This window comes from Ricinus communis, chromosome 5 (assembly GCF_019578655.1).
Source record: "Ricinus communis isolate WT05 ecotype wild-type chromosome 5, ASM1957865v1, whole genome shotgun sequence".
Classification (NCBI taxonomy): Eukaryota; Viridiplantae; Streptophyta; class Magnoliopsida; order Malpighiales; family Euphorbiaceae; genus Ricinus; species Ricinus communis.
The window spans coordinates 821047-892236 of NC_063260.1; the positions used below are offsets into that span (position 1 = coordinate 821047).

A 71190-nucleotide genomic window follows, 5' to 3' on the forward strand; every position below is an offset into this window, starting at 1 on the left:
GTATCTATCAACTTAATTTTATAATCGAAATAAAAATAACGGTCGTGCAACCCACGAATAAACGACTAGTTTTTTTTTCAAATAGCAAGGTTTTGAAGCGAAAAAAATAAAATATTTTTTATTTTAGTCCAGTAATAGGTGCACATTTGTGATAGATTTTAAGTGCGAATTTCTTGTTTATTTATTTATTTAAAAAGCATAAGACCGAAATGAGAGTAAAATTAATAAATAAGGTAAATCTACTTTTTTTAATGAGGTAGGTGAGATAATTCTTTTTGTGGACCCGGTTTATTTTATGGAGAAGTATATAAGAAATAGGCCTCACATGCAAATAGAATCTACCATCTATGTCTCTTGGTCCAGTATCAGTGGGAGTCCAGACAGACCCTTTTTTTTTTTTTTTTAATATCCCAATGCATATCCCTGTTCACAGGTTTGGGAAGTCGCATGATTACTGCATTCCAACTCCAAAATGCTCATTTGCTTAGGCTTTTGCAATTTTACTCTTTTTTCTTTTGGTCTTCAAGTAGAATAACCCCATCACATACAAAGCTTATTCTTAAATTTGAATCCGACCAATCTCAAATTATTTTATTCATTGGATCTCCGTTGGGCTTGAGCGGAAAATAGTCATTTTCTTACATTCGCCGTAAACTCAGCTAACCAATCTCAATTTATACACTATTTTATTATAATTTTATATAATATATAAGTAGGGACAAAAGAGACACAAACCTGATTGAGTCCGACCTGCAGATTGAAGAGGTAGACACTCAAATTATTGGATGAATTTTGGTTTTATTATTATTTTGTATTGAATTGAATATATATAAAATATAAAAAAAGACCATATGAGGTAACATGACTGCATGTATAATAATTGTCCAGGTTATACAAGACATGAATTGGTATTCGGACCATTAATATAATATATATATATAAAAGAAAAGAAGAGAAAAATGGACCCAATAAGATAGGGATCACATAGGTTTTCTTGTGATATTAATTAAAGGAAATGGTGGTTATCTGCCAATTTGGATTGCCTCTGATCACGAGACCCTTTTAATAATACGATGCTTTATTTTTCTTTTGTTTCTGTCAGGATGGTCCTGCTTGCTTATCTTTTCTGCTGCCAGCCCTAACAATCCCTTAGTACAAGTGGATTGGCTTGGCTTAATGCAATATTTTCTGAATTAAACGACCACCAAGAGAGCTCGTCTTTTCAAAACAAGTAGTCAAACATTTTTGATAACTTCAGAAAAAGAAAAAAGAAAATCTTTGATAAACATGTTTTTAAGTGAAGATCAGTTTCTCCTCCATGAAGGGCCTGGGCCATTGGTACTTTAGACCAACGAGTACAGCCAATTTTCCAAGCAGCAGAAACCCACACAACTGCAGTGCTGAGCATGTACGAGAAACATCGTTTTAGAAATCGTCTCTTCTGAGAAAGAATCGGACAACAAGCTTTTGCTTGAGCAAGGTATTCAAGACTACCAGAGGAAGAATCAGACCTCAAGCTTTTTGCTTGAGCAAGGTATTCAAGACTTATCTCTTTTGCTTAAAACTTTCAACATGGCAAATGACTTTTGACAATTGAGCAGGAAGCAATGTACAAAATCTTTCCATTATAATCTAATAAAACATTTATAAAATACAGTATCTAACTCCGCCAGAGTGCTCCACAGGTTAGTCCTATGAAATGAATTTTACAGGGGGATGGTGAGTCGGCCAAAGTAATAAAAATCTTTTGTATGCATGGTCTTCAACACTCTGATGGCTATTCTGCAGATTAGAAGTTTTTCCCCCATAACAGATCCTTGTTTGCCGCAATCTTTTCTTCGATGATGATAATGCTAATCTCTGAGAAACATCAAGTATACACTGGTGGTCTTACCGAGAACCAGATGCTCGTGGTTTTCCTTTGATAGAGTTTAAGTGTTGGGTAACAAAGATGACTCCCATCACAATCAGAAGGCAACCGACCAGTGTGCTGAAGAAGAGGGCGCCAGGTGTCCTTGTCTGTACAAAGCCATACACCCCATTAGATGTTACAACAATAAGGTCAGTAAGCCCATCACTTGAGAAATCCTCGCAAATAAGGGCATGGGTGGGTGGTGCAGGAAGATCAATTGTCGTTTGTATGCTTCCTCCGGGAGATATCACTACAGCCTCTTGATCTCCTGCTGCAAGAATCATTTGTTGATTGTCATGCATACGCAAAGAGAACGCCTTGAGTGTTGGGACCACCATGCCACCTTCCATCATTCCTGATGGCGATGGAAGATTTGACCATGTAGCATCTGTCAAGAGCTGCCATTGCCAGATGGCGTCATGGCCATGCAATCCAGGAGAGTATGATGTCACCTGAAAGACATCAATGGGTAATGCTTCAGCATAGATAACAATTACATATACAAGACAGGGTCAGACTAAAAATAATGCCAATACAGCTCTGAGTTTTATATTCATCTGGTGAAATTTTCCTCTAAATACCGGTGCAGTAAAAATGATGATATTTTCTTTATAAGGTTTGATAATCACACCAAAAGGTCCCAAATTATATAGATATAAATTTGTATATAAAATTGACCCAAAACGACTGGACCATTTGGAGAGCAATTTCTTCATGGAGAATTAACATTTTGCAATTGTGCATTTCTTCAAATGCAGTAATAAGAGGCACTGTTAGTCGGTGCACGAGTATCAAGTATGCTCCCAACACAAACAAATAGGTATTAGATCCACATGTGGGGTTCACCACTTCATTACTAAAGGGAGCATGGGCACACAGCCTAACTACGAATTTCATGCTATAATAAAGCTCAAAATTATCAAATATTAATAAATAAAAATAGGGATCAAAAGTACTTGTTCTAATTTTAGTATAGCTACAAGATGCCAAGGTCAGGTTATAACATACCTCCCCGCGATTTGTCAAGAAGATAACATCACCATGACTCCCCTTGCGATGCTTATGGCCATCACTTCTTGGGATGAGAATAGGTGATGCTACCTCTAACGAAGATGCATCAGAAGTTCGGCCAAAGTTTCTGGAGAACTCTCCATGTTGGAACAAGTTAAATGGGGAATGATGACATATGGAAGCATTGAAGAGTTGCTCTCGCACTGGTACACCAGAGGTTGCAACAGCCCAACAGGGCCGAAGCACTTCCATGGATCCACTAACAACAGTCTGCTCAGCTCCATTTCCCCCAACAGCCTGAAGAGAATTGAGTTATGATTCTGATCCAAGTTTCCATTTATCTAATGTTTCCTATTAGATGTTAAAATTTACACCGTGAGAGCCCCTAGTTAATAATATTCAACATGCTTTTAGTCATCATTCTGGGCTTTGTTGCAGCCAAATTTATACAACAAAAGCCTCTACATAGATGTAAAATAAAAATGAATGAAACAGGAAAAGAAATGAGCCATATAAATAACCTAGCGAACAGCAGTTCTAACACCTGCTGATATGGCCTCTGTTACTACAATTGAGATGAGCCTCAAATTGGAGAGATATAAGCAACAGGCACGCACCTGGACATGATCTAGGACTCCGTCCCCATTAATGTCTGCATGAAGGCCACCTTCTAGGAGATGAAGCTGATGAAGTAAATAAGTTTCCACTTGACTAGTTAGAAGCAAATTAGCAATACAATGTGACTAACTGAATAATGGAGCACATTAAATTTTCATGTGTGCCTCTAGAACATTCAGATTTCATGTGTGCCTATATGGAAACAGAGATGTCTACTATCATTAACAAGCATAGTTTGAATATATAAAATATAGAAAATCAGAAAAAATTCAAAAAAAAAAAAAGGACTGGCCTGCAACACCACCACCAAGACATATACTGTGACAATTAGGTTTGACAGCTTAAAAAAGAATTTCATTAAGCCGTGGTATGTTTGCCAATTAAACTATAATGTGGCATAAAATAGTCTTCAAATAAAACCATGCACAATATTATGGGCTCAACATTTACCTTGCAGAGGGTGCGACCAGTGGCCAAATGAACAGCTTCTATTCCTTCTTTTTGATGAGCCACAACAACATTAGGAACCCACCAAAGCTGAGTGTAGTTAGTTATGGTTGGAATATAAGGAAATGGCTGCATCAACAAAGTACAAGTGTGACATTTGTAAGATAAAAATCTTCAAGCAGCAGATTTGGCAATGATACTGCACCATGACTTGTAACATCATAAGGGCACATAAACCAAAAGCAGAAATAGGTAGCATGGTTTATAAACATCTGATACCCTTTTTGTAACTAACAAGTAATAAATAGGCAGGCTAGGCACTCATCTTGTTAGTTATACAATGCAGGCAATTTCTACTCATTGAAAATAACTGCCTATCACAGTAACATTTGATACTTAACAGAACAATACTCAAACTGGTAAGATTTGATTGAATGAGAAGTACCTCAACTAGTCAAGTTTCCAAACTTTGGCAACATATCCCCATACCCAGAATAAAAATGTAATCCAAATTTACTATACTAAGAAGTTCCACTTCAACCAGTGGAAGCAGAGTGCAAGACTAAACGAGCAGTAAATAAATCAGCCCTTAGACATATAAAGAATTTGTTATTCAACATGCCTTGATATATTCTCTGTTTAGCATCATGTCTACAAACATTGGAAAGGCATAAAAGGTAGTGGAAAGTGAAAAGGTTAGTTAACTAAGTAAAGCTTTATATGCCCAAACAGTTAATTAGTTAAAAGCATCTAAATGTGCAGAGGCATTGAGTTCAAAGCACATGAAGCTGTAAACGTGGAATGGCCACTATCGGGTCAAGATAGAAGGCAGAAGCAGCTAGAAATAATTATTTTATCTGCCTTTCTCTTATTCTATTTGTACTGCCACCATAAAACTTCACATACTGCGTAAGGATGAATAAAGTTCATTCAGTTTATAGCATGTGTGCGTGTAACGTGAAGGGAGGTTAAATGAAAAAAAAAAAAAAGGAAATTGCAGAGATAGGAAACCAGGAATAGAATCAGGACTATGTATCTTCTCATTATTATAAACAATTTCCAAGCACAGGTCAAAACTCAAATGGAACCTGCACAACACATAGTGCATACATCTTCATGTTACTACATCAACTGAATCTTAACTATGTTCATGCTCATCTACATACAGAAGTGATCAACCATAGATCTTACCTTCTTAGATTTTGCTGAACCAGCATAATTTGCAGCTTTTCCAATGATCTTTGAAATTTTTTTCGTTGAGTCCTTCCCAGGAGGATGATTTTCCTCAGGCTTGTGGAAAGGATAATTTATAGTCTTTCCAGGAACTTTTTTCAAAGTTTTCCTTTTGTGACGCCTGAAGTGTGACAACTTCAACTGAGTATCTTCTCTCCTATCCTGATATGAAAATAAATGTAATCAGAACCATTCCCATATAAAGCATACAATAAAAAAAATACATGAAAAAGGACAATTAATATACTCACCCAGTGATGTGGCATAACTCCTAGGATTGATTCCCTAAATTCCCTGCATTCAAACTAAAATCCAATATGCCTCAGCAATTGTTAATTAATAACTATAGGCCAAAGAAAAAGAAAGGGCAGTAATTGTTGCATGGAAAGATCAAGAAAGTGAATCAAAAGTAAACAGAAATGTCCTTTCAGATTATATAATTTTGGACGCTATTGGCCTAGGGCTTCAAAATTCATGATGGAAGCAACTCAGGCCAGGTTTGACTCTATATAGCTACAAGTTCTAACGATTCGTTAGTTCCTTTTTCTTAGGACATTACATAAAATTGTTTCTACATGTTATTATCATCAAAGAATTATGGTTTATATTAGAGCTGAATTATTAGTTTTCTAAGTGACTTCAAGGACTACCTCTCCAGGATGGCGGCTATTCAGAGCATGCACATCAAGCTTGTAGTTGTGTTGTGGAATTAGCTGGGATGCATCTGAAGGTTGTGCTTCAATATTCTAAACCACAAAAAGAACGATATTAATAATTGAAGACAGGAGAAGATGTTGTGCAACAACAATTGCCAAATTCTATATATGCTGCTAGCATGAATGATGGTGTGCTAAGTAAAGTTATTGCTCAAATATGCTATAAAATTGAGTTCACAGTACTCTTGATAAAATTTCTCCTTGGCTAGCCCTAGGCATTTCATTCTAGACCATAAAGTATTTCCAAGTATAGATATTTAGATTTTTTATTTTTTGATTCTTAATTCACAGTGATGTATAAGAAGCACATACATCTTCAAGAAACTGCGATGGTCAATGTTAATTTGTAAAAAGAAGATGGCAAGTTGGAGACAAAAATTTAAATAAGAGCATTTTAATACAAAACTGAATTTTGTTATTATCTAGCTGATGTGTATACATTACAAAATATTACAATAATGATTTACTTGAAAGTCTTCACAAATATTAGCTGCCAATTACTAAGAATGTACTTTGAAGATGATAGATTTGAGGTCTTATGTATCAGAACTGCAATTCCAACAAAACAGTATAATATTCTAACATTCGAAATAGCAGTACACTCCTGAAGATACAACTGCAAAAATAACTAAAGAACACGTGTATGTAAATAATAAATAGGTCACCTCATTCTTTCTGCTCCATCTAAGTGCACCAGTCCGACCAGCAAATGCATAAAAGGCAAAATGCCGTAAATCCACAGTTCCAGAGTTCTCTGTGGCCTATATAGGATATCAAATGACATTTTCAAGAATGCCACCACTAATATGGGGGAAGATAAAAAATATCAACTATGATTGCAGCTGAGGAGTAGAACATACAGTATCTTGAAATGTAAAAACAAAAAAACAAATTAGCATATACCAAGCAGCAGGTGCATCACTGAAATTCAGTTTGACAGAAAGAAATACCTTTTTTCATATTTGTTGAGGCAAGATAAAGAAGTATACGAATGCTGACACAAACTTGTATCTAGAATGATTAAACCTCCATACAATGGGATCAAATGGAACAGATTAAATGTATGTCAAGTACCTCCCTTTTCAGAAATGTGTGCTATGACAACACATTCCTGTTCATGAATTATGTTATGGCAAAAAGAAGAGACATTCTTTTATCTGAAAAAGAATACAAACTGATATCACCCTTAATCAATTTTATATAGCAATTTACGAGAGAAATATAAACTAATTCATAGCACAAAGGCTGAAGGCATTACACTGCAGATCATTCTCAGAATTTTCAACTAGTCTGGGCTCGTCCAAGTAGAGACTAAAGAGATCAAGTTACCTCAACAAATTCATTCTTCCAAAAAAATTTAAGCTTTCTTTTACATCTTATACCAGAGTCATCAGTAATCCTAATATAATGTGTCATCAAGTATCATCATAAGAGGATGTTGTCCATATGCAATATCAAATATCTTTTGTATGCTTGATTGATAATAAATCTAGTTGCAAAAGTACGTAAACCCATAAAATGATGAACACAAGTCAAGAAAGAGTAAATTGTAGTATCACACATTAGCCTATCCATACCTCCTTCTCACTAGCACTTCTTCTATGAAATTCGGCATTTTTCTCAGCTGTCCCAATTTCTTCAAATGGATCTAATTCTAAGTATACCTGAAAACAATAGTCACAGATACATATTTGGTTAATTCATATACCAATATGGAAAATTTATGAGAACTACACAAAGCCAGGCACGTGTGTTGAGGGACTTTGGTGTCCATCAAACAGAACAGCTTAACGGTTCTGAACCACAAACTATAAAAGGAATTATCATCTGATTGGCAAGGCCATCAGATAATGCAAAGCACGTTTAAGGAATAAAACAACAACAAAAAATTAGGAAAAAATGACCAAGTGAGCCCCAAAAGGTATATATAATGAAACCACCTAAAACAAATATTTTCAGAAGACACTGCTTGAGCATCAACTTCACAGACCCAAATTTTTTATTATTTCAGATTCTGATCCTTAAAGTAAATTAGTACTGCAGCAACGCTGAACTCTTATACAAAAGGTAGGCTTATTCTAAAGAAATCTTAAAGCAGGCATGCAATAGATGCCCATGTTAAAGTTCAATGCTTCAGAAGGGCTCCCTTATCCCCAAACCAAAAATTATATCCTAATGTACTCCAAAACAAAGTACGCAGCAGTAAATAAACATTGGATGAACTACCAAAAAAATTGATAATAAACATACATGTGGCTGCATTTCCATTCTCCCACCAACAAGAACCAATCCGGTATCCCCGTGCCTTAATGTGTAATTACTTATCGAGATTGCAATTTCCCTATGGTGAGCATTATGTGGAAAATCCTCCTGTATAAAAAAAGAGAGAGAACAAATACTTACAACCTATTTAATTTATAAACAACACAAACACCAATGCAACAAAACTACGAACCTGCAGATTTGCTTCCCATAGCTTTTTAAGATTATGATCGAAGCACATTACTGACCAACCAGAAGTAATCACCACCAGAACCTGCTTTAGTGGCTGGCCCTGCTTATAAGTTCTATCAATAACACCAGCAGCCATTGCCACAGCCCTTCTACCAGATGCAACACGAATTTTATCAGGCAATAGTGACACCTCAGCAAGCACTCTAGCTTCACTAAATCCTTCATCTACTCTCCTAGAATGAGGCTCCAATACCTACACTCGCACATATACGAAAATTACAGAAAACTGAATTGCACCCACAAATTTTCTACTGTCAAAAACCAGAATTTGATTAAGAAGTACCTGTATTTTAGCATCGTGAGTTGCGACCAGCACTTCTTTCTTTCCGTCGCCGTTTAGATCAGCGACAATTGGCGGCGGGAGACGATCAGCTTCGTATTTAATTGGGTATTCATCGGATAAATGAAACCATGCCTCTCTAAATGAGAAATCACCCTCATGCTACATTTAAAAAAAAAACAACAACAACAACAACAACAACAAATAAAACATGAGTTTGAATGAAAAATTAGACAAAAGGGTTTTAGGGTTTTGTGAGAATTATTATAAAAATTGATTACCTGAAGAGAGAAGAAGATAGCGAAAGCAGAGAGCATGAGAATAGCCAAATCTCGTTTCCTCATATTGGGTTCTGTTCCCAATTCAGTAGATCAGCATCCGATTCTATATATTTTCACTTTCAGTCAATAAAACAATACAAGCAAAGCTATTATTCTCAGTTAGACATCGGAGTAGAGACCAGTACTATTGCATAACCAGTCAGTTTTATTTTTGGCTTCAAAAGAAAATGCCAATTTACCCATGAACTTTGTCATTGACGGAAAATTAACTACGTAGAAAAGAAAAAAAAAAATGGCAATTTGTCGTCGTGGATGCAAGATCAAGTTAATTTTAGAGTTAATCCTATTTACTCTTGATATTTTATTTAATATATAAATCAGTTTTTAAATTTCTTTATTATATTAAACTTTTCTTAATTCTGATTAAAAAATACTATTATTATTCTATATTAATTGAAAAGTTAAACTAATAAATTATAGTTAAAATTTTTTTAAAAAAATTTATTCTGAAAGGTTAAACTCATTCAAGAATTAATTTAATTATTAAATTAAAATAACATAATATTTTATTTTTATATTTAATTAAAATAACTAATTCAATATATCTTATTTAAATGTTCTTATCTTTTGAGCATAATTCAATTCTATAAAAAAACTAAATATATTAATATATATTCTTTTGAATAATATTATTAAAATTATATAAATTAATTTTAAATTTTTATGTAAAAGATAAAAGCAAATTAAAAAATATTAATTGATTAATTTAATTATATATAAAAATTAGAATGTGCTAAAAGTAAAATTTTATTTTAATTTGATAATATAACTAATTAAAAAATTAAATTATAATTTTAAATTACTAGTTTAATTTCTGGTTAAATTTTTGTTAATGAATAGAAAGAGAAAGAAATAAGTAATTAGAGAGAATATAATTTCTAAAGAAGAATTTAAAAATAAAAATAATATAATTTGATTAATAAAAAAATTATAAAATTATATATCAATGTAAATACTACTCGCCAAAAATAAGTATATATAAAATAAATATGTATCAAAATAATTATACATGCTAAAACTTTTTTATGTCTCAAAATTTATATATATACATTCAAATTCATCTCGATTAAATATTTAAAATATTCAAATTCGATTTAGCTTAATTATCATTATATTTTGTTGTATCTAAGTTAGTATTCGCAAGTGCACGAACCGTTCTTATAATAAAATGATAAATTCACCACGATGTCGATATTTCGAGAAACTATGAGTTCACTTATTATATAGATTAATTATCAACACAAAATAATAAAAATAAATCTAAACACTCTAAACAATATTTGAGAGAATAACATGTATAAAATATAATAAACTATAGAGTATCTAACCTAGCTATTTACTTAGTAATTTATTTAGTAATTTCATTGTTTTACTTTCAGTCTAGCTCTAATAAATGAAATGGTAATATGTATTTTTTCTTTAATTACTCAAGTTAATGATGCAACTATAGTTTCTATTATCAACATAGATTAAAGCAAAAATGGTATCTCTAATATATTTAACCTAAATATTTTTATAACAAGTATAATCATTAAATTGATACGATAGTAAACTAACAACAATAATTGAAACTAATAAAAATATGAAGATAAATAAATCACTTATTAAATAAATAAATAACAGAATTCATACATAAGTAAAAAGATTAAATTAAATACTTATGAAAACTAACATATTTAACTCAATGATCATATTATTAAATAGAATGACATAAAAAAGACTAAAAATTAAAATTCTCTTTAGATTCAGATTCAGAATTTATTCAAGTAAAAAGATGATTGGTTTTAACTCTCCACTTATTTAAAAACTTATTAGATCTCAAAATAAAATAAAAAAATTAAATGTTTATAAGAGAACTAAGACTAAATGTTTATAGAAGAACTGTAAAAAAATAATGGTGAACAAATGCAGGTAAGAGATGTAATAAAGAGCAAATAGGAGAAGCATTTCATTCTCCTCTTAGAACTAGATTTGCAAAGATATGAATAAAGAAGAATTATCTTCTAAGTATAAGACTTCTAGTGATTATCTTTTACAACTCTTAATTACTCTAAATAAAATAAATAACTATTAATGATTCATAATTATTAAAGACTATGCTTAGCCGGTTCAAGCATCTTAATTTTTAGGTCTTTATACGAATATGTCAAATTTATTTATTTTTTTAATATTTTTCTTTATATTATTTTTGGCTAATATTATTTAAAAATAGATAATAAAACTTAAATGAGGTATAAACACTTATTTTTACCATATTATATATAAAAAATATATTAAAATATTCTAAATATATATACATAATTTCAATCATATATAATACTAAATTTATTAATTTCAAATAAGGAGGCGTTGTGCTCCATGTGAACGTCATATCTGGAGCCACCTTTACCTAATTGCAAAAACTATCATGAAATTTTGGCATCAATTTTAATTTTATTACAAGGTTTTATTTATACAAATTAGATATTTAATATAATTTAATTAGAATATGTAAATAATCAATTTAGTTACAATTAGCAAAAAATAAAATGCAATAATTTAATATATAATTTAATTATAATAAAAAAAGTTTTACATTTAATTACGAAATAATACTCCTATGTCTTATAAATATAGTCCTTTCAATTTATATATAGATTATATTTTATTTTTTTAATTGATGCTATTAATCTTTTACTATTTTTCTTTAAAATACGCTTTTTAAATTTCATAGTTAATTATCAAGTAAAATTTATTTTTTTACCAACTTAATAGAGTAGCTAGTTAAAATATATTTATAAAAATCTTTAAATATTTTTATATAATACTCATAAATATATTGAATGAAGACATATATAAAAATATTACATAAAAATAAAATACTAAACTAACTAAATGGATGCATGTTAAGTAAATTTAAAATAAGGTGGTTAATTATTGAAAAAATAAAACTCACATATTTGTCAAATTAAATTAAAAATTAAAATATTAAATTGACTAATCGTATATTTGCGTTATAAGAAATCATATAAAATGGATATGTGGCTCTTGGCAAGTATTATGGAAGCAATATATATTCTGGTTTTGGTTGATATTGGATAAATTTTTAGATAAACTCAATCTACTATATCATCCGTAGACTAAATCAATTATTTATTGACACGTGATTTCATTTATTAATTATAGCATTTTTATTGTTTGAATTTTAATCATGAGTTGTTATTGGTAATAAATTATCAATCAATAAAAATGCTACAATTAATAAATAAAACTACATGTCAATATATAATTGATTTAGTCTATGAATGACGTGATAAATTCAGTCTACCTAAAAATTTCTCTTAATATTGTGTTATGTCATTTATGCTATTGTAAATAGAGAAAATGTTGTATTATGGCTCTGAACATAAGGCTATTCCTATTATTGTTGAAACTTGAAAGCCTTTGGGATGTTAGTTCGTGCTTTGTATGCTGTTAGTTGCTCCAATGATGAGACAGTAAGTAAAAAGATTGCAGTTTTTAAGAATTTTGATTATGCAAATGCAAGAGGATTTCTTGCTTTTTAAAATAAATTTCTTTTTTATTATATTTTCATATATATATTATATTATTATTTATTATTAAATATATTTATAGAAACTATTTTACATGTAAATATTAGAGTGTAAATCTCACTAATATAAATTTTTTCTTCAAATGCTTTAAATATAAAAAATATAATTATCTAATTATTAACTATAATTTTAAATAATAATTATTAATTATAAATTATAAAAAATTTATTTAAAATAAATTATTTGGTTATGAATTATTTTTAACTAGTCGTTTATCCGTGACGTTGCATGACCATTATTATTATTTCGATTATAAAATTAAATTTATAGATACAATTTAATCAATTGTTCAATTTTAATATTAATTTATTAATAATTTTAAAAATAATAGCAAATTAATTATTTTTAAATGTCTGTAATTTTTTAAATTTTTTTATTAATGTAACAATATAAAAATTATTTTTAAAATATTTATTTATTAACTCTAATATTATATAAATTGATACTATTAACATAATTGATATTACTATTTTAAATTAATATAATATTTAAAAATATTATTTTTATAATTAGAATCATTATCTAATTAAAAAATTAATTTGTTAATTAATATAATATTAAAATATAATTAACATGCTATCTTTTAGAATAATTATTATCTAATTAAAAAAATTAATTTATTAGTAAAATATTATTTCTTAGGTTTAGAATAAGTATTTAATTAAGAATGTAACTTATTAATCAATAAATTAATAAAAAAAATTATAAAATTACAACTTGAATTTTATATATTAGAAGTAAATAATCGTGTCAAAACAAAAAATTTATGTATTAAAAGTAAATAATCGTGCCAAAATAAAAAATTTATATATTAAAAATTAACCACACATATTAAAAAAATTTAAGTCTCATAAATTAATATATATATATATAAATAATAAATAAGGGTATCGTTGTTAAAATAAAAAAGAATAATCAAATCAAAAACTCCAGTATCCTTATCCTTATCCCAATCGACTATCATTATTAAATTTTACCAGACAAGTTTACTATAAAGCATTGACCCGGGACTAATTTAACACATCAGTATCATAAGATTACAATAAAGAACTTGAAGTGCAGCTCAATGTCTTGAAACCTGGCTAATTCAATCTTGGAACAAAATGCCTACTCTTTTTTAAGTCCCAGGATCAGTAATAACAATCTAAGATAGTCAAATCTGTAAGCTGTTCTGATGAATTCAAGCTTGAAATTATTCCATGGAGGATACCTTGGCTCAATCTCAGGAAAGAAACCTCTTTGCATGACTGCTTTTTCATGGCTGAAAGTATCAAAAGAATACTTCCCATGATACCTTCCGAATCCACTGTGACCAACACCCCCAAATGGCAATACATCGCATATAAACTGCAGAAGGATGTTCAAAGAAAACTCAATGAATGAATCTGTCGTATTTTTGTTGATGAATGTGGAAAGTATGCAAAAAAAAAAGTGATGGAAAGAATTAGTGCATTACTTGAACCATGGTATCATTGAAAACAGCACTTCCAGAGGATGTTTGTGTTACAATTTGTTTCCTGAATGTTTCATCCTTTGTGAAGGCATAAATGGCAAGAGATTTTGGCCTTGAGTTTATGAATTCAATGCTTTCTTGAATATTATTCAACTGCATGTATTAATCTTCATGTAAGAGGAAAAGATCTTGATACCTTTGGTTATTATGGAAGAAGAGAAAGAAAGATTGAAGTGATTCTCACTGTGATTATTGGAAGCAAAGGACCAAAAATTTCCTGCGTCATTATCTCTGAATCGAGTGGAGGGTTTAACAAGATTGTTGGCTCAATGAACCTGCAAGATTCCGGGATAGTATCAGAAGCTTGCTGGAGTCTGTCTGACATTGCTGTTGAAGCTGTTGTTGATGAATCATCTTTTTAAATTTTGTCAGAATGCCTGACAGACATGAAGAGTTCTGGAATATGGAGCTTAACAAGTATACATATCATATGTGAAACAAAAGTTTGGAATGTGAAGGTTATACAATGAAGAAAGACTGGAAACATACAGGTTTTCTTCATCGCTTGAACCACCATGAACGATGGAAGCTTCAACCAGAGGGTCTTTAAGAAGACCACATAATCTGTTAAAGTTTTTCCTGTTTACAATTTTGCTAAGGCTTGTTGACTCTTTCGGATTTTCACCATAAAACTTTCTGATAATCCTCCTCAATGAGTCTATCTGAAAGAGGGCCAGCAATTTTATGAATGTACGTTGAAGCAGGAGATCAAAACAGACTTCAGAATAGAAAATGGTAAAAGAAAATATCATCCTTACCAGATAAGCAGAAGACTTCTCTTCGACAAGCACATAATCTACGCTAATACATGCCTGTCCAGCACAAGGTCCCCACTTCCCTCCTACTATTCTTTTGGCTACTACCTTCATATCCAACATGTAATCAAAGATTAGAAACCATTTTTAGCAGTCTCAACACTAAATTTTTAAGACCTTGAGCATTGACAACAGTGTAGTAAGTCCAAGTAACCTTCATTTCTGATGAAATGGAGGCCATGTCCACAATAGCAGGACATTTTCCACCCAGTTCAAGCGTAACAGGTGTTAAATGCTTTGCAGCTGCAGCCATTACAATGCTTCCAACACGTTGACTTCCTGAAATTACATCACAGTAGATAATATATATATATATATTCCTGAGGATCTTACTAATTATATATAGGACATGTAATTGGGGATGGTAGTTAAGGAAGTCAGGATTACCAGTAAAGAATATCTTATCCCACTTCTGCTGTAGAAGCTGTTCAGAGACATCTACTCCACCCTCAATGATTTTAATGGCTTCGGGATCCAAGTATTTAGGGATAGTATTTGCGAGAAATGAAGAGCATTTTGGTGACAGTTCCGGAGCTTTCAGTACCACAGCGTTTCCTGCAGATATTGCTCCTATTAACGGGTCCAAAGACAGTGCTGCAGCCAAGAAGATTATTCGTGAGTATTGCATCTGCTGCTGCGTGCTCAAATCAACTTATGGCAATGACATGGAAACTGCTACTTGAAAAAAAATTATATTTTGTATTTATATTACAAAGAGCAGTGTGGTTGCAGGAATTGATTTGGACTTACAGAGAGGGAAATTCCAGGAACCAAAAATCAGAACTACACCGAATGGTTCTGGTATCACTTCTCCACTTGCAGGGTAGAAAAGCAGCGGCAAATGACGCTGTAAAACGTTGAAAAATGAGTTACTACCATCTATTAGAATGAATTGAAACAGATCTTACTATCTTAGGAACTATTCCATGAATGTTGCAAACAATACATAATTTCTTTTTTCTTTCTTAGCCTTCAGATTTGATAGAATTTCAAAATGACACAGGCAATGACAGTGATACTTCCTCACAAGATCACATTATACTAAGCAAGAACTTGTCAAGTGAGTTCAAGCTTTTGCTTCTTACTCTGATATTAGTAATTTTTCTGGCTTATGAAGCAAGCAGACTATGGATAGAATGCGATTGTCATTTCTTTATTGATTTGTAAGTGCCTATAAACAGATAATGTTCTTAAATGCTCTGTTATGAAAACGAAGGAGTTAAGTTTTTCTGTGCTTCTAAAGCTATGTAAGGCCTGACTTTTCACAAAGTATCAAAGAATTAGTGTTAATTTTCATCAAAATGCTTGAGAATTTCTATTCAGCCAATCTAAACCCTCATTTCTTGGTTTCATTTGCTGGGTTTCTTTTTTCTTTTCTTGCTTGTTTATAAATCCAACATCTCTCAGTTAAGAAAAGACTGAAGAGAAATACAAGAAATCATACCTTTGTAGGAGCCATCCATTTCTCTATATTGCTCAAAGAATAAGTGGCTGATTTGAAAACCACCCCAATCTACATATCCCAGACTACCAAATCAATTACGAGAAAAAATATGAAAGTTTTCAGAACAAGCGATTCTTTATTGCTGATATATCACAAAAACAGACACTAACCTCATCGCGATAAGCTTCAGCAGGGTGCTTTCCCAAGTCTTGATTAAGTGCTTGGAAGATTTCATTCTCATTATCTTTCAGAAGCTTAATCAAAGCTTTAAGCTGTGTTTTCCTCCATGCAGCACTCCTTGTTTTTCCACTTTTGAATGTTTCTCTAACCTCAGACAAGCTTTCTTCTAGTTTCTCCATTTCTCCTTGGATCTTTATCTAAAGTTACTTGCTCATTGGTGATCTATATAAGCATGTATGAGCGCACTGAATAATTTTCTTAGAAGGTCTCACTGGTAGGTATGAGTTAAATGCAAGTGACTTGTAGAGTTAAGTGTTCTTGTCCTCCATTCTATACAAGGTTAGTTGCTAAGTGGTGACCATTAAAAGCTATCACATTCAAGAGTCTGACAATATTAATACAATTTGCATGTTGCATTGAAAGCTTTCAACTAACTTCATCTGCCAATTTTAAGTTGCCAATGTCATCAAGTCTAGAAATGGTTTACTTTATTTGCTTTAGCTTTACTTCCATGAATTGGCCTACCTTTTTCTTGTTTTTTTCTCTACATAGCATTCTTTTTTTCTTTTTTTACTTGACATATTTTTATTACTCATAGTTAATCAAAAGATGAGATATTTATGGAAGTTGTTCCATGGCCAATGTGCCATTTTCTTGATCCATATCTTATTGACAAGTATCTCTTAGTATTAAATAATAGACAAAGGATTAAATATCCCTAACTTATTTGGTCTAGCTTTAACTATTTTAACAAAAACATCCATAATTTTAATTTAAAGGCCAAATATATCTTTGACTAAAACTAATGAAATTGTTGGCAATGGTATTAATGAAAATTTGGAAAAGTCGACGATAGTGAAATAGAGGCAATAATTACTAATTTTAATTTTTTTTGATAAAACATAAAAAATTAATATATATAATTTTTAAAAATCTAAATTTATATTTTATTTTGAATATCAAAAATTAATATTGTTTAAGTTTTATTTTATTTAACTAATTTAAATAATGAGTATGATAGGTACATAATTTTTTTTTAAATATGGATCTATTTAGTCCTTAAATTAAAATTATGAGCTTATTTATTAAAATAGCTGAAATTAAAGTTATTTGGCCCTGAGCTACAAGTTCGAGAGGTATTTAACCTTTTATTCATTAAATAATGATGCATGTCTCGATTATCTCGTCAAAGTGTAAAAACACTCATAGATATATATTATTCTCATATTCATTATAATATATACATGTGGTGGTGTAGATAGAAAGTTTACTTGATAAAGAGGCCATTAAAAATATTGTCCACCTCTCAGGGTTTAGTTTACTTCATAAAGAGGCTATTAAAAATATTGTCCAACTCTCAGGGGTCTGTAAAATATATACATACAAGATTAAACTATGATTTAGATTTTGCTTTCTGACAATTAGAATTGTTCAAATACTGGATCAGGCTGGCTTCAGGCCGGATTTGATCGGATTTAAATTCTTTAAGTTTAGATCCGAGTTCGACTAGACCCGGCTATACGAATTTAAAATTTTGACCAAATTCAGTCGTCATTAAAAAAATTTATCATATAATTTTTGAATTGGGTCAGACTTGTTGGACGAACCTAATGTAAAAAATATGTATCCAAGCTCGAAAATTTTTGGACGGATCTGGACAATTTAGATACCCAAGCCTATGAACATTTCTTTCAACAACTAGCTTATTGCATATAAAACCAAGTCCTTATTGAATGTTGGCTTTTTGGTTCTAATTTAATTGGTTCCAACAGTTTTAGTTTTCTCAATCTGGTTCTAGTTTCGATTCTCAGAAAAAATGGCATGAAATTGGACTAAAATATTATTTTTTTTCTTTTATTTTTGGTTCCAAATAAAAATTAGATCAATGATTTTGGTTTACATTTTGAGACCAAAACTAATAATGGGTTAAAAGCTTGAGTAGTGCCCATATTTTAGGGTTTGCTTTAAGAAGAGTATCAAAATTTCAATTTGTTTTTTTTGTGCATTCAAACTTAAATCTAGTCTCAATCGACAAGTATCTAAGATATTTAGATTTAAAATTGCTGATGTGACAACTGAAGCTTCATGTCACATGCAAAATTAAATCTATTAATTATTCCTACTCACCCATTGACCTCCACCATTATATCTAACCCTAAAACTAAATTTACTAACCAAACATCACTAAAAAGACTCGTTGAAATTATATCCTCTATTCTTATTCGAAGTAAATAGTCTATTTTTCAGTAAGTTGAAATTTTTAAAAAAATATTTCTCAAAAATTAGAAATTTAAAATATAAAATATTTGATATGTAATTTGACATTTTAAAAAATAAAAATTTTATTATTTTTTATATATTTTAAAAAACTAGTATTCATAACAAAAATAGGATTAGATTGTTAAAAAAGTTTAAATAAAGGTATATTGGTCAATTAAATTTTACTTACCTGGCTCCCTAAGTAAGTTACTTGCTCCATACAAGGGAAGGTGAGTTGTTTAGTTCCCAAAAAGTTCTTTTGATCATACAATCCAAACACAACTAAAAACTCTATTTTTCAAGAAGTATTACTTTCTCTCTTTCTTTACCCCGTACCAAACGACTTCTTATTGATAAAATATAACTACTCAAGGATCCTAATCAAGCTTTAACTGTGAAGAAACAAACCTCAAAACTTGAGTAGCATTCGTACTTTATTTGTTCTGAAGATGAAGGTGGCATCTGATATATAAAATATATTTGAAATCTTTTTCACTTGGTCTCAATTTCAGACATCCTTTGGATATAAAAGTAGAAATTTAGTGAGGAAAAAAGAATTGAAATATGATAACCCTTTTTATTTGAGTATCATCCAAACATTTGATCAATCTTTCATGGTTTCGAAGCAAGTAATTTGGACCTTCTTAACCGAAACCTAGATGCAAGATAGTACAGGTAAATCCCAACTAACATGCACATTAAGCAAGCTTAAAAGAAAAAAAGGAAGTGGTCTCCAAAATTCTCTTTCACAATCCTTCTCTAATCCGAAGCATTGTTTGTTGGTGGCCTCCTCCAATACCTCAACATGGCTCGTCCTTGTCTTATGTTAGAGATCCCACATCTTTTGAAAAATAAGAGATACTAACAATTTATAAAGGTGAAAGTCTAAGCGATTAAGTTGTTAGTTCTGGTCATTTTGGTATTGGTTGGACCCAAATTCAAAATCTATTTGTTGGGCTCTCATATTCTCTCAGTATATTAACTCCCATTTAATAAAATTAATTTAGTCCATTTCTTTTGTTGGAGATAACTTATATAGTATCTTAGAGTCGTGTAAGTAAATGACGGTTTAGTGTGACAACTTGAGTGTTAGTATTATTTTCAAGCAAAACTAAAATTTTATTCTCCACTGTTCTAAGCATTTTGAGGTCGATTTATACTTTTGTTAGAGATATAGTGTTTGTTAAAAACTAAAGATTTCATACCTTTCTATCAAAAATTAATTAGTAGATTATTTAAAAAGTTATTATCCATAATGTATTTCCAAGAACTCAAAAACAAGACTAAAAAAAACAAATGAGAATTGTTGGTTTTGAATTAGAATCACTTATGTTTACATTTTATGGCAAGTGTAAGGAGCTCACTGTCTCATGTTGTGTAGTTCACGACCTATTAGCTCTCTTTTCTTGAGATATTCCCTCCTTAGTATCAAAAAAAATTACTTATGTATAAATGATAGAGTCATTCTAATATACTATGAGAGTGTACAATACCATATAAACCTATAAAAGTTGATATTATTTTTATTTTAATAACTTATTAACATAACTAACTATTAAATTAGTCAATTATATGTAGTCTTCGTTATTGATCAACCAAATAAATTATTTTTTATTTATTAAATCCTATCTATTTTTAAAATTTAATACTTGACAACTATGAGATTCACCTATATAATTCTGACTTATACAAATAATTAAAAATTATATATAAATTCATTTATAAAGTAGATATATGAATTCATTTATATATCTTTACTTTTTTTCCAAGTTGTTGTATCTATGTAGATATCTACCTCAACAACCCTATGTAATTTGTATATACATCTCTACTTATCAATATAATACAATGCTTGAATTATAATTTTTAGTTGAACCATTTAATGTTGGATATGTATAATTGATGTGGGGTATAATGCTAATTAACAAGCTTGTGCGTTCATAGAGTAATAAGTGATGAAGAAAGGTGCTTAATGGTAATTATATATTTTTGTGTCTTTTGAGAATTAGGGATTTGGTATTTATGGGCCTAATTTGATGAAAAGGGACAAATTCCATCATTTAAGACTCCAAACTCGCATTTTTATTTTATTTTAAGTGGATTTAATTTATTTTTTTTAATTACTTCTGGTAGAAAAATCAGATTCAGTCATCATATGTAGCATTTGGTTCATTTCATTATTTAATTTTCATGTATTACTGAGAGATTCCCATTTTAATAAATTTAATATTTATTATTTTTTCTTGCCAACCTCTCCTTAATTAGGTTGGATTAGGGTTTATTGACACTTCCCTGTTTATATTAATAGGCTATCTAATTGTTGGCGAATTAATCAAGGAATTTTGATGCCTATAATCCTAATATTCCTTGAATCAATTGGCTAATAAAGGATCATTCTTTTTTGACATTCTTTAGATTAGTAGATCAATATATAGAGAGTTTTTCTTCGATTAGACTTCTACTACATCAATAGTCAGGAAACTTCTAATTTTGTGAATTTCATATTATTTAAATAATATTAAAAACAAGAAAAGAATGACCTAATTAAAGAAAATAAACAATTCAACATTAAAAGAAAAGAAGAAAAAAATTAAAAAAGGTAATTTCTACGCCTAAAGACTAGTTTAAATGGCAAGAGCATTTACTTTTGGGAGTGAGAAGTCTTAAATTTGAATCTTCTCATTTGCATTAAGTAAGTTTTCGCGTGTATGACTAGTATAATTAGATGACTATCTTTTATTGGTGTAATCTACTATGAATTGGTCATCCTATGAATAAAAAGAAAAGGTAGTTCCTACTATATTAGGAGAGGAATAACAAAAATGGATTGTTGCTTAATTAAGAATATAGAAAAATATCTCTATAGTCATACACTTGGGATAAAAAAAAAAAAATGTCTATGAGAAGGTTATAACTTAATGTATATTTCAATACTCAAATTTTCCTTAGACTTATATTTAATATTGTTGGTGAAATAATATAAATCAAAGATAAAATACATAAATATCTTATAATATTATATAAACAAGACTGAGAAGACAAGAAAATACTATAATAAAATAAAAGATAATATAACATATATTTTTTAGAGTTATATATATAAATATTATTATATAAAGGACTACTTTTTTAAGACATGATTTAAAAAATTTATAATTTATTTTTATTTATAATTGAGTAATTAATTTTTTATCACTATATAGAGAGATTTTACCGTAGTTGCTAAAATAATGTGATCAAATCTAAAATAAGTTGTAGTAGTAAGGTGTAATGTTATGAAGGGCATTGAAGTCCACAAGACAATAGTACAACTTTAGGGACATTATCAAGACAATAAGACTATAATCATGAGTATAATTAAGGTACTATCTTAGTGCAAGAATCCTTTTATGGAAGAGAAAAAAATAGCCACTTGTGGTAGGAAACTAATCAGTAAAAGGGAATCCTATTTAGTGCAATGGCATTATTTATTTATTTATTTTTGTACTTTTTCATTCTTTTTGTTTAATCTATAACATTATGTGGTGAAGTGATTTATAGATAAATATAGTATTTTTGACTGTTAAATCATTTATTTTTACCATTCAATTAGTGTGCTATAAATTAGTCTAATTTAAATGAATTGATTTTTAATGAATTTTGCTAAATTATCGTTTGTAGCACTCAATTATTATAAGTTTATTTTTCAATTATAAACTATTAATTAATATTATTTTTTATTTTTTTATTAATATAGATTGTCAATGAATTCATATATAATTTTTAATTATCACACTATTAATATTTAGCTTATAAAAAACATTAGTTCCATAAATATAAATTGTTACTTTTGATATTTTTGGTTAAAATCTATTAAGAAATTCTTTTTATTTGATAAAAATATATAAAATAAAAGTAAAATAAATATAATAAAATTAAAGGAGATATTTTGATATTATAGAATATATTGATAAGCTAATGTAGAATTCATTTAGAAATTTTATCTATTTTGCGGGAATTTAGTTTAACTATAACCAATTCTTTGTAAATTTAAATATATATATAAAATTCAAAGCATAAAAACTTTAAATTTATAAATAAATTTCATAAATTTTATAGATATCAACCAAATACAGATTAATTTTAATAAAATATTTCAACAAAATATTAAATGAGACCCACACCAATTAAATACACTAAAAGAAGAAGGTTTCACTAACTAAGATAACTTAAAATATTTTCATATAAAACAGGGGCATCATAAAATTAGCCTATCTTATTAAATCAAATCAAAATCATAAATAATGCTCTTATGAGTAACATTTTCATCGATTTTCAAGAATTATTGTATGGAGCAAGTTTAGTTTATCAACATACGTTAATCAAGAATTCTCAAAACCTCATTCATGGCAGAAACCATTACAGACTATTTTGAGGAGCTAAGAATCGGTGGAAAGACACCTCTTAGACAATTGCTTTTTTATTGATTTATTTTATATAATTTTTTCAATTTAATAATGTGTTATCTATTTAATAAATTAAGCTAATTTTATATTCTTTCTTAATAAATAAAAGTAAAAAAATTTATTTACTAAATGAGATGATAAAACTCTTATTATAACTTAAAATTTACTATTTTAATTTTAATTTTAAGAATATTTTATTACATGAATAACAATATTTTTATTTTAATAATTATTCATATAGAAATAAATATATTTAAATTATAAAAATAAAAAATATTGTTATTCACGTAATAAAGTATTTTTAAAATTATAAATTAATTTATTTTATTTGTATTTTATTGAAAAAATTGATATAAAAATTAGTATAACTTGTTAAATAGATAAAAAATTACTAGATTGAAAAAGTTAAATTAAATAAACTAATAAGAAAATAATTATATAAAAGAGTGTTAAAAAAAAGTGTATTGCTAGTATTCTTTTGTCAATTGTCAATTTTAAGGCTAAATTAGAAAATCATTTTTGTATTAAAGACATTCAAATGATATTCACGAGAGATTTACATAAATTTATGAGTGACAAAAGAGAACTTATTCTCTTATTTTAATAAAAGAAAACTTTATATTAAGAAAAAAATTACTTAAAATATTAAAATTGAAGTCCGTATTAGTCATCATTAATATCAATCAGCCATATACTACACTAATTACATAAAGTATATATATATATATATATATATATATCATCAAATAGAAAGTAACGCGAATGATATTTTAATATTAGATAATTAAAATATATTTAATTTTTAAAATTAATAAATATATATCAACTATTTATTGATTTAGAGAATTTTTTTTATTTAAATTTGATGTATCGGAATTTTTTTTTTAATTTAATGCAATTGAGAAAAAAATAAATTGAGATGAAAATTATGAAATTATCAGCTTATGATGGTTTAAAAAAAAAGATATCAATTTAAGGTAGTGGTCAAACTCTGAAAAAAATAAAATTAAAAAGCTAGTCCTGTCAGCCTGTATGATGGGCAAACAAATATATCTGCTGGTCCTATAGACGGACATAACTAATTTTTTATTTCTTTTCTAGTGTGTGCAAATGGGTGCAAGTGTGTTAGTGCATAAGTTTTTTTTTCTTTAGTACTTTATTTTAAATTTGTCTACCATTTAAATTAGTGAACAAATCTTATCTTTTTTTTTTCATATTCGTCTATTGGAGGAGTGGATTGCCCCTGTCCGCCGGTTGGACTAGGAGACAACCTTATCAACCAGTCTAACTAGTGGACAGTGTCCATATATTCAAAAACCACCATAAATAGAATTACTTCTCAAATTATCAAAAAAACTGACTTTTCTTAATTTTTATTCTAAATTAAGAATTTTTTTTCTAAATATCCTAATTAAAGAAAAAGTTTTGGTGTATGTCTCCACCTATACACCAAACCAATAGATAATTAACACGTATTAACTAGTCTTAGAAATTTTTTTATCTAAGCTCCATTTATACATCAAACTGATAAATAATTGACATATATTCATTAATCGTGTACGTCTCGTTATTCTATTAGTTATAATATATACACCAAGTCTAAGTAAGAATATCCCTTAATTTTAAACGATAAAGTATGTATCAATCGTCCTATTGCAAGATATAAATACTCATACATACATGTACTTTCCTATTAATTGTAATATATGCACTAAATTCGCCCTACACCTAAATTAAGCAAATAAAAATTCCATATAATTAATCAAAGAGTTGCAAAGTTTCATTCACCCACTGTACCATTGTACAGCAAAAGCTAAAACAACATAAAAACAAATTAAAAATGGCTCAACAATTTAGACAAACACTAATATATATAGTGCAGTAAGATTAAGTAGAATACCAGCTGGTTCTTATTCTATTAGATGCCATATGCATTTAGATTAGATTATGCTTATGGAGGGAGATCAATATGAATATGTGGCTTTTTCCAGTGCAACTCAAGCAAGGCGGAGTTCGTGGGATCCAAATCCTCCTCCGTGGTGCAGGTTAGGCGGCTCAGGGTGGCCGTGGTGAAGGCGGAACGAGTAGAGATTGGATGCCCCATTTGCAAGTGCAATTGCAGATTCATAATCCCCTTCATAGTCCACTAAACCATACTGTGGATCCTCACAGTTTGCTTCCTTAAATTCCAAATGAAGAAAAAGTAATAGAATTGCTTTTTTTTTTTTTATGTACATATATAATGAACAATTATGAAAACAACCAGAAAGATATTTTAGGTTCTTACATATCTCTGTAGGAGTTCTCTATGTCTTTCCACCAAATTTCTTTCCTGCAATAAGAGGTGTTGGTTTGTAAGTTAATCATTTAGAACTTAAAAGAGGATGTTTAAGACATGAATTTGTTCAGTTACCTTCTTCCTTTTGGTATTTGTCTGAGTTTCGATGAAATGGTACTGCAAAAATTTAATGAAACTTGGAATTGTAATTTGATTGATTACTTAAGATAGGCATAAGAATGAAGTTAATATCTCATAAATTACTTAGTAGTAACTATAGATATGATTGTTTTTGCTATTGATCAACAATTTGTTCGCTGTAAATTCCATAATTACTTTAACTTCTATGTGTGATCTTCTTGATCATCTATTCCATTAACTATGGGGAAGAGAATATCTGATAAATATTTTACATAAAATCAATTGCTAAAATTTATAAAAGGAATACACATAAATATTTAAATTTGAAATGAAAATATATATATATTCTTGAAGTTTATTTTAGCAAAGCGAAGTTTATCGTTCCAAATCTCTTAAGATAATTTGAAAATCCCAAAGTACCGATGGCGAGAATGTTACTCTTAATTTAACCCAAACTTGAACTCAAATCTTAAGTCCTAAGACCTTAGCATAGAAGGTAAAAGAGTATTCTAGGGAAATAAGAAGTGTCTCTTTCTAATGAAATTTTCAAGCATGCCAAAATGATGAAAAGCTTGCTTTTTCTGCTTCTCATAAAAAAATAATTAAAATATATATAAATCCCAACAAAATTAACCTAAAAAAATTAAATCATGTAGATGAAAATAAAACCATAAATTTCATGTTAAAAAAACCAAAAAAGAAATTGGAAAAAGAAAATCGATCAACAATATATGAGTTTATCCAAGAAAAGAAAAGGAAAAATAAAGAAATTAAATCTAATATTCTAACCTTTCTTTCACGTATCATATGCAAGGCAGGAGCCATTCTTTGCTCAAGACCACGCAGCTCATCAAAGCTAAGATCATTCAGATCCTCACCCATCCTCTGCCTGTTAAGACATATCATAAAACCATATATATATATAAACATGTACAATCATAGGAAAATTTTAGCTTTGAATCAGATAATTAAAGCAAATACAAGAAAAGAAAAGATCTTGATTATTAGGTGTTAATAATCACCTGATATCCCTTCTCAGCTTATTGTTGATATCATTCAATTTTTTCAAGTGATCCTGCATTCTCTGCAGATCTCGTAGTTAAGCACATAACCAATTCAAGAAATTCAAATTAATTGAGAAAAATAAACTCTTAGGTCAAGCAATAACAAGAAAATAGAGACTAAAAACCTCATAATGAGTAATCCACAGATCTATCCCCAAAGTCTTCTGGTATTGATCAAATATCTTCTTTGTGCTGCAGCTCATTAAAAGAGAAAAAAATAACTCAAAAAGCCATATATAAGATAGTAATTTCCCTCATCTTTTACATTTTTTAGGGTTTTGTAAGATTATATTTTACAACAAAATACTGCCAAAAGAGAAGAGGAAAATTAAAAAAAAAAAGAAAAAAAGAACTGACTTTTATGTATACATACGTTGTGCCAGGGCTAATGAACTCATGGAATTTCCGTCCAGAATTAGAGAACATGATAAGAGAGACTTTAGCATCACAAAGAACAGTGAGTTCTTGAGCTTTCTTGAAAATACCATTTCTTCTCTTGGAATAAGTGACTTGCCTGTTGGTAGGGTTTTCAATCTTCTTGATCTCAATCTTTCCACGACCCATGTTTTCTTTCTTCTCGTTGTTGATGATGACAAAACTATATCTGCTAGACAAAGTTATGAGATCTGGGTGACAAGGGTTCTAATGGGTAGTGCAATGTAGACATGTTGAAGTTTAAAAAGAGAAGAAGATGAGATGAAAAAGGGTAGTTTCTATATCGGGAGAGGAAGAGCAAAAGTGGGTTGTTGTTAAACTGAGAATAGTTGCTAAATTTATGTTAATGGAAGTGTAATAAGATGGAGTAAGTTATGGTGTTAGCGTGTCATATCGGGAAGTGCATTGAAGATGACAAGACAATGTAGTGAAATTTAATGTATGATAAAGCAGGCTTCCCTTAAACCTGCTCTAGTTAGCAATGGATAATGTGGGAACATTGTCAAGACAATAAGACTATGATTATGAATTTAAGGTATTACTGTCTTAATTAGTGTGGGAATCCTTCTTTTGAACAAATAAAGAAAATTTCTAATATATGGTTAGAGATTAATGAGGAGAAAAGGAACCCAATTAGTGCAAAGCTTGAAATGGAATTGTCATTTATTTTTGTAATTTTCTCTCTTTTGTTGAATCTGTAACATTGGTAATAGAGATAATGTACAGTTTTACCCTTTATATTAGGATATTTTTGTAACATTGCTAAGGATATTGTACACTCATAAATGGGAAAATAATTTGTCCAACACATCATGTGAACTACTGGGTCAAATACTTAGAGGTTTTGAATTCGATTAAATTTGATAGTTTATTCGCTACTTTATAAAAATAATTTTTTTTCTTCTAACACACGAATATTAACAATATTTAATTTTTAAAAAATAATAATGTCTTATTTACTTGCACTTCAAATGGTAAATTCACTATTTACTTGCATTTCAAGTCATGAATTCACATAATTTTTCATATAGAAAATATTTCTAATGTATTACATTCAGAAATTATACATTCTTTTCTGTATTGTGTTTGTTTTTTTTTTTTTTAATTAGACTGGTTGATAGTTTAACTCCAGATTGAAAAGTAAAAGAGCTATAATGTTATCATCTAACCCATTGCCAAATTGTGGAGGAAACAACACTGGGCAAAAGGCAAGTAAATAAAGAAATGAACAAGCTAGCTATGTAGGATTTGTAACTGCACCTAAGTAGCTCTATTATTAGCCTGTATATGAGTGCAAGTAATTATATAGTTGCTGTCATTTGTCAAATAAGAGAGAGTGTGACTGTTTGAAGACAATAACGTTGTAATGTAGGGTTGCTGTCCTCTTTCTCCCTCTCAAACAGTCATAGTCCTCTCAAACCGTCATAGCCTCGACTTAAGTGCTTCTTTCTGACTTTTAACTTCTGATCTCTCATGTCTAAAAGCATGTCTAAAAGCACGAAGATGAGATCGTAAATATTTATCTATTTTAACTAATGTTTCTTAGATATATAGCTACAGTAAAAAATTTAAAATAATTTTTTTATTATTTATAAAAATTTTACTCGTTACGCTTTAAATTAATTCTAAATATATATATACTAAAAAAAATATCAAGTTTTATCAAAACTAAGCATATTTTTAGCCTTAATTCTTTCCCTTTGTTTTCTTTTTAATCACTCTTTTTCCCTTTATTTGGAACAGTGGAAAATGTGAGAAAAAAGAAAGCAAATAGTATAAATTTCTAAATTATAATTAAAAGTGCGATTCAACACTTAAAATCATAAATTTATTTATACTATTATTATACTCTTAATAATAAAAGTTAAGGATGTATTTATAATTTTAGTATCATAAAAGCTTAATGACTAAAAGAATTTAAACTTTTTCAAATTCATCTAACCTTTTTATTTTGACAATTTCACCTTAATTTAAGAATTTACTTTTAATTATATCCAACTTAATGAATCTAAAAAAATTAGTACGTGCTTATGAATGACATGTCTGCCAAGTAGAAGAAAAACAATAGTATGATATGTTAAATAATAAACAAAAGTTTATAGAAGAAAGAGTGATGTGTCTTTTTTTAGTACTCGTAAGTGCATGAATCGTTCCTATAGTAAGGGTAAGTTCACTATGAGGTCGATCTCTTAAGGAACTATGAGGGCACTTATTATAAAGACTAATTATCAGCACAAAACAATAAAAGTAAATCTAAATACTTTAAATCAGTATATTTGAGAGAATAATGTTCATAAAGTAAAGTAACTAAACAATAAATAAATATGCAATGCAAATACAAATGTTTATGATCTAAAACTATATGCTAAAGATACTATTTAATCTAGCCATTTACTTAATTATCTCTTTGTTTTACTTTAAGTCTAAATCTAATGAATGAGATGGTGATGTGCCTTTTTTCCCTAAGTCACTCAAGCTAATGATGCAACCTAGGTTTCTTATAACAACATATATTAAAGTAAAGATGATGTTTTTAATACTTTTAAACCTAAAGATTTTCATAACAATTACTATTGCTAAATTATTATGATGTTTAATTAACAATAATAACTGAAACTAATAAAGATATGAAGGTAAACAAATCATTCATTAAATAAATAAATAACAAGGCTCATACAAAAGTTATAAGGCTAAACTAAACACTTATAAAAACTAGTCTAACATATTTAACCCAAAAAATAGAAAGATAAAAAATAATAAAGTAAAAAGCTCCCTCTAAATTCAGAATTTCTTCAAGTAGGAAGAAAATTGATCATCAATCTCCATTTATTGAAAAGCTCCTTAGATTTTAAAAGAATAATGAAAACTAAAACTACATGTTTGTGGAAAATTATAGAGAGAATAATGGTGGCAGGTGTAAAGAACCATTAGGAGAAAACTCCCCTCCTTTTAGAATTAGGTTTTGCAAAGATTTATATAGAGAATAGTCCTCCTCTATATAAATCTCCCTAGAGATAAACATACTTTTATAAGTCTATCTAATAGATAAGACTTTAAGTATCTTAATCTCCATCAGATACTATCTCATAAATAACTCTTAATATAAATCCTAATAATTATACAAAATGACTAAAATATTCCTTGTGTCTTGTAATTAGCAGTCCATGCGTCTTAATCTTGGGCCTTGATACGAACATGTCCCATTAAATTTTTTTAGCTTCATAATTTCCTCTTTTTGCTAATATTCCTGAATAAAGACAATTAAACTTAAGTGAGGTAAAAGCACATATTTTCACCATATTATATATAGAAATATATTATTAAAACTTTAAAATACCTTAAATATCTATACATAATTTGGACCGATCAGAGAGCAATTGAAATTCCCTATTTCCTTCTTCATTATCAAGAATTTCCTTCTTCATTATCAATTGAAACCCTAATGCAGAAAACCCACAATAATAATAATAATAATAATAATAATAATCAATATTAAATGGATTTACTTACTTTTTATCGTGTCTATCCTCTAGCCATTGAATAACAGTAATAACCTCTTTCTTATTATGCATAAGGTACTAACAATATCATGAGCTCTGGTGAGAGGGAATTGATATAATTTCTTTAAGTTAAAATGAAAATGAAAAAAAGGAGTCCTTAAATTAGAAACCACTTAAGTAAGAGTAAAAGTAAAACTCCAATTTTCACTTTTCTGAAGTGGCAGACACGTCATCTTAAACACAAGTTAATTTTATAATTTCAATAAATTAAAAATAAATTCTCATATTAGAGTAAAATTCTTAAAATTAAAAAAATAAATTGAGCAAAGTTGAGAAAATGAAAATATATTGGGTTCTTTTAGTAATTAAGCCATCATAAAATAACATTCATACATTTTTTTATTTCCTCCTATTTTCCATCCTCTCCAAATAAACAGTAAAAAATATATACTTTCCATCCTTTAAACCTCCGGTCCTATTTTCAATCCTCTCATTTCTTTTCTCACCAAAATGTTTTCATAGGATTTAATATGTGACAGACATAAAAATATATCTATCACTTCTCTTTGTCTCTATCTCTTCTTTCATAAAAAAAGAAAATTCTAAGAGAATTTTCAATGCATTCTTTATATGTTAAACTCCTTATGTTAAAGAATTATATTATAAAATGACACTCCAATTTACTATTTATTCTTTAAATATAAAATAAATAGTTAATTTGGCTCTAGACATACAGAGAGTCAAACTTCACTCTCTATTCTATATTTAATAAATGCATTACAAATTTTTATATATTTGGCTTAATTAATATTTGCAGTTCTTATTTTCTATTGGTAAAAATCTTAAAAAGAAAACTAAAATTAAAAGTAAGATAAATGATAAAATATAAAGAGTCCATTAAATTTAAATAAAATATTTTACCTTTTATATTAAAATATTTTTTATTATAAAAATTATACTCTTTAAAATAAAGAGCACAATTGATGCTCTAAAAGCCCTTTCCTCCGACTCCTTAGTATTTAATTGTCTTTTTTTTTTTTTTTTTTTTTTTTTTTTTGTTTACTACATTGAAGATTCTTTTTTTTCTCTACTATAGTTGGTTGGCTTGAAAATCTTATATCCAGCCATTAATCTTTAAATAGTCTAAAGAATTAATTTCAGATTCTGAGGAGGAGATGTCTGCAACATCCATGGTAAAGCTTGGGTTCAAGAGTTTGTATAGCTCTTAAAGTTGTTGGTTGATCCCAAAATAGGGACAGATTTCTCTGTAAAGATCTTCAACAAGAAGACCACGAAAGAGAAAATTCCAAAGTGTTTATCCAACCTGCAAATTTTGGAGCAATGATGTAAACTTTTCCCAAGACCGTTAAGAAAAATAAAATAGAGGTCCATTCTTTCCTTCCCATAAGCTTAATTCATTTGTGGTTATGTATCCGATGAAATATCATAATTTAACTTTATTCAAAATACATATTTACACACCTAAATTTTAATCATTTAGTCATTTTAACACATTAATTTTCAGTTTAATCTAATAAGTATCTAAATTTTATTTTTATAATATTTTAAACACTTATAATTTTCGTTTTAACCTAACAAACACCTAAACTCTGCTAAATGATAATATTAAAACACATGCATATTACACATGGACATGTCGAACAATGCTATATATCAAAAAATATAATATCATAAGGAATACAAGTTGAATTGTATATTTGCTTAAATCTAAACTTAAAATGTTAAAGTGACCAAATGAACAGATTTAGTTTTCTATATACGCATTTGGCCTTAACTTTATAATACAATTTTGGCATTCTAGCTGAGTAAAGCTCTCAGAATAAACTCAATTTTGCAGACAAAACATCTAAAGGTCGATAAATTGTAAAGGAATCTAACCATGTCACCAGACAAACAGATGAATTGGAAAATCCTGATTTCATAATGCAGAAATCATGAGGTCTTAACTCTAATACATTCTCCCTCTTTAAGAAGTTTTCCAATTCTAATGGAATTCAGAAAATAAAAATAAAACTAAAAGCGGTCATACCTGTTATTACTGAATTTCGCCTTTCTGGGTTTGAGAATATGTTTCCCTATAATAATTCGATATAAAGTTCATGCATCAAATATTCAAAATGCAACCAAACTAAATAAAAGTTAAGAGAAATTTGAGGTTAAGAAAATGGAAGAAGCATTATCTACTCTTTCAATTCATTTTGCTCTTGTAATCAAGGCCAAAAAATTGGAAACGAAAAAACAAGAGAAATGTGTTCCAAACACGAGCAATTCAATGGGACATCATCTTCCAACAACATGATCGCAATGCGAAGAAGCAAATAAAATCAATTTAGTCTTTCTTACTGATATCAGATGTAGACCTTTCAAAAACTAAAAAAAAAAAAAAAAAAAGGAAAAGAAAAAAACAACCATTTAGCTGACCAAGTTACAGATTGGTCGGCCATGAATGTATTATCATCTTGATTTGCACACTCACCAAGAAATAAGTTCTGATAACACGAGCGGTAACTGAATGCATGTCATGTAAACCAAAATATCATGCTTTGCCTCAAAGAGGACTTCCATTTTCAAGTGAAATTCAGAGTCTAAACAATCTGACACCCAGCAAATATAAAACAATGGGAGCCTGCAAAGGGGTTATGTACTAAAATCTGTATGTTGTGATAAAGGAATAATTCTATGATACTCTGTTACACCACCTTGATTCTCTACAGATAACAATGTAGGCATTCCCCCCAACCCCAGACCTCACCAACAATTCAACCATCCACCTAACCAAAACAAAAGGAAAGAATATATATATATATATATATATATATATGCTTACAGACATTTCAGTGCTGCAAAAATTGTTCTCATTTTCTGTTCTTCCAGAAAAATTAATGAGCTTTGTTTGCTACTGGAGTCCGAGTCCTTAATAGGAACATTACTCAACTGACCTTCATTTTGCCTGCCTTCCAATTGGATGGTTACAGCAACTTATTTTATGCCAAATGTTGGCATACAATAACCACAAGTTGGTGGAATGATGGAACTGTCTGCCAAATTGAGAAAGCGGATAACCTATTACTGAGTTAAGAAATAAAAAATAAAAATAAAAGCTTACAAAAACACAATTAAGTTTTAACTTATTACAATCAAGTCATTCCACTGCAGTTGCATCTACAATTATTCACTACTTCTGAGAATTGTTAAAAATAACAGGAGAAGATGGAAAATTAACTTGGTGCCTATTTGACAACCATGTCAATATACTACTAATGGCTACAGTATCCTCTTTTTTTTCTTAGTTTGAAAATCCCAGTGCCAGTTAGAGGGAGAGAACCATATCAGAGATAAACACACTTCAGACCATCTACAAAAGTTTAATTCCTCAAATAGGAAACTTCAGAGAATGAAGAAATAGGAAAAACAAGGGGTGACCACTTCATTTAAATTTGGCATGCCCGCTAAATAGGCACTATTTCAGTTTTCCATCAACAGTTATCAATGGTTTAACAGTTCACAATGAAACAATTTGATAGGACAAAATGATATTTGCAAACCAACACAAAATTCATTGACACAATTTACTATATAAAATTATTTGAAGCAAAATCTATAAAAAGATGAGTAAATAAATAAATTCAGGAAAAAATGTAGAAGCAGATAAGAGTTAAAAATACCACTGGTCATGTAGGACAGGGAAATTAGAAATAGCACCAGTTAGCGAAATCAGAATTTATAATTAGCTCAAGTAAAAATAACTGGTGCAGAGTAAGAGATTTTAATCCATTTCATGATACTATTTCTCATCCAATATTTGTTCAACTGCCAAGGGGATGACAAAAGGGTAACAAGTAGTTCATACCTTTTCCTCAACACTTGTAATGTTTGCTGTTGCTGCTCACGATGTAACTGGTTTCTTACTCTAGTGATCTCCCTGTAAAAAATGGTGAGAAGATGTTTCTGCCAAAGCTTCCCTTGCCATAGGTTCTGTTCTTTTGCTCTTAGCAGCTCGGATCTGGTCTGCAAGTGAAACTTCTCTTTGAACTTTCTCTTTCTTCATAAGCTCTACATTCAGTCTCTTCCAAGCTGGACTATGGGATATTACTGCCTCCCCTTGAGTAATCAAATGAGTATTTATGGATTTCTTTTTGCGAATCTAAAGAGAAGACATGGCATTATTACAATGAAAAGAACATTGGCAAAGGAAGATGCTGATAGCATTATCACAACTAAACAAAATATTGGCAATGCATCTAAGCATCACATTTACATGAAACCATGCTTGATATATAGATATACTGATCATAGCTTCATCATGCAGGAATTGCTTAATTCATGCCAAAAATACCAAGAAAAAAATAGCAATTGGATCCTCAGAGCATCATTTTGGTGATGTACACCTCAGGGTTGACTAAACAAATTAACTTGGGGTTATAATTATTTCATTAAAGAAATTAACAGAGCGTTATGATTATTTTATTAAACTTCAGGCATGGGCTAGCTCCAAGATAACACATATTGTAAGGTCTTTACATCAATGGTTTTTTCACCAAGCTATAGCATGCAGAAAATTAGGATGGATCCAAGTACCAAAGAGAATAATTAAGAAAAGAGGAAAGCGTGATTAGCTTAAGAATAAAAGGGAATAAAATGTCTGCTTTTCTTTTCCTCTATATTTTCTATTCATTCTGATATTAATTTCATGTTTCCTCATTCTATTAAATTATGGTATTGAAGCATCTCCACAAAAGTAATTAACCGTTCAATTAGAGATATGATTTTATCACAGATAATCATTAAGCAAAAATTTTCAGTTTCATTATTTCACTTTGATATGCACCTAAGGTCAATGATCTGCAGCTTTCGTGAAAAAAGATGGGATTTGTATTCATGTATTATCTTAGTTACCTTTGTTAACCTTTTTCTGAGTGACAACTCTTTGACAGCAGACTGATTATCTGCATTTTTCTTTGAATTTTTTCTTGACTTTCTCTTTGCTTCTTCTCTTGTTTTTGCTTTCTCTTCACGCTCTTTTCTTTTTTGCGCGAGTCTTTCCATCTTTTCTGCTTTTGCCTGGGCTACCCTCTCAGCTGTTATCTTTGCTAGCTCTTTTGCCTTTGCCTTGTCAATTGCACACTGAAGCTGTTGGAGAGTTATTTCTTCTCTTATCTCATTATAGCTCTCCCAATCTAGCTCTTGTTGGTCAATGCCTCCTTTCCTAGCTGCTTCTGCTATGCTTCTCGTCCATGACAGGAAGAATTTCTCTCTTAGCTTTTTCCATTTCAAACGTTTGTCCCAAAGTTGTCTAAGTGCAGAACCTATTTTTTTCTTGATTTCTTCACTGCAATAGAATATGTCTTAAATAGTGATTTTGAGGTCCGGGTAACCTGTCTGGCAAGTTACTATCACTGTAGCAACTCAAGTATCTATTCTAAAGGCCTACAACATACAGCTCGGATGCCTCATATTTAGATTTTAGGATGTTTTCCACCATTTGCGATTAAAAAATAATCGACTCCAAGACCAGTTCCAATCATGATTCACTAGAATGCAGTTAAAATTCAAGAGAGCAACTAAGATGAAATGATTTGGTAATGACTGTAATCTGTCAGAGGTATACTCAAACAAGACAACATCTAGTACCAACTTAAATTCATAAAATTGTCAATTAAAGCAATCTTTGATTTAAAAATAGGCCTTCTCCCAGTTTAAATTCAGTTATTTTAGGCATGTCTATCCATATATGTTTATCATTTTAATAAATGCTGACATGAAGGTAACTTAAAAACTTGATTATTAATACTCTATGCCCGCTGACAAAGCTAGAGCATGACTGAATGCTTATAATGGCAACATTGTCCATTCAGATCGCCATTTTTGCATTTAAATTTTAATAGTATTCTATTACATAATAGACCTTTGAAGACAGCAACTCAGTCAAATAATGCTTACCTATGAGCACAGGGATGTTCTGCCATCTTCTTTCTAACCTGAAAGTGAAAGTTGAACGGGAAGGAAACAAAGAAGTTAAAGGAAGGAAAGGAAAATAATAGAAAGAGTAAGATAGCCACCACTGTATGTGCAGTGAACAATTGCTAGAGCAGAAATGAAGTCAGGCATTTTTTTCTGGTAAGTGAAAGAAAACGTTATACAGGACATAAACTTTTGCTTGCTATTCCAACAGTTGATAAGAAGACAACTGACCATGCATGTAAATGAAGACTTTCAAAATTGGAAAATACATGTGCAGTTATGCCAATACAGAACCCTCACTATGCCAAAACTAACTTGTTCTTACATGACTTCACCTGAGGATCTCTCAACGCCTCTAATGTTCTCTGCCTGATAAGCTTACGAGTCTCTATAAAAAATATGAAACATTCAAACCACATAATACAAGAATTGGGAATTAATAAACTGAATCATAAATAAACTAGTTTTTATTAATTAATTAATTTACACTCAAAGGGAGTTCACCTGCAGTATGTTTTCTGCCTTTGTTCCATGGTACCTTTCCCTTGTTACCATGTTTTCTATTTCTTTTTCTTTGCCTTTTCTTATCGTTAACTAGACTTTTGTAAGAGTCATGATTACCATCTGGCAGAACTTCTTCGTTCAAGTTTTCAGTATCCGCTGAATCCTGACCACATTTTAACTGAAAATGCTTGCCACTATCAGAACTGATTTGAAAGGCTCCAGAATGTTGAAGTTTTGGAATAGAACTAATCGAAGCATAAGAGCAACATAAGCTCTTCATAACAGACACATGATAATTTGTGTATTCCACTACATAACTCAGACTTGGCAATAAAGCAGCAGAATTGCTTGCCGCCGAAATTCTCCTGATATATGGTGAAAATATGCTTAATCACACATACTCTTAATAAGAATCTGCATTTCTTTTCGTGTTTGAAAACTCACCAGAAGGTTAATCGAGTGAAATCCATGAAACAGCTTTGTAAGAGAACTGAACAAACTGGATATACCATCATTTGAATTCACTCTTCTTCTTGAATTGAATACAGATTATAGTAATTATATCTTCCTGAAAGAACAATTATTCATATAAATCAAAAAGGATATCTAATTCAAGCAGAAAAATAAAAATGAACATAAAAGAAAGAGACCTTTTATGGTGGATAATGGAGAGTGCTGGTCCGGTGGTTTTATCGCCTGTGAGGAGGAAGTGCAGCTGTAACTGAACGGCTGGAAATGGAGGAGAGAGAGAGAGGAGATAAAGTAAAACGATGCGTCTATGGGAAAGATAAGGGAAAGAAATGGAGGGAGACGGAATGATTAGAATCTATGTCGGAGAGAAAGGAGGGGAATAGCTTTAGAAGATAAATGATTTGTATTTGAAAAATAAAAGAAACTAATTAATTTAAATAAAAAAAAGAGTGAAATTCTCTTTTATCTTCTTTCTTCGGTAAAAAAGAATTTTTAATTTTAAAAGGTTTGGATGTTTTAAGAATTTATTCTTATAAATTAGTAATTAAAAAATTAGTAGTTTATCGGTTTGTTATATGACTGTTATTATTATTCTGATTATAAAATTAAATTAATAAGTATAATTTAATAAAAAATTTAAAATTTAATATAAATAAAATATTTTAAATCGTAAATTAACTATTTTTAGATATTTTTTTATTTTTTATAATTTTATTAATATTTATATTCTAAAAGTATTTATTAATTAATTCTAATACCATATGAATTAACACGATTAACATAATTGATATTATTATTTTTTGATTAGAAGTTTATTATATAATAAAAAATTAATTATTATTAAGTATAATATTAAAAATATTATTTCAGATATTATTTATTAGAATTAAAATTATTATTTAATTAAAAAACTAATTTGTTAGTTATTATAATATTAAAATATAATTAATATATTAAAAATAATAAAATTAGTATTATTATCTTATTAGAAAAACTATTTATTCGTTAATATGATATTAAAATATAATTAATATTTTATTTTTATGGTTAGAATTAGTATTTAATCAGTAATATAATTAGTCAATAAATTAAAAAAACTATAAAATCACACATTTGCTTGAATCTGATGTATCAAAAATAAATACACATATCAAAATAAATAAAAAATACATGTCAAAATAAAAATTTTGTGTGTCAAAAGTTAGGTATCTATGTCAAAAAAATTTATGTCTCATACATATATATATATGTGTGTGTGTGATAATTAGAAAAAGTAAAATATGTATATTTTTATTAAATTTTTTAAAAACATTAACCCATGAATTATCAATTTTTTTAATTTAAAATTAAAATTGTAAGATAATTTCAATTTAAATTAAATTTTTACAAACCGAATTTGATTTGTGATTATATTTATCTAGTTGTGGTTATTTTTTATAAAATAAATAAATATTTTTTAAAAATAGATATAAATTTAAATTTTACTAAATTGATAAATTAAATATGATTTTACATTTGAATTATATAAATATTGATTTATTTCAAAAGTGAGTAGTTGGGTAAAAATTAGTACTTTTGTAATAAAAACTAGTTACTTTAATCTAATTCATTAATAAAAAGTTGATAAAGCTAACATATAAAATGAAAAGTATTCAAATCCTTTTTGTTATTTAACTTATGTTATTAAATAAAATCCTTTTTGTTATTTAACTTATGCTATTAAATAAAATCTTATCATAATAAATTATTTTTAATTTTCTCATAAATTATTAAAATAATCTCAATCAAATATAATGTAAAATAATATTCGTAATAAATTATTTATAAATTTTAATAATTATTATTAAAAATCAATAATATTATGTGAAAAAATGTGAACAAATACTCAAATTTATTACAATGAACTTTATTTCAATAATGTTTTTTTCATTTGAGGACCAACATGTCATATAATGCATTATTGATTTCTTTATATTTACCTAAAGGCAAAAACTCACCGAATGCGGAAAAAAGAATTCGAATTTAAGACTTTTCACTTTCAAAAGCAAGTTCTCTTGCCACTTGAATTTAATCTCGGGTGTTACTTCAACAATTAATTTGATATGTCAAAATAAAATATGTAAAAAAAATTATTAAAAAAATTTAAAAGCATTTAAATCTTTATTAATAATACCTTGCACAATACTGAATGTTTAAAATATAATTTTAACAAAATTAGACATGATAAAAAATTTGAAATATAGTTTTTATTCACAATCATGTCATTAGTGTAAATGATCTTATTTGCATTAACCTTATGTATATATATATATATTTCGCGTCTTTTTCTCATTAAATCTATTGATTGTTTACAATATGACACTGTTTTTCTATTTTTTTTATTTTTTTTTATTTTCAGAATATTTATTTTAATGGGGTGTGTTTAATTTTTTAGTATCAGGAAAAATAAGATAAAATGGTAACATATTATAAAATTGATGTCTTTTTAATTTTTTTAGAAAGAAGATAAAGATTAAAGAGAAATAAAATAAAAAAGAGTGATCTTTAAAAAGAATAGAAGTTGTTAATTGTTTTGGATTTATTAAGCCATTATATAGAATTTCTATGTTAATTTAGAAGTGATTTGATTCCTAAAACGAATAGAATGACAATGTGAATGAAAATGAGGCGATTTTTATTATGAGTGTTTGGCTTATTAAAATTTATTTTAAAATCAGAATAAGATTATTTCGTTATTTTGAACTATTAAATGTTTTGTAGGTTTGAAAATGGAAGGAAAAACCAATTGAATAAATATGAATATTGAATCTCTCTCTTCACTTTTTTTGAAGAGGAAAAGAAGGAAAGAGTTTCTTTTTTTATTATTCTTTCCACCTTATTTATTTCAAAAACAAAATTTTCCTTTTTGTTCATCTCTACCGTTCTTTTCTTATTTATTTCTCAAATAAAGTATTAAGAAATAAAATTTTTATTTTTATTCATATTAAATCAAATAAATTATAAATAACAAAATAAATCAAATAAAAATTCATTTAATATAATATATTATTATTATTTATTATATATATAATAATTATAAATTTTAACATTCTTTTTAATTATAATTAAATATTTTTATTAGTATTATAAAAAGATAAATTCAATATTTATTTCATACTGAATCGGATAAAATATTAAAAAAAAAATCATTCACGTTTTATTTATCTCTATTCTCAGTTTGAACGAAACGGGTGGTTATTGAAATAGTCCTAATTGCGGCTATTTAGGCTTCAGCACAAATTCAGGGGGCATATTGAACTTTGTTTCCAATTGCAACTGAAGGCAATTGGCAAGGGATGCACTGTACATCGCATGCACAGGCCCACGGGTCACCCATTACCCGCGTTTTTGAAAAGCTAAATTTAGTTTCTTAGTATTTCAATTCCACGATTAATAACGTTCAGATTTTCAGAAATTAACTCGAATTTCCATGAAAATCCATAGATTTTAATCTCAATTCTTTGATCACTATACTAAAATGGCAGCAGCTCTTCTAGCTGCTTCAATTCCTTCGTGGATCCCTGAAGATGACCTCTTGTTAAAGAACGCTGTTGAGGTATACTTCTCTTATCTTTTCCCTCAATTTACTTCATGATTTTTGATAATCTTGAAGACCCTGGTTTTCTCTGCTCCCATTTTGGAGCTAGTCAAGAAACCCTAAAATGGTTGATTTCATCTTTAATTATAAAGCTATGAATGGAATTTTGGTTTAAATTGTTGCCTTGTTTGTTATTGTAGGGAGGTGCTTCTTTGGAAGCACTTGCTAAAGGGGCAGTGAGATTCTCTAGAAAGTTTTCACTAGGAGAATTGCGTGATAGATGGTATTCTCTTCTTTATGATCCTATTATTTCAGAAGAAGCTTCTGCTAAAATGATGGAATTTGAATTTTCTGTTAAGAATGATAAAGTAAGTTCTGCTCAGGTTTCTGCTAAAAGAAAGCTTGAAAGTGTTAGACGATTGTACTATGTTATGAGAAAGAAAAGCCGTGGTCATCATACTAGTTGTCGAGATACTATGGTATTTGATACTAATCATACCCATTTTGGATTTGATGGGAAGGAATGCTGTAATGAACTTCATGTTGGGGCTTCCTCTTTTGAACAAGATAATATGGGAAGAATTGTTCCGCATAATGTTAGAGACAGATTAGTTGACTTTCAGAGTTGTGACAGGGTTAAGGAAATGAGACTTTCGCATTCATTGTCAGAAAGTAGTCCTTCATTTCATGCTGGGGCACTTGCATCTCCGTTGGCTATGTGGGAAATGGTTGAGGATGTTTCTGCTTCTGCAATGCCAATTACTGCAAGCATTGAAGATAAAGGTCAGCATGAAGTATTGATGCATCGTAATGATGTGGAATTGAATGGTAATAAAACAATTTTATCAGGAATGAGTGTCATGCATTCAGAGGAAATACTGCAAAACAAACATGACGCTGATGTACTTAATAATTCAACTGCCATCTCAGAATGTGATTATGCAGATCTTTCGGAGTCATTGTTGAATTTTGTGAATGAGGACGAGTTGCTTTTAGTAGATGCAGATGGAGAAGAGGCAATAGATAAATCTTGTTATGATGGACTTTTGGTGAATTGTCCTAATGATTTTCATGGCAATTCATCAGATGCTAAAGATTCAGAGACATTATTTTCAGATAAAAGCCTTGCAATTTCTGCCAGTACATGTCCTGCAGAGGCTATTGCTGAGTGTTCTCTGCGTGGTGATGTTGAGCAGCATGGTCATCTTCATTCAGAAATCAGTTTACTACCATCTGTATTGGCAGTGAATACAGAAAGCTACGACGGAGAGATGGAGTGCACTTTAAACAGTGAAGACACTGAAATTCCATGCAATGATGATGTTTTCTTACATAAAGAATTTAGTTCTTCCATAATGGCAAGAACTTCTAAAGAAACTGGTTACCAATTTTTATCATGTCCTAAGGATGACAAACACAAGCAAAGCTTGGTGGAGAAAGAAGGTAATCCTACAAAATCTCTTGTTGTTTCCCGTATAAAGGGACTGGAAATATTGCCAGTAACCAACCCAGTCCACCAACTTGTTGGCTGCGGAGTCAAATGTCAATTTGAAGATGTGGCTTTCAGACAGGCTAGAAATGCTGACACAGACCCAAATCAAAATAGTACAGCGCTGGCCACTCTAACTTCTGCCAAGGTTGGATTGCTAAATGCAGAATCGTCACATGCTTGTGATGCCATGGGCTTGCCATTATATGCACAAGCAGGCTCCCCGGAGCAAATTACGTCAGTACCTGAAGCAGACCCCTCAATGTTAAATGAGGAAGAATCTGAGAGTGATGATGATGTTCCATCGTATTCTGAAATTGAGGCCATGGTAAGTCTGAATAAATCTGTTAAATAGGGGACTTATATTAATTTTCTGTTTCAAGTTATTCTGGGTTATTTCTCTGGTTAACTTCTTGTTATTTCCTTTCAGATACTCCAAATGGACTTATGTCCAGATGATACAGATTCTTATATTTGTAGGGAAGGTAACTCATAAATATTGCTTCCTAGTATATGTTTCCATCATATATGCAAAGTTATCCTATAAACAGTGTGTTAGAAACAATGCTGCTCTAGCCTCTAGGTTTCAGATTATGCTATTAATTACTGGCTTTCAGATGATACTCTGCCCTTTAAATACTTTTATTTTCTATGGAGCCAAATATTAATTGACATGTTAAATATTCCACAAAGTTGAAATAAATCCATTTGTTTTTATAATTTCTAGTCTCAAGGTATCAAAATGAAGATGCTAGAAGGTCGATTATAAGGTTGGAACAATGTGCTCGGTCATCTATGCAAAGAGCCATTGCATCTCGAGGTGCACTTGCTCTCTTGTATGGGCGCCATTTGAAACATTATATAAGGAAAACTGAGGTATTTTTAACTAATGTCGAACTCTTTTCTTTTTCTCAATACTATAGCTGGTATTGGTTGTATTGATATTCATTAAAAATTAATCTTTTAGTTGTATTATACGGCCGAGATTAATTTCTCTGCTTGTTCTGATTTTTAGTCATCATGTCAGGTTGTATTCTTGCTCGTGTATGACCTAACTACCTTGTAGGTAATAATTGGCAGAGCAACAGATGATATGGAAGTTGATATTGACTTAGGAAGAGAAGGGCCTGCCAACAAAATATCAAGACGGCAGGTGGGATTCATTTGAGTATCTTCTGATAAAAATTTTTGTTTAGCAGGCCACGTAGAGTTCCTATTATTCCTTCATGCTAGATGAAAATTTTCTCTTTTGGATAATGAATGAGGATTCATAGCAATGCACTTTCTGATGATTTGTCCACTATAAAACTGAAGCATAAGGAATTGAGGGGGAAAAAGAAAATAAAGGAAAGGAGAAGCAACGCAGGGGAAGAAAAACATGTTTTGGGAATCTTACCCTTGATAATTTAGTTTGAATTTGGTAGGATCATTTTGTTCAACCCAGTGCACTCGGTTATGCTCTACCTCTGATAGGTAAGTTTTTTTATAGTTTAAAGACAATTGTTCTAGACAGATGTTACTATATAGGATTTATAACTCCAACTTCACCCGGCATTTGTAAAATTAGAAAGGAAATAATTTTTTTCCCTTAAGAAAAAAATCTGATGCTTGGCTGTCATTAACTCCTTCCAGCTTGTTGGCATTTTATTTGTTCCTGAAATGTATAGAAGTATGACTGGTAGTCACCTGTTGCTAGGCACTCATAAAGTTGGATACAGATGGTTCCTTCTTTTTGAAGAATCTTGGTAGGAGTCCGGTATTTTTGAATGGCAAAGAAGTTGTTACCGGACACAGTATGGTTCTTGGTTCAAGTAGTTTGATTGAGGTATGTTGCTTCCTGTTTTATTTCGGTTTGATAAGCTTTAAACTGTCTGAGAGTTTTGCTCCCCCATTATATCTGCTATCTTAATTTATACTACTTTTTTGTGTTTTATCGTATTGCATGCACTAATTTGCTCAGCCTTTGCAAGACAATCAATAATATCACTAGCATTGAATCTGCAGATTGGGGAAATGGCATTCATGTTTGAAATTAACAGCAAATCTGTGGGGCGGCATCTGATAAATGCCGTAAAAAACTTCCAAGGTAACAATATCAAATTTGAATGGTCTGAAGGTGGTTCCATGAGATAGAAGAAAGTTCCCAACTGGTTCCTTACTTTCTTTTCAAGCTTCTTTAGGTGAATAAAATTAGTGTTTGTAGTAGTGAAGCCTTCTGTTGGGTGCACATACACCATCCAACTATGTACAGTGGAGAGTTATGTGTCTTCGGCAGTAAATGTGTTTATGGAAAATCATATTATGAATATGAAACATAGTTGATTTTTCATCTGATGTGGATAAAAAGAGAAAAAGTAGCGAGGAAACAGATTTCTATCACATAATCATTAATCATATATAATAAAATTGTTTAGTCAAGCCCTTTTTATGGCAGATGTCTTTCTTTTTCGGATGAAGTAGCAAACAAGTTTTGCATCATTTCCACTTCCACTTTAAATTCATGTTTCTATTGCTACTACCATATGCATTTATCCTGTCTATAAGTGCATGCACAATTAGAAACATCAACGAACCAAAGAGTCGGATATAATTGGACTATGATATGATGGATTTGCTGGTGATTGTCTAGTAAATTGGTAAAATACTAGTAGGAAAACTGCAGTTTTTCTCTCTTTGATGATTATGCAGAAGCAGAAACCTACAGGATGGATGGGACAAACTTGAGATCACATGTTGGGTTATGACAGTGAGACATAGATGATAAGGTGAGGTAAAAAACTGTTAGTGTACTTTTTCACCCATGTTTCTACTTATACCAGAGCCTGGTGATCTTCTGTTGATTTTTTTTTTTTTTTAAGTACCAAAGCTATGCAATGGACTAGATAGGACCAGATTGTTGTGTACATTTGACTGCTTGCTTACATGTAAAATCCTCATAACTAGCTTATCTGCTTGCTTACATGGAAAGGACAATAAAATTGCTTTTCTGAAGTTCCAACTTGGCCTTGCTGACCAACTAATGGAACAGTCAAATAACATATTAATAATAAAGTTCCTTCTTGCTGGTAAACATACTTCTGTAAATTCAGTCAATTTAAGATGGAGGACTGAATTGGCTTACTGGCTTTGTAATTCTTGGTTTCTGTGACAGAACAAATTAACTTATTTATTTTAAATGGTTTTATAACTAAACTAGATTATTTTAAAATGGTTTTTGGATAATTTTAGAACTGATTCAAAGTATTTTACATCTAAAATCAATCAAATTATATCAAATATGTAATTTAAGTTTTTAGTTATTTAATTTGGTTGGATCACATTTACTTAATGATTGTGCCTAGGATTGTAGCACTGCCTATCCTTCACTTCTCTGCAGAAGCCCCAATCTGTTACTGGGCTAATTGTACATGAGATAGGTTTTTAAATGGCATTGAATGTTATCCAACAAACTACATGATTGGTAGATTTCCATTTTGTTGTTTAGCTAAATAAGATCCAATATTAATCTATAGATATAAAGGAATCTGACCATGGGCTACAATTGGATTTGGCCACATAAAACTTTAGGGTCAATAAATAAATAAATAAATTTAAATAAAAGGTTTTCTTACATCTCACCCAAAACTTTCCAAAAACCTTTTTCTAGTATCTCTTGTCTTGTGCAAGTGATTCCAACACATTGCTTATCCCAATTGCCAAAGGAAACATCCTCTTTCATAGCCACTAAATGCTTCTTTAGCATGTGTTTGTTATGTAAGGATGGCAAATAAAAAGAAATATGTATAGGTGTACAAAAATTGATTAGATACAGAATAGGAAGGAAATGTAATTGGTTAATATTTTGGGGCTAATATATATAAATCTTTACTCCTTTTCATTCTTCCAAACAAATACAAGTTTAAGAGCTGCTACTGGAAAAAAGAAAACGAGCCTTTCAAATTCTTTTGTAAAAACAACTTTAAGGTATTTTTAATTATTTGAAATTCTATGACTAAATCATGTTAAAGTCATTGTATACTTTTAGTTGTTCATAGTTAAGTGCATCTACAATAAGTAAAGCTTGCTCCTTCTGTATTATAGGAAATATACATAAAAATTAGTACTTTAAGATATTTCCTAATTTCGTCGTCTTTTTATTAAGAGTTACATTCCCTCTCCGTAAATTGAAAGAGAGAGACCGTTAGACGAGACGAGAACTTGTATGGAAAGGGGTTCTCCGCGTCAACAACTTTTAAACTATATTTTATTTTTTTTCTTTTTCAAGTAAAATAAAAGTTATTTCCCTCTCTTATTTACCATCATCCTTTATTTATTTCTTTTCAAACATAGGGTAAATGTAAAAAGCCCTAGTTTCTAGAAGGAAATTAAATAACTAAGATGGTTGTTAGCAGAATATGATGATTAAGAGTTCTTTCTCAGAACAGTTAGAGAAATGGGTGGTCAAGAAAGAGTAATATGTGAGAATCTATGTTCTGGAATTTGGTGGTAACTTGCAAACAAATGTTAAAATACAAAGGAAGTTATCAACTACTTGTTGACCATCTTTCATCCTTTTGACATTGGGGACCAGACACCCACCAATATGGTGGTTCTTTGTAACAACTAACAACTTAGAATCATGCTGCCTTTGTCTGACTCTATAACCTCCATTAAGCTTTATTAAGATATATAAATGACAACTGATTGTATGTGCTATAGTACTACTGTAACTTCTATTAAGATGATATGCTTCATGATGGAGGTGAGTTGAGCAAATAAATAACTTGTTATTTGATTATTAATTGATTATTATTTACCAGAGGAGAAAGGGAAAATTCATTGTTAAGTTTATGAATTTTTATTTTGATGTATTGAACGTTTATATTTTTATTTTTATTTGGATTAAGAATTTTTTATATGAGATTTTTATTTGTTTATTGAGCTCTTGTACTTTTAGTTTTGCTTTAATTAAAAAATTAAAATTGCAAGGACTCAATAAATTAAAATTAAAAAATTTAGAGGCTTGAAGTATATTTGCCAAAGAGAAACATAAAGAGAATCGCAGGATCACTTTATCTACACATGCACAAAGGAGTAAAACATTTACCTTTCAACAAAAATGGGAAAAAAAAACCAATAATGAATCACATAAATAAAAGTGAAACATCTTTTGTTTATTCAACTTCCACTTTTGCCTGTCAATTATTTTCTGAAGTATATTGGTGGAGGCAAATTATTATTGGTTAAACTAAAATATTTGCACACATTTCTAATTTAAAGGTCTCATTCAGATTTATAATACATCAAATTATGCGTTTCCATTAAATATTGTTAATAAAAGCATAGAAAATCAAAATTATAATATGTAGAAGTTGAAGTTTTATCCTTGGAGTTGGGCAATTGTGATCAATTGCCGCCACAAACTTTGTTCAGCATAACCGAAAGCCATGCATTTCTAGTCTCTAACATGGGCATATCCACTTTCCATCTATCCAAAATCCCAATTGTGAGGCACAAGAAAACTGCATTTTCTGATTTCAATAACATCATGTATTCACATGCGGGCAAGGAGATGAGATGATGATAACAACAAACACCAGCCAACGCCAACTCAAACCCAGATTAACAAATTTATGGGCCACACACATGACTCATTTTTTTCCCCCACTTTAAGACTCTCCCTCCCCCACCCATTTTCTTTCCTCTCTTCCCAAACACAGCACAAAGCCAAGCCAAGAAAAGGCGTCCTTCCCTGCAACAAACAATCTCCCTGTGTCTCTTTCGACAAAAGCCCCCACATATCAGTCTGAAAAACTCACCACTCTCTCTCTCTCTCTCTCTCTCACTAAAACATGCATACAAATTTAGAGGAAGCCTTTCTGACAGACAGCCCGTGAAGCCACTAGCAGAGCACAAGAAAAAACACATCACTCAGCGCAAAGTGGCAAAAAAGTAGTCCAAAAAATAAAACCCAGTTCTCTTGGACTAACTTCTTCTTCCCTCCATCTTTATTTTTCTTATCTATCTTCTTCAAAAACACCTTCTTTACTTCCTTTACTCAAATCCGCCAAATGGGTACTCTCAAATCTTCTCTTCTCCTTATAGTTACAGTAGTACTCACAAGCTTGTCACTCGTCACAGTAGAAGCAAAGACGCATTGGCAGGATGTAGAGGTTCTGAAACAGCTTAAAAATGGGATTGAAGCAAGCTCAGTGAGTCCAGGTTCTTGCTTGAGTTCATGGGATTTCTCTGTTGATCCATGTGATAGTTTATTTAGTGAGAAATTCACATGTGGGTTCAGGTGTGATCTTCTTGTTTCCGGCATGAGTCGAGTTACTGAAGTCAGTCTTGATCAAGCTGGTTACTCTGGTTCCCTCTCTTCCATTTCTTGGAACTTACCTTACTTGCAAACCCTTGATCTTTCAAGCAATAATTTTTATGGTCAAATCCCCGAGTCTTTCTCCAACTTAACTCGTTTAACTCGACTCGGGTTGTCAAGAAACTGGTTTTCTAACAACATACCTACATCGATTGGCTCACTCACTAAACTCGAAGAACTTTATCTCGATAACAACATACTTCAAGGCACAATCCCTGCAAGCATCAATGGTCTAATTAGCTTAAAAAGGCTCGAAATTCAATCCAACAAGTTATATGGTGAGTTCCCCGAGTTGGGTTCTTTAAAAAATCTCTACTTTTTAGATGCTAGTGACAATGCAATATCAGGAAAAGTTCCATATTCACTTCCATCATCCTTAGTTCAAATCTCCATGAGAAACAACACCTTGCAAGGCACCATCCCTGAAAGTTTTAAAAATTTGGTCTTTCTACAAGTACTAGATCTTAGTCACAATAAACTCAGTGGCTTAGTTCCTTCTCTTCTCTTTACACATCCGTCACTTCAACAGCTCACTCTCTCTTTCAATTACTTCACCTCCGTACAATCCCCATCCCCATTTTCCTTACCTTCAAGCCCTATTCAGAGCGAGCTAATTGCCATGGATTTAAGCAACAACCAACTTCAAGGTTTTTTACCTTCATTCCTACCATTAATGCCAAAGCTCTCTGCTTTATCACTAGAGAACAACAAATTCACAGGAATGATACCAACCCAATTCGCCATTAAAGCTGCAGCATCGCTTATTGGATCAGGATTTTCACCATTTGCAAGATTGTTATTAGGAGGGAATTACTTGTTTGGACCTATACCAGTGCAATTAATAAAGCTTCAACCAGGTTCTGTAGATGTTAGATTGAATGATAATTGCTTGTATAGATGTCCTACAAGTTTCTTTTTCTGTCAAGGCGGTGTGCAGAAATCGTTAATGGAGTGTAAGAGTTTTAGCCCTTTTATTCCCTAAATTGGACAAATGAAAAACAAATGGATTAACGTGATTATATTACTAGTGTATTCTTTTTGTTAATAATGAAAATTATTCTGTGTATTTCCTTCTTTTTGCTGATTATTATTGTTTCTTATTTGTTCAAGTATTCAACACTTTGCCATAATATACATTCTTAATTGTCAAAAAGTTCCTCTAATTTGTAATGCAGTTTTTGAAGTTTTTTAATTTTAATACTTTATGTTAACGTTTAATTCAATTTTAGGCTCAATTAAATTATTAATTAAATTAATTGATGTGATATTTATTTTTACGACGAAAGAAAAAAAGATTAAATTAGTATCTTTATTATCAAAGTATTAACGTTTGACCATATATAATTAATAGAACTTTAGAGTCAAGAAAAAAAATCAATTTTATATATTTAAATAATAATATTTTAATAATAGACTCAACTCTATTTTATTATTATCAAAATTTATGCTACATTAATAAATTTGATGAATAATTTATTTTGTACTAAAATTAAAATTAAAATATAGTATTAAAATCAAAACTTAAATAAATCTTTCTAGATTCAATAAAAAATATAAAATATCTTACTTTTTTAGCAATTAAGTTTAATTAAAATTAACACTTTTTTCTAGAAGGAAAGAACAAATACTTTATTCATTGAATTTAGATTTTACATATCAATATGTATTATTAAAAGCATAATTATAAAAAAATATAGAAAAAATAACTTGCTAAAATTCTTCAATTATGTTGATGGAAAAACTTAAATTGATAAATTGATGTGACAATAGATCTAAGATTTGTTTGAAACCAGCGGTTTATGTTCCTCTTGAAGAATAATTGGAATGAATTTTTAAATAATTGATTGAATTTTAGGGGAAAATCATAATTAATCCTTTTAATTTAAAAATCAAAATGTATACTATAAAATATTTTATTTTAATCTAACTACAAGTTAGTTGAGATTCAAAAGTGATCGTCTATATTAAGTTTTTTAAATATTTTTTTTCAAATTTTAAATTAATTATTTGAATTTTTATAAATTGGCCACGGTGATCATACCTAATGCCTATACTCATAAATTAAAAATCAGCTTATATTTTAATTTATGAAATTTTAAACTTAATGAAAAGAAAATGTAAGTTATAAAAAGATATTTATAGTAATTATTTTTATTTAAATCTAATGTATATATCACTATAAATCATAAAATTATATATATAGATATTTTATATTTTAATATAAATAAGTGATATATTTTTTTATAAAAATTAATAAATTATAATTTTTATTAATTTAATATATAAATAAGTAATTGGATGAAATCTCATTGATTTTACAATGAATTTAATTAGCAGGTTATGTTTTGGATTTAATTGGGGGGGAGGGTGCAATGATGAGAAGAATGGGGGATTTTATGACAAGGGTGATCGAAGACTAGATCTTTTGTCTATGGTCTGACAGAATAACGTTGGTGTCCACGTGAATTATGGGGCGTGGAGTAGACGCGCATGAAATTTCCCCCATAGGGGTCCACATGCTTTTTTATGTTACCACAATTAGGGAAGGATGATTCTTTGGATTGTGCGGGAATTGGTAATTTTCCATCACAATCCCTCAATATTTATGTGGATCTCATTAATGTCCCTTCAGTTTTAATTTGTTCCTTGAAAGTGTCTGAGTTTTGATTTTGTATCTTAAAGGTTACATTTATCTAATTTCATTTCAACTTTTATTTAGGAATTCAATTTCTAAGAAATAAAAACAATAAATTTGAATAGGAATAGGTTACCACGACACATATTACTCGAGTCATATCAAAACTTCAATTGAAATTAGATCATATAAGGATTTTCAGACTATAAAAAGCGAAGTAGAGAGATTTCTAAAGGATTATTTATAGTTTAAGAATATTAATGAGAAATACACTTAAACTCAAGAACTATAAATGAATTTATTTCGAAACATGAGAAAGAAAATAATGAAAAAACTATGCCATATGAGCAATTTTAGCATATGCATGTCTAAATATAGCTAGAATTGACACATTTCTTTTAAATATATGTGCATCTACATGTAGCTAGAATTAACCTATTTCTTAAAAAATATATGTGCATCTAAATGTAGTTACAATGAACAATAAATTAATTTTATATAATATTTAAAAGAAAAAAAAAAACTAAAGAGTCAAGAGAGTAATTTTTACTAGAAGTAAACTTAGTAAAGTAATTCAACAGATGTCATGTGGACTTAATATTTATAGGTCCTTTTGTTGGATTCTTGTAGATTTAAAGGGCCCTATACGTGAAAATAAGGTATAGTACAAGGGCCCAGTTGTAGGACCCAACAGCCTGCCTCATAAAAAGATAAAACAAAACAAACACGAATTTAATGGGCCTACATTTTAAAATAATCTAAATTGGACGGGCCAGCCTGTAAGTCAACAAAAAACCCAGCTCATAAAATGCAACAAAATAAAAATGACTTGCGGTGAGTGTGGATCGAACACGCGACCTTCAGATCTTCAGTCTGACGCTCTCCCAACTGAGCTATCCCCGCTAGTTGTCCATCATTAAATATTGCAATAATATAATTAATTTATAGAAAAACTTTTGGTTTGTTTGCATAATAGTTCGTTTTATAAAGAAACTATTAGAAAGAAATATATATTATCATCTATATTGAAGAGTATCTAAAAATTATCTATTTAAGTTTTACTAAAATAAAAAAAACTCAATCGGTTTGGATTTCCTTTTTCTTAATTTTTGCAACAGATAAAAATTATCTGACAACTCATGTAGTGTTTTCATCTTTGTTTCATAATGTCTAATGACAAAAAATTATAAATGATTTCTTGTATTTATTTTATCACACAAGATAAATAAAATTAATAAGAAAACAAACAAAAATAGTTCAATAAAGTTGTGCATAACTGCACAATTGTGTGTCCAATTAGGTGAATTTGTTTGGTAAAATAATCTTATAGCTAAGCTTGTTTTGATACATGTTCTTCACTAATATTACTTTGGAACTGCATAGCTGTTTCAAGTTTATGCTGCACTTTATCACTAATATTACTTTTTATTTTATTGTAATTAGCCTTTGAATTTTTATTTTTTATTTTATTAAGGACATTTTATACATATTTCATGTAACCCTTGTTTATTTTATTGAATTTTTATATTTTTATTTTTACTTAGACTTTAAGAATTATTAAATTTCCAAGTAAAAATAAATAAAATAAAATAAAAAATTTAACAACTTTAGAAAGCTCCCATCAACCAAGGAAGTATGTGTCAATAGCTAGTTTCCAATCACCAAGTTATGAATTATGATGGCCACAGCCATTCATTATAACTTGCAGAAACCAAGGTTCCTAAATGCCTTTGTCAGGCAAAGCATTGGATGTGAAAGTGGTCCCATTAGATTCCATTTTTGTGCAAAAGCTGCCTTTCTCTATCCAAAACTTCAGCCATGCCCATGATGAAATTCCACTTCATTCATTCATTCATTCTCTCCTACTCAACACCCACTAATTATATAAAAGAAATTAGAAGAATCTTGAATATAATGATTCATGTATTTGTAATTCTACTTAAATATTTAATTTCAGAAGAGAAGTTCCTGCACTTATCATAGAGTAGGGACATAAGTAATTGATACCCATAAGATTTTGTTAAGGATGATGATATTTTCAAGCTACAATGATGAATGATATCACCTTATCCACTCCAATTGTACACACAAATGGTGGGTCTTCAAAATGTAGTCTAATTTGTAAATGAGATTGCTCCTACTTTTAGAAAAACAAAATCATAACTTAAATATTCTTTTTCACCAATCTTTTAGTCTAATTTGATAAAAGTGTTCACTAGAAAAACCCAAGTATGTACAAAAAAATTACAAATGATAAAATATTTTCTTTTTATATAATTTTTAACAGGTAGACTTATTAATAATAATAATATTTAAATAGATGACAATCTTTTATTATATAGCTCACCATTCATGCATTCAAAGATTTAACAACAGCATTAGCACTTGCTTTTTTCTACTCAAAATATAATTTAAAGATTATGATCTAGAAGAACCATGACCATACATATTTTATCAGATTATTCCTAAAATTGTCTGGAAGTGGAAAAATAAAAATCATATATTAGTTGTTCCATATCTAGTGTCACTTCTTGGGATTCTTTATTGACAAAGAGGAAACTTCCATATGGCAATAAATCTAAACTATCCATATATAATTTCATAAAATATTATGCACTTTCCATTTAGTCATAAAGGGCCTGCCTTTGTGTATCTGATAAACGGTCACAGGAATCTTGATCAATCTAACAACTAATCTGAACACATGCAGCTACTATTCATCATCACCTCTTTTTCCCCAATCTGTAATTCTGTCATCTCAAACACAATCAATTATGGAGATTCCAGTAATGCATGCCAAAACCTTCTTTTTCCTGTTCCTTCTCTCCTTCTCACCATTTTTATTGGTCTCCAAGGGATGCCATTCAGTTGATAAAGAAGCATTACTTGATTTTAAGAAGAAAATCACATATGACCCTTCAAAACTCTTGCATTCTTGGACAGATTCAACTGATTGCTGCACTTCTTGGGATGGTGTTGGATGTGATTTTTCAGGCAGAGTTGTTAATGTTACTCGTCCTGGTCTTGTTTCTGACAATGACTTAATTGAAGACACTTACATGGTAGGTACTTTGTCTCCATTTCTTGGAAATCTTTCTAGTCTTCAATTTCTTGACTTGAGTAATCTCAAGGAATTAAAGGGTCCAATTCCTCAAGAATTTGGCAAGTTGTCGCAGCTTATTTATCTCTTTCTTGATTCAAACAAGCTTACTGGTTCAATACCATTGACTTTTAGGTACTTTACTCAGCTTACAAAAATGTATCTTAGTAATAATTTGATATCAGGCAGTGTTCCTTCATTTGTTGCTAAATCCTGGAAATCATTATCAGAATTGGGTTTATCAGGAAATTTGTTGTCTGGGTCGATTCCTTTTACAATTGGGAAGTTGGTCCTGCTAACTGTGCTTGATCTTCATGGTAACAACTTCTCTGGTAGCATTCCTGCAGGTATTGGAAATCTTAAGAATCTCAAATATCTTGATCTATCTGAAAACCAGATAACTGGAGGAATTCCAGGATCTATAGGCGGACTTTCTTCACTAGTGCTACTATATCTCAATCAAAACCATCTTACAGGAACTATTCCTTCTTCAATATCTAGACTTACTTCGATGCAATTCTGTCGTTTATCAGAAAACAAGCTGACAGGAAGTTTGCCACCATCAATTGGTCAGCTGTCAAAGATCGAAAGATTAATTCTTGAAAACAACAAGCTCACTGGGAGACTTCCTGCAACCATTGGTCATCTAACGACTCTTACTGAGATATTTTTCTCTAACAACTCTTTCACAGGCAAGATCCCTTCGAGTCTTGGCAATTTACACAATCTTCAAACACTCGATTTGTCAAGAAACCAGCTCTCTGGCAAACCCCCTTCTCAGCTAGCTAAATTGCAGAGGTTACAGGATTTGAATCTGTCATTTAATCATATGGGACTAGTTAAATTACCAAGCTGGTTAAAGAAACTAAAACTTTTTCGGCTTATGTTGGCGAAGACTGGAATCGAAGGGCAGCTACCGCGCTGGCTAGCTTCATCATCTATATCAATACTTGACTTGTCAAGCAATGGTTTGACAGGAAAATTGCCTCATTGGATCGGTAACATGACTAGCCTTTCATTTCTCAACTTATCGAGCAATGGCTTTCACTCATCAATTCCAGTTGATTTCAAGAATCTTTCACTTCTGATGGATCTTGATCTTCACTCCAACAATTTTACTGGCAGCATAAATGTAATTTTCTCTAAAACAGTTCAAGACCCATTAGGCCATTTTAACTCCATTGACCTTTCCGAAAATATGTTCCATGGACCAATTGATGGTAACGTTGGAGACAAACCTGCAATGGGTTCCATTAGTTCTTTGACTCTGTCACACAACAGATTAGGAGGATCAATACCAACTTCACTTGGGAAAATGAGTGAATTGCAGGTCCTGAAGCTAGTGAATAATGGTCTATTTGGCAAGATACCAAAGGAGCTTGGAAATGCCAAGAAATTGTCTACAATTCTACTTTCAAGAAACAAACTAAGTGGTGCCATTCCTAAGCAGGTATTGAATTTAAAAGAGCTGAAAGAGTTTGATGTTTCTAATAACAGAATGAGAGGAAAGATTCCTCCTCACAAAGCTGTTATTCCAGCATCTGCATTCAAGAATAATCCTGGCTTATGTGGAACTCCACTTCCTCCTTGTGAGCACTTCTAGTACTACTTTAGCAAGATTGGTTTCTTGCATTTTGCCCTTCCTTTTTTCTTTTTTCAAATCTTCCCCCTTCGAAGGAAATATACAACTTTTCAGTTCAACTGCAATAATTGCTCTAGCAGGATAGTGTTTCACTCTCATTGTAAAGTTCTTTTACCTTTTGAAATGAAAAGTTTGTACTGACTATCAGTTCCTTTCCTTTTATTTAAAGGAAATTATATGTGAAATGGGATTTAAGTAAAGTATTTGGTTGAAATTCATTAAATAATTTATTTCATTTCAGAAAGAAAACAAAATGCAAACAATTAACCAAAACTTAACTCAAGTGGTTGGAGACCTGAATCTCTGTGCCTCACACTACAACAGGTAGAATGAGACAAAATTTCGAGTATTAAAGAATAAGATCAACTTTAATGCTTTCTAACTCCTTGAAAAGATAGTTCTTCATCTAAACTTTTCTGACTTCCATTTTGAATTTATAGGAAAAGGATGTATTCTTTTCTACCTGAAAGTGACTTCCAGGAATATATAAATATAGAAATAGTTCTGAAACAGAACATGCACCATAGCTAGCCCAGTGCAGAGAAACAAGAAAAGAACAAAGCCCATCATACAAGTTATAACTTGTTTCTTTTGTTTTGCTTGCTTTTTTCTGTACTTTAGCCCATGCTGCTAATTCCCATTGTGTGCTGCACAGGAAAAAAAAAAAGAATCTGTCAGGTTCTTAAAATATGGTTACCATTAAACTTTTCCTGTTCATTGCTCTCCACAAATTGCCATTGGTAAGCATGTGCATATTCTCTGTAACTTTTTCTTCTATTAGGGTATTTATCTGTCATTATGCACCTTCAATTGTTTTCTGCCTTGAAAACTTCAATAGCCTACCACATAACAAGGGTGTTTTTTAGTGAAACCTATGCGTAAACTAATCTTCCTCCTGTTTACTTGCCAATAAAATAAATAAAACAATTAAAAATATATAATAATTAATTATTGATGAGTATTCTTTTTTATTTTTTTTAATACCTGATGTTTTCTTTTACTAAAGGCCAAAAGACCTAGCAGATGCCAATGAACCCATAGCCACCTCATCACCAAAAGCTCAAGGTTTTCAATGCTATATTATATTATATTAAATAAATGCTAATTAATTCACTCTTTCTTACGTGGTGGGGCTATCCTTAATATTTTTAAGATTATTCTCTTGATTAACAAGATAATTTTATGAAAATATTATGTGAGATCATGTAACTAAGAGTTGGAACAAATTAAGGTGAACTGTGTAGCATTATTTAAAAAAAAAATAATAAAAAATTTTAATATAACATTATTTTCAAATAAAATTTAATTAAATATTAACATATAATATTATTTATTAAAATATTATTTCTATTGAATTAATATTCGTTATCATTAAATATCTACGACAGAAAAGCTAATCAATATAAAAATACCAATTAATAAACAATAACAGAATTAATTAAATCTAGTTCAAACTCTCTTAATTAGAGTATTAGGTAGCCATAGATCCCAAGTTGGTTAACATCTTATGGATTGGTTCCCATTCGTAATGGAAGCCATCTCAACAAGCACCAGTGGTCTAGTGGTAGAATAGTACCCTGCCACGGTACAGACCCGGGTTCGATTCCCGGCTGGTGCATGAGGTTTTTTGCTTCACTTTTAATTATTTTGGTATTACTGCTAAATATTTATTGCTGTAACAAGTTGAAAACTTTTTTTTTTCAAATCTATTTTAATTTGCAATCTTGGGTTTGACGTAAATTAGGTGTGTTTCGGTAATTTGCAAAGTTGGAAACTATATAAAAATTGATACTTTTTCAAAGATAAATTTTTAAAAAGTAAATTATAAGAAATTAATTTATTAAATGAAAAGATTTAAAAGATATGCTTTTTAGCACCAAACATCAGATAGTAATTTCACACGAATCCTTAATTATTAATTGATTTTTTTTAAGTAATACATATTGTTATTACGCGGCTTATATTATTATTATTTTTTATTTATCTTTTATGTCTTTATTTGTATTTATTGTATAATTATTATTTTTAATAATATTAGTTCATTGTTATTATATTAGTGATTAAAAAGTTTTATTTAATCTCTATAATCTTTAAATTTCTCAAATAAGTTCTTATATTTTTAGTTTAACCAATTTAACTTCTTAATTACTTTAAAATATTGCTAAAACGACCTCATAAAAATTAATAATAAATTAAAATTTAGCTAATATCCTAAAAAGTTGACCTGATTATATAAAAACTTTATATTAGTTTACAAATCCTTATTTATAAATTTGTCAAACAAATCACTAAATATAAAAACTAAAAAATATATAAAAAGGATGCTATTAAAACGATGATTGATTGGTGATAACAACAATTTGCTATTGCAGTGAATAACTCTTATATTTTCGTTTGAGAATAATTGCAGTTACAACCCTTTCCATATATAAATCATCGTATGAGATAAATGCTTACATAAATAGTTGATAAATATGCGTATAGAATACCAGAAAGGATTGTTTTCGTCATATTTTATTGTTTAGTCTTGATGTATGTCTCTATCTATATATTAAAATAATAAATGTGTCAATCATCTAATATCAAAGTATACAACATTCATAATATATTACTCTTCTATTTGTTATGATGTATATGCTAAGTTTAAGTTAAAAAATCTTAAAAAATTTAATTATATATATATAGTTAGCATAAGAAAAATATAAAGATTACAACAAACAGCAGATTAATACACATACTAATCAACAATTGTCAGCAGATGATCATAAGCATTACATAAAACCTAGGGCACCACAAATGTGGGTCATAGTCATATTTAGTTAGTTATGATGTTATACTAGAGAAACTTTTCCAACCTCATAATTAATCTAATCATAACATGAGATCATTTTAAGAATAGATGTGAGGATTCAGATATCATTAGTTTTATTTTTTTTTTCTAAGGAATTAAAATTATAAGAACAATTAGAAAAAAATGAAATTAATAGAAAAAGTTATATTTTTATTCATAGTCTCACTCAAAGAAGTGGTTTACATATATTAGCTTCATAAAAAAACACACAATGTTACAATCCACTCAGTCAAATTAGAAATATTTTGCTATAGGGATATAAATGAAAGATTATTACTCCCACAGAAGGAAACTTAATCATATAATGAGAAAGGCAAAATCAAAAATCCATAATTGGGGTACTTCAAAGTTCAATCCAATATACTTTTGAGCAATGTCCCTGACTTCTGCCTTTGCAATGTGCATGGCCAATCTTCTAATTATTGAACAATTTTCTTTTATTCTTTTAACCCCTGCTTCCAGTTGACTTTCTTGGATGTCCACCACATCCCCATCCCCAACATCCTCCTTGATTTCCCCCTCCTCCCCAACCCCAACCTCCGCCTTGACCTCCTCCTCCCCCTCCTCCGCCTCCATTGCCACCACCCCCGCCTCCCCCTCCGCCTCCGGCACCCCCGCCCCCACCTCCTCCTCCACCGCCACCGCTTCCTCCACCCCCACCCCCACCACCCCCTCCACCTCCTCCTCCTCCACTGGCACCGCCATTGCCTCCCCACCACCACCACCTCCTTTCCCTCTCTTTCTGTGCGCACGGCCTTTATCTTTTCCTTTACCACTCCCATTTCCTTTTCCACTTCCATTTCCATTTCCACCCCAATGTCCACCTCCTCCATTTCCACCTCCATTACTACCATTGTTGCTTTCTCCTCCTCCTCCTCCTCCCCCTCCCCCTCCTCCTTTTCCACCATTCATATTACTATAGCTTTCAACTAAAACATCTTCAGATGAGTTTATTTTACTAACTCGTATAGTATTAGCAATATTACCATTGCTTCCATGTGAAACCGCATGACTTGTAGTCACATTAAACTGAGAAACACCAATTCTTTCGTCATTACCATGCAGCCCAAAAACCAAAAATGGACTAAACACAACTACAAGAAATAACAGAGCACCAAATTCTCTTGCAACGATCTCCATTTGTTGCCTCAAACTTGAGAAACAAAGCAAACAGCTTCACCTTCTTATACTGCTCCCAATTGAACTTAAAAAATGGCCACTGACAGCTGCACAGAGTCCCCACAATAGCAAACTCAGAGCTACCAAACTCCGACCCTTTTGGAAAGCTGCAAAAAGATAACTAAAAATTATCACCACCAGTTATTATAGTCTTGAGGTGCAATTTGTCCCCACCTCCATTTTCATATTTTGTTCAGCTTGATAAAGCAATGAAATGGCACACTTGACCAAATTTTCATTAGTGTAATAATGAGGTCGGCAATTGGCAATTCCTTTTTCATAAAATTATATTACGTGATTATGATATCTTGCAGATGTATGACATGGGTCTTGGTCATTGTTAGCAGACAATGAATCGATAGAAAATGCTGGATCATAATCAAGCATTCTAGTTCTGAACATGATTAAGTGGATTTCTTATCATGCGATTCATGCCATTCGTTTGGTACCACTCTGAAATTAAGTGGCCTTTCCACTTCAAGAATGATACAATCATCTTAAGCAAATTTGAATTCCGGACCTTATTTATATTATCCTAGTAATAGATATATCTTCTCTGCACATATAATTATATCTAATGAGAGGAACAATGGTGTAGGGTTAAACAACAGGAGACAATCATCGCTTGTATTAATCATAAAGGAGATAAAACCCTTAATAGGGAAGATGGATGGGAGTTGAGAGGAAAGCTTTCTCAAATTATAATGATAAATTGTTCTATATTTGATAAAGATAAGCCATTTCCTCATTATAAAATAAATAGTCTTTGCCAAGGTTAGATTCTCCTGAGTCTATTAGACACTGTATGAGATTAATATAAATGATGGAATTACAAAATTATAATTTATGGCACTAAAGATTATTAAAACTTCTATTTATTGTAATTAAGGTATATCAGAAACTTGATACGATGTTTTTAGCTGTGGTTGTTGTCTTTCTTTTTTAAGGAAATTTTGCATGTGATTATTGTTAAAAGACAGAAATTTCTATATAATTTAATCTGTTATACTTTATTAAAAAAAAACAAAAAAAAAATGAGAAGAATCAAGGAGATATTCTTCTTTTTTTTCAATTTGGTTTCATACTTTTGTGTCAAATTAGTTTGTAAGTGTCCTTAGAATCAAATAAGATTTTTTTTTTCTAAATTAGAATTTATGATTTTATTACATTAAATGGAAATTATTTTTTTACAGTGCATCTGATTTATAAATACATCTGTTTTCTTATTTTTTAAAATGGATAACAATTCTATTTATTTTTTAGATTTCTTTAGCTGTTGTGGGTCTCATTCAGTCAAATATTTATGAGCTAATTTATTTAATATTTTTAGACTTCATAAACTAGTATTACTTAATTAAATTATTTTTGGGATAAATATTAAAAATAATAAATTTGATAAATTACAGGTTAATTTATTAAAAATTAAGCAACAAACTAATTTCATCATAATGTATAATAATCATAATTCGAGAAAGCGATCTAACAGTTATAAATTCCTAGAATTTTTATCAATAAACCTGCTGTATAACAAAAGGAATTATATAATACATATATGTGTAATGTTTTAAGTGATGATCATAAGAATGCAATTTCCCTATGCATAAAAATGACCAACAAGTGTAGTTGTGGTGGGTGGAACTATATATATTACGGCTCCCACTAGTAGGAGTCACCAATACGTGAAGAATACATTAGCATAATACGCCCATGTTGGGGAGAGGGGTCTAATGCCTTTAGCATAACGTATGTGAAAAGCTTATATATAGGGAGATTGAGAATTTCTACATATACCAGTCCATGTATATATACGACAATAATTAAAAAAAAAGTTAGATGTATATATAAATGTTTTATATTTTAATATTAAAAATATATATTAATCGTCTTTGATTTAGTATCATAAAAACATACATTGTTAGATAAGAATTTTACCTAACAATTTTAAATTGATATACATGTAATACAAGGTGATGGTGGTGGTGGTTCAAAGAAGTAGTGCAAGTTGAGACTTTGTTGGGTGATAGATAGCTTCATGTTGTGGATTTTTATTTTTTATTTTTGCCCTTTTGGTAGCTTCCTTTCAGTGCATTCCAGTTATGACCCAATGTTTGTAAAATGACCATATTCATGTAATCATTTTCTCCCATGTGAATGAATGTTGAGTGTTCTATATTATGCCTCTTTTATCTTGATGATCTATAATTTCTCATCTTGAAGACAAGAACATCTACTCTTTTTGGTATTTCCCTCCTATATATTTTTTGAATATTTCTTTTTCTCATTAGTTTTTCTCTGAAAAAAAGAAAAGAAAAAAGACAAACATAAATATTCTCTCGTATTTTGCCTTATTATGTACTTGCATTTGTAGGTTTTTAAACATGTCATTTTTCATTCGTTACTGAATTATCATGAATACTAGACACTCACAAGTCACTGATTTTTACAAAGTTGAAGTATGCATCTGCCAGTCATTAGGTTATATTTGTGGGTTTCAATTAAATCTTAACCTATTATTGCACCATATAGTTTAGTAAAAGAGGGTGCTTTCTTCATGCAAATCATAATTCATATTCTATTAGACCTTATTTATAATAGGGAAAAGAAAAGAAAAGTTAATTGTAATCGTGCATCACAAATTTATGTGTCAAAGCACTCATAAAGTCTCACAAAGCATCCTTGCACGAGCTCAATATTAACAGCTTTCAACCATTACACAACCCTCAGTGCTGTAATGGAAGTGCACCCTGTCGTTTCCTTGAAAATGAAATAAGATAAAAAAGGGAAGTCTTCTACACCTGAAAAATATTAAAATTTATATATTTATATGAAACTATGTTAATTCCTTAAAAAAGAAATTTTAATAAAAATAGAGAATAGAGTTTTATATTTATTTGTATCATTTTTTTTAAATGCAAACAGAAAATAATTTTTAATATTTTTAAAAATTATAACTAAATTTTAAAAAACAAATTTTAACATGTTTTCTATATTTCTCTTTATATAAAGTGTTATTTGTTTCTAAATAAAAATAATAAATTTTTATTTTTTTAATTTATTTTTTATATTTAAAATATTATCTAAATAGAAAATTAAAAAAATTATATAATAAATAAACATGTTCTATAAAGTCTCATTTTTTTAAAAAAATTAAAAGATAAAAATAAAAAAAAAATCTCACTAACTAAACAAACTCCAAACATCTCACCATTATTTGTTTTAATTCTTGCTATCTGATGATATAGGATATAATATTTTGATTAAATTACTTTTTAACTTCAACACATTAAAAAACAGTTTAATAAAATTAGCATATATTACATTATATAGATAAAAACTGAGACAAAATAATAATAAATTTTGCAGCGTTACTTTTATGCTTCACATCAAAAAAACTTGCCAAAAGAATATTAATTAGTTGGGTACTTATTGCCACGCCCCAAAAATTTACCCCACAAAACTGAGGTTTAGTTGGGGCAAAATCCATGTAGGAAGCTATTTTCGGCAACACAGCATGAGTATCACAATTGTGGCAGTCGACTTGCAATAGCGCAAACAGGCATAGGCGAGCCAGCCCGCAGGAGAGCAAGCAAGGGGGCTGAGCACGAGAATTCTCCAGAAGCAACTAGAGAACACGCCAGGCAGAAGCTCCATGCGAGGGAAGCTTCTAGAACGGGCCAGAAGCAAGTATGTCGGTGGGCAAACAGCAGGCAAGCCAGCGGGCCAACAAGCAGGAGCTACAGGCCAGCAGCCAGCCCAGCGCCCAGGCAGCCAACCCAGCTGCGGGCCAAGTGGGCAGAATTGCTTAAGGAGCCCTAGAAGGTTCCCCACAAGCCTAGAAAGGGCAAGTTAGAGAATTTTAGTGGGCTATTTTCAGCCATTAGATCAAATAAATCCTAGCCATTCATTAAGTCGGTTTGTGGCCTATACATAGGACTTCTTAGGCCTTATTTCAAACACCTAGAGTGCTAGAAAAAGCTTAAGGCAAGCCTCATAAATCTTACCCATTCTTTGTAAAGCTTTTTTTATATAATCAAAGCTATTCTTCCAAGCTTCCAAGTGAGTCTTTTTCTATCTTTCCCACAACCTTCTTAAGCTTAAATTATTCCTTAGCCTATCATCGAGAACTTGTACGGGATAAGGCTGAATTAGTTGCGACAGAATGGAACTAAGTGTCGCGCATGTGTGAGTAGCAAAATTCTATGCACGTGACATTATCCACCTAATCTTTTCAAGAGACTAAAAATAGCCGTTTCAATGCTCAATATAATGCATGTTAAAAAGGAAAAAGAGAAACAAAAAAAAAAAACCTCTTAAAATTATAGTTCTGAAAGAGTAATGCTCTTTGAACACTTGTTTTATGATCCAATGTAATATTATAATACTTCTTATAATTGAACAATACCTTTTAAAAAATGGTCTCATTACAAATTAAATTTTAAACTTTATACTTTTTAATAATTTTATTTAATTATTTTAAAATATTAAATTAAATAGTTATTCTGTTAATTTATTTTTAAAAATATTTTTTAATGATAATTTTTGAAGTTTAATAGTAAAAAAATGATGTAGGAAGCCAATTATACTTACTAAAAGAATAATAATTATAAATCTTATGTATATATATATTTTTATATATTTTACATCTAAATGTAACTAATTTTTTATTAATTTATTATTTTTTATGTTAGTAAGTAGAATTGACTTGTCACGTTAGTTTTTTCATTGTGATATTTCAAAAATTGTTATCAAAAAATATTTTTAAATAATAGATATTTATTTTAAAATTTTAAAATAATTGAATAAAATTGTTAAAAATATAAAGTTAAGAATTTAATTAATAATTATATCCAAAAAAATCGTGATAAATAGAATAATATCTCATCAATTGATCCAATAAATGCTCACAATTTTATCGTATCCTTGAAAATTACGTAGATTAATTTGTTGAAATCTAAATTTTATCACCATTTATAATGAAAACTTATTTATTTCAAACTCAAACCCATTTAACTATCCTTGATTTGTGTCATTTAATTGCATTCTGCGACAAAATCGTGAGAACTAATTATATCACGAAAGAATGGTAAAGAGGCTTATCCATGTCTATTTTAGTCTCTGTGGGCCTGTCAGGAACTCTTGTGACTGTCTGAGCCCATCCTGAGGATTGATATTCGTTTGTTTTGGTCCACTACTTTTGGAATTTAGATTATACACACACATATGGTGGCAAAAATGTCATTTTCTTAGCCCTAGGAGATGAAATTCAGGTGATTGCAGATAATATAATTACTAAATATGTTTCTTCTTCTGTTAACATATTTTATTATTCATGAGAAATTATAAGATTTTTCATTTCTAAAAACAAAAGTTCTTATCATTTCAGCTAAATGTATTCACAAATCAAATTATTGTGACAAAGTAAATTTAATATCATCTAAGAACTAAATAAAAGTAGAAAAATAAATTTAAATTCTTGTATATAATTAGTTATTTGATCATGTAAATTGGAAGTATTAGATATTCACATAATCAAAACTTTATTTTATAATTAGGTCACAACAAATTCTTATTAATTAACATGGATAGTATAAAAGAATTAGAGGTTTGTAAATGAGGATTATAAAAATAAACTTCACTTGCATGGGGTGACCATTACATCATATAGTTTGACATATATATAAAATAAGTGATGGTTCTAAACCCTATGATGCATTAGGGTCCCTCTAGAACTTTATTTTTTGTTTTACTATTCAAATAGCCTTACCCTTCTTTTCATTTTGGAGTTTGAATTCCACTCCATTACTGATTACATGTTTCCAAAGTAATAGGAGAAGATAATCTCACAAGCCCTTTTCCCACATCATCTTAAAAACACTAATATTCATCATATTTCAATCAATGAAAAAGGATTGCCCTTTTCCCATTACTGAAAAACATACAAGAGATGAACAAACCAGTATATTTTTCATTAATTTTAAAAGGAAAATAAAAATTAAAAACCCTTCTATTCTATCCATTAAATGTGTGCACACAAAGTCATTTCTTGTGAGTGGAGAAGAAAGATCTAATCTACAAAAGTTGGAGACACAATATTTGAAAAACAGAAATGGACTAATGGATCCCAATCATTTAAATAAAAAGAGTTGGACAGAATTTCAGTTGGGATGACTGTGTGGAACAAGAAATTTGTGCATAAAGAATGTGAGAGAGCAGCGTAGAGCTACTGGCATGACTTGTTGTGTTTGATGAGTTGACAATTTCAATTTGGCCATTTGCTTCAGTTGCCATGGGTTTCAAATCTGCTGTTTCATCTCTTGAAAAACTAGTTAAGTTTTCTCAGAAACAAAAAAGAGAAAAAAACGTACAGTTTCTTTGACTTAATGAATAAACGGTTTAATGAGTTGGAAAAAGGAAAACCCTCAATTTAATGAACTTCAACTGCTTTTTAGACCCGGCCGAAGCATCGGTTTCAACAAGAATCATATTGGAAACTCTCTATTTAACTTGAATGGACCGTTTAAACCGGTTCAATCGCTTATTAATTTAGTAAATTAAATTTTTTAAATTTTTGAATCTAAGGTTACCTTCATATTAACATATATTGGCTATACAAAAAAAATAAATTCTAATTGAGTTGACATAAATCGTAAATTGTGATCCACATATATAAAATTATATTTCTCAAATTTTATGAAATATATATAGTTCCTGTAATAAATATTATGAAATACATAATAAAAAAAATTTAAAGTGATAATAAGTATATATATTTTAAAAGTATAAATTTTATATTATTTAAATTTAAACTTTAAAATTTTCTTTTAATTTGAATCAAAGTCGAATGACGGTTAAATCATTACTGGAACTGTAAATGAGGCATGAAGTATTCAATCCTTAATCATGAATTGGACTTTTTATGTGCAAACCGATTCGTAACTCAAACTTCTAATGAACCTTGAACTGGCAATGTAGAATCGATTCAAGCCCCTGTCCAAGTCTAATTATATTACTTAATATACAATAAAATTTAATTTCATTCAACAATTAAGTGAATACTGGTGATTATATGTTTCGATCCATCTTTTAATTAATTTTACCAATTATAGAGTGGTATAATTGGTAGATTACATATAAAAGTTGGAAGGTAGCTTACACAACAAGAGGTTTACTCTTGGAATGTACAAGTTTTAAATGTAAATTTCTTTTTTTGGACATTTGATTTTGTAACCCATGATAAATTCAACCTCTCATAAATAAATAAATAAAAGTAAAAAATAATTCAAATATGAATTTTATCATTCATTATCTACTAATAGTTATGGGAGTTTATCATTTTTAAGCGAAATATATAAAGAAATCATTGCTCTTTATTATAGAGCTGACTGGTCCTCTATTAATTCACATTGTTTTTGTATTCATACTAATAGTCAAAAACTGGCCAAAATAAATAATATAGACATTGAAAGGAAAGAAGGGATTGTTCAAAAGAAAAAGAGAAAAAAGGAAGAAAGAAAAGAAGGGTCTATGGAAAAAAAGAGAAAAGGTCAACTATATGATTAAATCAAAAGGTACTCCTAAACATCTCACAACATTAATTAATAAAAAATACCAACAATCTATAAGGATTAAAATTCAACTATTCAAGCCGCTAATTTTAATTATTTTAATATTAATCGAATCTAAATTCAATTCTATGAGTTGAGCTCTGCACTTATAATAGGTGGCTATTTATTGTGGTTTTGTTTCTTCTCTACGTCGCACAATTAAGATATGAGAGGAATTTTCTTTAGAAGAATTGCATAAGCTAGTTGGTGGTCCAGGCTAAGATCTTAAAAGTCCTTTTCATATAATCAATTGTTTTATGAAAAGAAAAAGAGAAGAAGAAGAAGAGGGAATTGGATTTTGAACCAATATCCACAAACTATTAAATAATGAATATATATTTTTCTTTTTTAAAATATGCTTTTAAATAGATTTTTTTTTCCATTTGATTCTACTGAATAATTGCAGTTTTCATAAATTTTATGATGAACACATAGGTTATATGAGTCTAATTATATATTTATGGGATTAATAATAAAATTTAAATTAATAAAGTTCGTTATTGGTTTATTCTCCAAGAATGTAGTCACCAAGTTGGAATGAAAAAAAAGAATCTAACTAGAAGACTAAAACTCTACAAGCAAAGGAGAGGAGTCTTACTCCTATACGAATAAAGACCAACCTAGCATTACATAAAGAAGGTTAGACCAACGATTGAGGTACATTACACTCTGCTTTACAATTATATAATCCACAGCTTGTTCTCTTAAAATTTAACTTAAGCATCGGAGTGGATTTAAGCATCTTTGTTGATTCCATTGTTGCACTTATCTACAAGTATACAATTTTGAGGATTATTATGTAAGGTGTTTATCAACCCTGCTAGATGATTTATCACTCCCTATATATAAAAAGTCAAATCAACTCTTTATTTTATATTTTAAAAATAGAGAATACCTTATAGTTTTATTGAGATTAATAATTTAACTAGAAAGACTGGTAAGAAAAACGAACTAAAATGAAATGGATATAGAACAAAAAAATAGATAAGAATATATATTTTTACTTTATGAATCCATTTGATATCACGCGATGAAACTGTTTATTTTAAAATCATATCATGTTGTCTTTATAATAGAATAAGTTTCCACATAATAAAGTGAAAATTATAATATATAATAAAATAAATTAATTTTCAATTTTAAAACTCTAAATATGACGATCAAATTCTTTCAAAGAGTTTAAATTATAATTTCTTTTTTTTTTTGAAAAAAAAAAGTCATAATTCTATTTACTCAGACGAGGACTCCATTATTGGGCCAGTTGTGGTGATCAATTCACATTGCCGTAGTCACTAAAGCCTTGAACGCATGCTGAATTATGCGGCCTACACATATGACAAACCATTCAAACATCTAAAGACCAAATTTCGTTGTTTGTAAGCCACATACTTTTATAAATATTTTCAACGTTTCACATCATATGTAATTCCTTATATAGATGGACAGTAACAACTCACAAGTAAATAACGCATGAATCTCCATGGTTAATTAATTTGTTTTATTTACTCTCTCTATTTCATACTAACAGCGTCTTTTAATAATTTATTTAGATTAAAATAATATTTAATAGACTTAATTATAAAAAAGTCTGTTAAATTATACTCAATTACCCTTTTATGGATATTATTTAATATAAAATAAAATTAAAATTAAAAAAATTACATATTAAATATATAAATATGACAGATAATTAATTTTTTTAATTTTAAAATAACAGTTAGTATTGAACAGAAAAGTAATAAATAAAAAGTCTTTTACATAATTTATTATGATATATTGACATTATTAATCGTAATCCATTGGTAATATCCCAATAATTACAGTTTGGAATAATTTTTTAAATATTTTAAATTTCATATGTAGCTTATTCAGCTATAAACGCCAAATGTCAAGCTGAAGATAATAATGAATGCAAGCCCCTGAGAACAGTCAAATTCAGCTAATTAATCATTATACACAGATTGTTCAAGCCAAAAGATTGGAAGATTTCAAGTAAGAAAGGGAAAAATTATAATTAAAAACAAAAACAAAGTTATCCAAAAATTTGACAACTTCCCACTATTAGAATACAGAAGCTCCTCCTAGCCCACATATCTATCCATCAAAGACTTCCATCATCCTAAAGATCAATAAAATTTCAATTATTTCACCACCTACAACAAAGGCAAATGCCTCCTTCATGATGACAAGAGCATTGTGCTATAATAAAATAAAATAAATAAATAAATAAATTAGCTATAAATATTTCTCTTCAATTTCAATTTCATGTCTGAACATATTTTGATTTCGACCGTTTCAGATTAGTAATCTTTTTTCTTCTATGAAATCTTTGGTAAATCACAAAATTTAGAGACTAAAAGCACACTAAGATTTTGTGATTAAAGTATGGAGTCATTAACAAATGTCATATTAAAAGTAATCATTTTAAAAGGTTGGACCTCAAGTGTGTTTTAAAGTAAATTACATGGGGCTTTTTGCAATCAACCCAAAATATCCATGAGTTTTTGATATTTGCCATTTAGAAAGATATTTTCATGGATGAGGTAAGGATGACTTGATATTGAAGTAAGACTCCTATGTCTATATATGTAGATAGCTATAAAATTAACCCTAAAACAAGTTATCTCCTATATTCTTTTTTTTTTAGATAATTGTTTCATTATATATCATCAAAATGTTGATCTATCTAATCCAAAAATTTGATTGAGACATAAATGATGGTAATGGGTCACCATACCATCTTTTTCTCAAATGTTAGAAGAACAGAATGAATATGGCAGCAGACAAGTTGGCTCTTAGCTACTTATTACCCTTTGTTATTATATAGAATTATTTGTTTTCTATAACCAAATTGTCTATTGGAGGACCACTTAATTACATGCTTTAAGATTAATTAAACTTGATCTTGTATTGAGATTAGTTCAATGATTGAATATTTTCACTTTTTGTAGTTTAGTTTTAAAAAGTTTTTTTATTCTAATCTTTATGCTATTAATAATTCTCTTAAAGATAGGCAACTTATTAGTAGTTAATTGTTATATTCCTAAGTAGCATACATT

The 71190-nt window shown here is 29.6% G+C and overlaps 7 protein-coding genes and 2 non-coding genes across 13 annotated transcripts; 4 read left to right on the forward strand and 5 right to left on the reverse strand.

Moving 5' to 3' along the window:
• Positions 1-1593: 1593 nt before the first annotated feature.
• On the reverse strand, positions 1594-9262 carry LOC8273019. Its single transcript, XM_015727859.2, has 13 exons — positions 9013-9262; positions 8735-8893; positions 8393-8644; positions 8188-8307; positions 7515-7601; positions 6603-6698; positions 5872-5967; positions 5473-5526; positions 5180-5383; positions 3992-4117; positions 3541-3606; positions 2921-3220; positions 1594-2364 (listed from the first exon to the last, which is right to left on the reverse strand). Exons 1-13 carry the CDS (start codon positions 9073-9075, stop codon positions 1891-1893), a joined length of 2097 nt encoding a protein of 698 aa, XP_015583345.1. The 5' UTR covers positions 9076-9262; the 3' UTR covers positions 1594-1890.
• Positions 9263-13603: 4341 nt separating this feature from the next.
• Positions 13604-16946, reverse strand: LOC107262387 (aldehyde dehydrogenase family 3 member F1). Of its 2 annotated transcripts, XM_048375222.1 has the most exons (10): positions 16608-16944; positions 16438-16506; positions 15744-15840; positions 15381-15587; positions 15148-15272; positions 14937-15041; positions 14668-14840; positions 14363-14453; positions 14122-14271; positions 13604-14012 (listed from the first exon to the last, which is right to left on the reverse strand). In XM_048375222.1, the coding sequence occupies exons 1-10, from the start codon at positions 16794-16796 to the stop codon at positions 13773-13775; spliced, it is 1446 nt and encodes a 481-aa protein (XP_048231179.1). In that variant the 5' UTR covers positions 16797-16944; the 3' UTR covers positions 13604-13772. The 2 variants fall into 2 exon arrangements, with proteins under 2 accessions (XP_048231179.1, XP_048231180.1); XM_048375223.1 differs by lacking the exon at positions 16438-16506 and having other exon boundaries at positions 16608-16946.
• An 8108-nt stretch (positions 16947-25054) lies between these two features.
• On the reverse strand, positions 25055-27576 carry LOC8273018 (agamous-like MADS-box protein TM6). Of its 2 annotated transcripts, none has more exons than XM_048373635.1 (7): positions 27178-27576; positions 26930-26996; positions 26763-26815; positions 26530-26629; positions 25735-25776; positions 25609-25653; positions 25055-25501 (listed from the first exon to the last, which is right to left on the reverse strand). In XM_048373635.1, the coding sequence occupies exons 1-7, from the start codon at positions 27366-27368 to the stop codon at positions 25319-25321; spliced, it is 681 nt and encodes a 226-aa protein (XP_048229592.1). In that variant the 5' UTR covers positions 27369-27576; the 3' UTR covers positions 25055-25318. The 2 variants fall into 2 exon arrangements, with proteins under 2 accessions (XP_048229592.1, XP_002533305.2); XM_002533259.4 differs by having other exon boundaries at positions 26763-26824; positions 27178-27573.
• Positions 27577-33279: 5703 nt separating this feature from the next.
• LOC8273015 (stress response protein NST1) lies at positions 33280-38082 on the reverse strand. Its single transcript, XM_002533258.4, has 8 exons — positions 37876-38082; positions 37670-37793; positions 37226-37590; positions 37057-37109; positions 36701-36738; positions 35657-36089; positions 34611-34904; positions 33280-33798 (listed from the first exon to the last, which is right to left on the reverse strand). Exons 2-7 carry the CDS (start codon positions 37738-37740, stop codon positions 34671-34673), a joined length of 1194 nt encoding a protein of 397 aa, XP_002533304.2. The 5' UTR covers positions 37741-37793; positions 37876-38082; the 3' UTR covers positions 33280-33798; positions 34611-34670.
• Positions 38083-41022: 2940 nt separating this feature from the next.
• LOC8273017 lies at positions 41023-45760 on the forward strand. 3 transcript variants are annotated; one of them, XM_048374157.1, is made up of 8 exons: positions 41029-41291; positions 41474-43090; positions 43193-43247; positions 43490-43638; positions 43829-43915; positions 44459-44587; positions 44767-44848; positions 45451-45760. In XM_048374157.1, exons 1-8 carry the CDS (start codon positions 41214-41216, stop codon positions 45504-45506), a joined length of 2253 nt encoding a protein of 750 aa, XP_048230114.1. In that variant the 5' UTR covers positions 41029-41213; the 3' UTR covers positions 45507-45760. The 3 variants fall into 3 exon arrangements, with proteins under 3 accessions (XP_048230117.1, XP_048230116.1, XP_048230114.1); XM_048374159.1 differs by lacking the exon at positions 45451-45760 and having other exon boundaries at positions 41028-41291; positions 44723-44863; XM_048374160.1 differs by lacking the exons at positions 44459-44587; positions 44767-44848; positions 45451-45760 and having other exon boundaries at positions 41023-41291; positions 43790-43915.
• Positions 45761-48044: 2284 nt separating this feature from the next.
• Positions 48045-50186, forward strand: LOC8273021 (receptor-like protein 53). The gene has a single exon (XM_002533256.4). It carries the CDS (start codon positions 48813-48815, stop codon positions 50100-50102), a length of 1290 nt encoding a protein of 429 aa, XP_002533302.1. The 5' UTR covers positions 48045-48812; the 3' UTR covers positions 50103-50186.
• A 2399-nt stretch (positions 50187-52585) lies between these two features.
• Positions 52586-52658, reverse strand: TRNAF-GAA. Its single transcript has one exon. It is a non-coding gene; the product is annotated as a tRNA-Phe (tRNA).
• A 1667-nt stretch (positions 52659-54325) lies between these two features.
• On the forward strand, positions 54326-56644 carry LOC8273020 (probable leucine-rich repeat receptor-like protein kinase At1g35710). Its single transcript, XM_002533255.4, has one exon. The coding sequence runs from the start codon at positions 54530-54532 to the stop codon at positions 56456-56458; it is 1929 nt and encodes a 642-aa protein (XP_002533301.2). The 5' UTR covers positions 54326-54529; the 3' UTR covers positions 56459-56644.
• Positions 56645-58044: 1400 nt separating this feature from the next.
• On the forward strand, positions 58045-58115 carry TRNAG-GCC. Its single transcript has one exon. It is a non-coding gene; the product is annotated as a tRNA-Gly (tRNA).
• Positions 58116-71190: the final 13075 nt, after the last annotated feature.

What these genes read in the sequence shown, in the direction of transcription:
- LOC8273019 (XM_015727859.2), bottom strand. Translation starts at nt 9,075, where the DNA reads ATGAGGAAACGAGATTTGGCTATTCTCATGCTCTCTGCTTTCGCTATC. An exon ending in GATGGAGCAGAAAGAATGAG is followed by an intron (nt 5,968 to 6,602) that starts GTGACCTATTTA and finishes TTTGTGGTTTAG; the next exon opens with AATATTGAAGCACAACCTTC. An exon ending in TCTTGACAAATCGCGGGGAG is followed by an intron (nt 2,365 to 2,920) that starts GTATGTTATAAC and finishes GATGTCTTTCAG; the next exon opens with GTGACATCATACTCTCCTGG.
- LOC107262387 (XM_048375222.1), bottom strand. Translation starts at nt 16,796, where the DNA reads ATGGAGAAACTAGAAGAAAGCTTGTCTGAGGTTAGAGAAACATTCAAA. An exon ending in CCATTTCATCAGAAATGAAG is followed by an intron (nt 15,042 to 15,147) that starts GTTACTTGGACT and finishes TTGGATATGAAG; the next exon opens with GTAGTAGCCAAAAGAATAGT. An exon ending in TCAATGATACCATGGTTCAA is followed by an intron (nt 14,013 to 14,121) that starts GTAATGCACTAA and finishes ATCCTTCTGCAG; the next exon opens with TTTATATGCGATGTATTGCC.
- LOC8273018 (XM_002533259.4), bottom strand. Translation starts at nt 27,368, where the DNA reads ATGGGTCGTGGAAAGATTGAGATCAAGAAGATTGAAAACCCTACCAAC. An exon ending in CAAATACCAAAAGGAAGAAG is followed by an intron (nt 25,654 to 25,734) that starts GTAACTGAACAA and finishes CTCTTATTGCAG; the next exon opens with GAAAGAAATTTGGTGGAAAG. An exon ending in GAGAACTCCTACAGAGATAT is followed by an intron (nt 25,502 to 25,608) that starts GTAAGAACCTAA and finishes TTGGAATTTAAG; the next exon opens with GAAGCAAACTGTGAGGATCC.
- LOC8273015 (XM_002533258.4), bottom strand. Translation starts at nt 37,740, where the DNA reads ATGATGGTATATCCAGTTTGTTCAGTTCTCTTACAAAGCTGTTTCATG. An exon ending in AGGCAGAAAACATACTGCAG is followed by an intron (nt 37,110 to 37,225) that starts GTGAACTCCCTT and finishes TATTTTTTATAG; the next exon opens with AGACTCGTAAGCTTATCAGG. An exon ending in TCAGAAAAAGGTTAACAAAG is followed by an intron (nt 34,905 to 35,656) that starts GTAACTAAGATA and finishes TCTTCTCTTTAG; the next exon opens with ATTCGCAAAAAGAAATCCAT.
- LOC8273017 (XM_048374157.1), top strand. Translation starts at nt 41,214, where the DNA reads ATGGCAGCAGCTCTTCTAGCTGCTTCAATTCCTTCGTGGATCCCTGAA. An exon ending in ACAAAATATCAAGACGGCAG is followed by an intron (nt 43,916 to 44,458) that starts GTGGGATTCATT and finishes ACCTGTTGCTAG; the next exon opens with GCACTCATAAAGTTGGATAC. An exon ending in GTTCAAGTAGTTTGATTGAG is followed by an intron (nt 44,588 to 44,766) that starts GTATGTTGCTTC and finishes TTGAATCTGCAG; the next exon opens with ATTGGGGAAATGGCATTCAT.
- LOC8273021 (XM_002533256.4), top strand. Translation starts at nt 48,813, where the DNA reads ATGGGTACTCTCAAATCTTCTCTTCTCCTTATAGTTACAGTAGTACTC.
- LOC8273020 (XM_002533255.4), top strand. Translation starts at nt 54,530, where the DNA reads ATGGAGATTCCAGTAATGCATGCCAAAACCTTCTTTTTCCTGTTCCTT.